The following is a 72089-nucleotide window of genomic DNA, read 5'->3' as shown; positions in this document are numbered from 1 at the left end:
CATAACTCATAAATAAAAAGAAGCAATTTTTTTAGAAAAATTAATAATTTAATTTATATAAGGATATAAATTGGATTAAATTAGAAGGATTTATGTTTGTTTGTTTTTTGTCTTGAGGACAGAAATAGTCAATAACTCTAAATGTTTTGAATGCCGTAAAAGAACCATCAATTTTCCAAAGAAATGATTTTTTTTAATCAAATAAGAATAATGATGACAAATAGAAATACATCAATGAGTATGTGGTCGAGAAGGAATGAAATGAGATTGGAAAGACTATTCTGACTTCAGTTAATCAAGGCCTACATTTAACTCTTGATTAACTCAATACAGGCATACTGATCTTTTACGCATTATTAATAATAATTTATAATTGATCCCAAATTAGAATTACTGTAAATTAAATATTAAAGGTAAAAATATTAAACATATTAATTCATGATTAGATTATATTAGATTTTCATTTGCTTTTAAGTTTTATACAATAAAATTTAGTCTAATGAAATTCATTCATGTGAAGTAATTTTATGATGTCATATTTGACCCACAACACAATTACAGTCCTGCTTCAATTTACTGACAGAGAAGATTCCTGAGGGAAAAAAATCGATATATAGAAATTTCGATGTACAGACATAATATTGCAAATTCTTTATGATTCCTTTAGTGTGAAAATTATACAGATTTAATGCTTTAAGGTCAAAGAAGAATTAAAAGAATCAAAGATATTTTTAAAAAGTATAAATAGCATTGATTTTACAAGATTGTTGTTAAGATATTCGCGATTTTTACTTAGTCTTATTGTTCATCTCGTTTTCTATACCTTTTATTTAACTGAGTTTCAATTTTTTTTTATTCCGTTTTCTGACCCTTTTATTTAATTGAATTTCTTTTTCCTTTCTTAAAGATTTCTATTTATTGATCATATTCACTATAAGAAATATGAACCTTATCTGAATTTAGTGAAAAAATTCGCGCTCTAAGTTTAAAAAAAAAGAATTCATTGAACAGAAGCTGAGAACGGTAAAAAGTAATAAACACTTACTGGTAAGTGTTTATTACTTTTTCATGAGCGTGAAACTGTAAAAGAGAATAAAGACATAATCTTCGTTTTAATTGACCTCATTTATAGTTTTAGGAATTCGAAAGTCTTTCTCATATGAAGTTTTATTTTATATAGGAATCCCCAAAGGCAACTAAAAAAATCACTTCAAAGATAGAAACTCAGGGTATGGACTTCATCCTCCTTGATAAATGAATTATGTCTATTGTGCGGGGGGGGGGGGTTTCTACTTGTAACAAATATATATTTATTTCGAAATGCATAATGCTATACAATCATTTTGTAATTGTAAAATGTTGCTATGAGTAAATATCTTTCTCCACTGGCATTTTTAAATTGCTCTTTTCAATGCCATACTTTGCAGGAATTAAATTTCATAGATTTAATTGCTTAGTAGTTGTTTTAATTTTCAACACAAACATTTAAATGCTTTCAGTGGCGTTAAAAATTTGCCCTGTGAAAGGAAAACAATTTAAAGATGATGCAATGCAAATAGATTCTACTTTCGGTGACCCAGTGAACTACTTATAGCTAGAGAATATGCAATTATCAATTATATGCAAATAAAGCTTTTCCTTGAAAAATGAAACAATAGGCATTTGAACATCGGCAATCATTAAAACTTTTCGATCAAAGTCCAAAATGTTGACTTTTTGTACATTCTTTGTTAAAACTGATTGTATACATTATTTCTTGACGAATTTTAATTAAGTCATGGGATAGTTGCGATTAAAATTCCAGAACAGAAAATAACTGCTTTATGCAGATGAATGTAGCTTGTTAGAATTCTTCGAGAAATGCAAATTTATCTCTGGTTCTGGAACTTGATATTTTTAATATTGAAATAATTAATGTTTATAATGTTAATAAATTTTAATGTTGGGATATCAAGGCCCTGGATTAAGCTTAAGTTTTAAAAAAAATCTCTTTTAAGAATATGACAGAAGCACTTAGAGATATTGCCCAGAATGGATTTAAGGAGATATTATGGAAATTTTTACTTAAACCAAACATTCACAGCCCATAGAAGTTATATATTTATCAAAAAAAAATATTTTTCCAAAAGATGATAATTGTTATTGTGGGCTTAATAAGAGTATAGTTACTTACTGTGTCCGTGGATGTAGCATGTTCAAAGATATAAGAGCTAAATATTTTCAGATGAATTACGGTACCTTAGGGATTATAGATATCTGGTTAGACATATAGCCAGATACGGATTAATTATTAAGGAACTGTTGGAATTTTCAATTGAAGGTTAATATCTTTGGGGATGATGCTATTCTTATGTATGTAAATAGCTTCTAAATGGTGCACTGTTGTAATCTTATATCTAGTAAATTATGTATAGGTATATTTTTAGCATATAAAATTATTGTAGTTATTTAGTTGTACTGAATGACTGCTCATAATAATATATTTGATTACGTTATGTCTTTCTGTTAATATATATATTTTAATATATATTTTAAATGAATAATTGACTGAATCTCAAATGGATTTATTTCATATATAAATATTTGTGAAACAATAGATATTTTATTTCCACATAGTTGTATTTACTTGGTATTTATTGTATTAATGCTTTTTGCATTGATTTTGCTCTTTGTATTTTGCCCTATGTAAGCTTTGTGAGTTCAGTAATTTTTGATTTACGGTTGCTAAAATTTCCTGCTAATATAATGTTAAAATATTTTTAAAAAATTATTCAAATTTACATTGATAAATTCAAAATCAATGCTAAAAAAAGTTTTTTTTAATGTTTGGCTTTTTTTTGCATTATTTCCGTTAAATAAATATTTTCGCACCTTCTATACATTTCAATTAATTTTTGGGGGGTCGTGAATTCAGTCGGAGACTTTTCTGTTGTACAGTGTATTCATTCCAAAAATAATTAAAATTTTATAATTTTTTTACGAACATTTAGCAAGTTATTTATGAAATATACTATCCCTTTTGAAGTTTCATTGAACAATTATTATTTTCAAAGTGCTTTATATTGCTTATTTGTTACAATTACTGTAATTATCAGCACTATTTTTAAATCATCAATTTTTAACAACTTTTATTATTAGTTTATTTATTAAAACTACTTACTATTTGTTATGTGTTATTTATTAAAGCTGTTAAGTTATAAAAATAAATCTTTTCTCCCATTTTTAGTTTAAAAATTGTCGGCTTTTATTTGGTAGACTCACATTTTCTTAACTTGAATTTTCGAATGTATTATAATCTTATTCATTAATCAAGTTAATCAATCCTAATTAATTAAGTTCGATTGTAGTACAAAAGCACTGAAAAGAAATGAAATCAATAATAGTTTAAGATTATTTAATTAAAGGAAACAATATAAAGACAACAAATAGGTAATTGAAATTTTTACTTACCATAATTTCCTTTCAAATTACTTTCTCGTTTCATTTGATCGCTTGGTTAAATACTTCTTTCTATTACATAAAAAATTTCAGGAAAGATTGCATTTTATTCGCTTTTTAATTATTTGAAAGTGAGTCCCTTGACCCATGTCATTTAAGTTTTGTTTTGCCAGTATTGTTTGGAATATTGAATGAAAATCCTTATTATGTCGTAGTAAGTATTTATATTGCACTCGACGGTGTAATGGTGACAAAAAAAGGGGAAAGTGAAGCTTTGATATAATCAAATTACCAGAAAATGAGTTTAAAACAATTTTATTTGTTAATTCTACTTTTAAACACATCTTTGTGGCAACACTAAACAAAGCTTTGCTTAAATTTTTTTGAGTAACGGAAATTAATCTGCCAATTTGAAAAGAAAAGCTAAAAAGGTTGCAGTTTTCAGTGTGATTAACTTTTGCCGTAACCATCTATAAGTCATAACGTCAGAGTTTTAACAAAGTTGGTCTGCTTATTAATGGTCAAAATGTAATATTTTCACATAATCAATTGTATGTAGCATTGTCCGGAGTGAAATCTAGAGTTGGAATTAGAATCCAGATTAAAGTATGTAGCAAAAATGTTAATGCTACCTACTTTAATATGCTCTTAGTTTGTTTTAAACGACGCTCTTAGTCAGTAAAAATTAAGCAACAAGAAATATTATATTACTATATTTTAATGTTTAAAAAAGTTTTTATTTTATGTTTTAATTTTTTAACAAATTTAATGTTTTAATTCTTTACACTTGCCAAAAAATATAAAATTATGATGAGATTTCTTCTGAATTTTAATTAATGCTAAAATATTTCGTTTCTTTTTCTTTTTTTACTTGGAATTGAACATTTTTGTTCATACACTTTTAAAACAGTTTGTTTCCATTTCCTTTTGTTGTCTGAAGGGAAGGAATCAATCCCTCAGGAAAACCCACTAACCTGAGGATAGGCATGATTCGAGGGCAACAATGAGGTTGGCAAGCGAAAGATATCAAGGCAGGAGGCCCTCTAGTTTAATATAAGAAGGTTTTCAAAATTTTTTTAAGGATTTTTTTTTGTTAGAAAAGTGTTACTAAAATGTAATGTATCAATTATGTTTTTTGTTGCAAAATAACTTTTCTTTTGTAATACTGCTATCATAAAAATAGAAGGATTCCATTCTAATAGCCATATCTATCAATAATTAAAATGAATAAGAACATTGCTAAAAATTGAAGTTCAAATTTTTATACAGTCCTCATTTCCTATTAGTCATCTCTATTAATAATTAAGATGAATAAGAACACTGCTAAAAATTGCGTAGTCCAAATTTTTATGCAGTCCTCATCTCCTATTAGTCATCTCTATTAATAATTAAGATGAATAAGTGTATGTTGACGCTACAGATTGCAGATACAGATACATGTAAGGAGATTAGTATTTCATAAATATTTTTCACGCGCTAACATTTTCTGTTCTGCCACCAAAACTGCCCAAATGTAATGAATGAAATTTTTTTAGACCAACCAACGGATGACATTGAGAAAATGTTCGTAATTGTTGAGCGGAATTTCCTGCAGACGGCCTAAATCATGTAAGATAATTATATCCGATGTTTTATAAATGAGTTAGTTTTAATAAGAGAAATAGGAAGGGATTATATAAAATCTAGACACAGTTTTTTCAGAAGTATATTTAAGAGGCTTAATATAACTTAACATGCAATTTTTTACATTATGTATATACAATTAAAATAATTAAATATATACAATTAAAATATAAAATATTTAATAGTTTATTTTAAATACTCTATGAAAACCACTTGACTGACTAAAAGAGAAGACTGGACTGAATTATTTGATGCAATATTGATTCAAATACAAATATATTGAGAAAATGTATTTTTTCAATTGTCATTTAAATTAGTAATTCATTTTCTTCTTCTGTTCTTTTTAATCTAATTATTTAGTTCAATTTTTATTGCCATTTTTTTTTTACTTATCTTCGAAATTTCGAAATTATGTTGATTTTTACATTCTTAGAGTTCAAGCACGTGCGATTGTATAATATTTATATATTATATAACATTTTAGGTAGATTCCTATAGGAAGACTGCCTATTGTAATGGTTCTCATCTCTTCAGTTCTTCGCCGACCATGGTCCCTAGAACCCCAAATCACTCTCCATTCAATAACGCATATATATCTAACGTACAACGCATATATAACTTGTGACAGGATAACTAGAATAATTTTATTTGGATTTTAATTGGCTTGGAATATTAGAAATGTAAAAATCTCGGACGATTCGTAAATGTCCTATCTAGCTGAAAGAAGATGGAAATAAATGGTGGTGGTGTGTGGAGGTGAAATTCTCATTTCGCTATAACTTCCTCAATATTGAAGATGGAAAAATTAATCCAATTCGCCAAATTAGCGCTTCGTTAAGACGAACAACTTTTGTATTTAGAGTTTTTCTATAACAACAATATCCTAGAAGTTAGGGACTGAAAACTGATTTTAAAGCCCTAATTTTAACTGTTTCTAACATCAGTTAAATATATGTTGCCGGATACTAACTTAGATGCAAAGGAACCTTTGCCTTTCAGCTTTCCGAGAGGATTTCTTTTACGTTGTAAAACCATTTGTTATTTTCAAATCGGTATTACTAAAGGCAAAACATTATCTTTTATTGAATATTTAGCCAAGTTTTGTTATTATTAAGAGGAATTTGTCAAAAACGAATGAACTAAAATTTAAAAACAATTTAGTTATTAACTATAAAAAATAAATAATTTCAATTACTTAATTATTTAATTTTAACTTACTGAATTTAAAAGACAATTTTGATTTAAAAAATTTTTTATTTTGATTTTGTGATATTTGACAGTGGTAAATTTTTATAAAATGAGGCCTTAGAGAACAATTGTAAGAAATTCGATCATTTAATGTATCCATACTTAAGTATACAAATGCTATTTATCATCCAAAATTGAATTAACTTCAACATATTGCACAATAGATTACTTATAAGGTATTTATAAAGATTTAGCATAAATTTTTTTGATAATCTTTTGTGAAATAACTTTTTTATCTCAGGGTAATTTTAGAATAGGTAATTAATTTTAAAGAATAAAAATTATTCTTTATTAATATTGTTTCTATATATCCTGTACATAATAGCAAATATCCTTTATTAATGGATTAATTAATGTTAGAATTTGGAAACTGGATTAATTTTAACATAATGATGTCTATAGGCAGGCGTACTATATAAAACCCGACACATGTGACATGCATAATGAAAAGTATCATTCAAATGTTCAAACACATAGATCATCGAGCCTAAAGCTATTAAATTTGGGCATGTACTTACTTCTGGAAAAGTTCGGAATCAATTGGAAAGGGTATTTCAAAATATAAATTAGATTTTTAGTTAAATATTTATGAAAATTTTAACGTCTTTCTTCAATAACTTCGGACCGTATTATCACTTATATAAAGCTTTAAAAAATTCAAAAATCAGCTTTTCGATCTTAATATCTTTAGACATAATTTTTTAAAATTTCAATATTTTTAAATATATGTTTTAGAATAATGCATTTGATTTGTTTTAATTACTCCATTTATACTTACTTGAGTTGTGACGATATTATACGTATATTTTTTGTCTATGCACAGTATCATTGCTATATGATTAAGAGAAATTTTAAAAATAAATCTAAGGCAGACAAATTAATTTTAAAATATTATCATGTTATGATGTCTTGAACTAGAGATTCGATTATTCTTAAAAATTTGTATAACATTTTTTTTCCGGAACAATCATGCAACTCTGTTTGCATTAGTATAAAAAATTGTTTATTTATAATTTTGTCAAAAACTGAATATCTGAAAAAAGGATTCATTTCTATTTTATTGATAAAAAAAATTACTTAAAGGGATAGGATAATATTCATTGTTCAGCCAGGCGAGTGCCGAATTCGAAAATCGGAATGAAAATGACAACTTTTCCCCGTGCTTTGTACAATAATGTATTCAATGCCACAAACGCTTGCACATTAAGCTACTATGGTTTCACGGGATTTCAAATGTACTCAGAATACATTATGATTAAAATTGTTTATATTACAAAAAGGAAATATTATAATAATTTCCTTTTTCGAAATTATGGATTACAAATATGCGTTTTCTTTCTTTCTTTTTTTTTTTATCAAATCGATTTGTCCTAAATAAACGTTAACATTCGGCTTGATCAATGAATTTTGCAATTTCCCTGCTGAATATTCATGCAACACTACTAAGCAAATTAACATTACCTGTAGGGTCTCAGTCAATTTCGCAATTAGTCGGAATCGTTAATTTGTAAAGCATGAAGTTAGGGAGTTGATTCTGAATTTAATGAGGTAAATGTGTTCGAAACCGTTAAACTTGATTATTTTAATTAGAATGAATGAGATATTCGAAAATGCTAACGTAAGAAAGTATAAAAAGTGTACAAAAAAGATTTTCGTTTATGCCGACATTTTAAGAAAACAAATCATTCGGCAGTTCATTTTGAAGTTTAAATCAAATATTTTTTTCATGAAAATCTCGGTAATAACAGTATGTTGAAATTTTAATAAAAAGTATTCATTCCGTTTAGAATATAAACAATTCTTCAGATAAGAAGCCAAATTTATGCGTTCTTACAAAATCTCTACTTATGATAAAGAATGTATGAGTGCTGGTTCTCTATACCCCAGAAAACACTCATACTTACTGATTATTATCGATTTGGGTGGAAATGCCAGTGTAATATACACCGCACATAACTTTCGACTTTATTAGCAATACCTCTTTTCATCAGTCGTTGGTATTTCTTTCCTTGGTTAATTGGGGGTTTTCTAACTATATAGATATTGAATTGAATAGAATCTTTCTTTCTTAGCTTTCAACAAGAGAAGAAAAATCATGCATTTGAATATTCGATAAACAATAAAAACGATTTGAATTTCATTATGACAATGAAAATTGTTATTAAAATTTATACATAAAGTTTTTGAAAAAATTCGCAAAACTTGGAAAACGCACTGCAACTAAATGAGTATTATTAAAAAGAAAATATTTTAAATGCTAAAATAGTATAAAAATTATCATGCAATAATACAGAATTACTAATTTGAAAATTACTCCAAACGTTAAAAATTACTTAATTTTTATTTATTCAAAATTCTAATGAATTTTAAAAAAAGAAAAGAAAAGCGTTCTGAGGTTTACATTTTTACTTGCAAAGAATAATTATGCCAAATTTGGTGGATATAGGACAAATGATTTGGCTTGTAGAGTATCAACACACACTTCTCCTTTGCTATACGACAAGCATGTCAAATACAACGATTATCGGATACAAAAACAAACTTAAGTTGGGCCCTAAAAGCTTTAAAAAAGTAGATTTGTTTTTAAAAGCATACAAAAAAGGATTTTAACGATATACAGTATGCCCTCGATTATCCTTGGTCCTCCATTTCTAACTGTTGTTCATTCATAAATAAACAAGATCATATACGAAATTTCATTTATCTAAGGCAATAGATTTTTGAGTTATTAAATTTACATGCAAATGAATATATAGACCAATTGACAGTCAACTCGAAAGTGAACTGGTTCAAAATTTGAAAAGAATAAAACTAAAAGGAATAAAACAATGCACCAATTATTTTCTATTTAGCTATTTACGTTTCCTTGTTATCTTCATTTTCTTTCAGCCGATTCAAAAATTTCCGTCCAATATTTTATAAGAATTGACACACTTAGTTCTGGGAACAAATAATACATTTCATTTTTATAACATATTGAGCAGTTCTCATTGACAGACATAATAATAATATATATACATTTTTCGGTGCAAGAAACGATTCCAAAATTATATTTCTCGAACTCAGAGAACTCTCAAAGGTGAACGGACATTCGTGAAACTCTCAAGGTCATATTTTTCGACAATATGTACATTTCGTATATGAGAAAATAAAAAAGATTTGTTTTAACAAAAAAACAATAAGAAATTATTGATTTTTTTAAAGAAGTAAATCAACAAATTTGTAAATATAGATATTTACTGCTTATTAAGAACTCTTAGAGTAAATGAAAATTGCTCAAAAGCATTCTCTTATTATTTGGACCATTTTTTGGATTATCCATTGAATTCGGTTATCCGTGATTGCTGTATCATTCACTTCCGGGGATATTCGAGAGTTAAGTACAATTGTAGCTTTCTACTTGTCGACCAATTTTCCTATCCGGAAGAAAATTTTATTGGCAGTACTTACTTTTATGACTAATCCAAAATGATTTCAGTTGATTTTGCAGCTTACAGGAATTTTATTCCATTTCTTTAGTGAAAATAATTTCTCATCCTGAAAAATATTTCTAAAAACTAAAAACGATTTCATATCCGAATTTCTGAGTAGTTTTAAATCTGTGATTGGTAAATTTTTATACAATATTTTTAAGTACAAATTAAAAGTTAGCAACAAAAGGATATATATATATATAGCTCTTACATTTTACTAGTCTTAATCCTTTCACGCATCATTCAAGATATGCATAATTTTGACTCCTTATTTATTTTTTTTAAATTTTGATTGTTAAAAATACCAACAGAGTGGTAAGAAGATGTAGAATAGTTTTCGTAGAAATTCAACTTAGAATAATGATATATATTCATTTTTCGGTGCAACAAGCAAATTCTTACATTAGGTGAATAATCATGCATCAAATCACTTTTCTGACAGCAAGAGGTTAAAGAAGAAATAATAATTTTTTAAAAAATTAAAGGAAATTCGTTTCTTTAATTCGAAGCTACGTAGCATGATAATGTTTCATCTATCTTTATAAAGGGTGTCCTAAAATTAATGCAAAATTTGAATTTGTCACAATTCAAAATAAGTGCAGCAAAGTATTCGCAACTCTATTAAAAACATTTGGCAGCTGACAGTTTAGGTTTATTAAAAATGGAGCGTTACATGATAGAACAATGTGCTTTCATTGTTGAACAATATTTCAAAAATAACGTAAGTTTGGCTGCCACAATTCGAAAATATGAGAATCGGCATCCTAGATCGTGTGATTTAACACCACTGGATTTCCTTTTATGGGTTATTTTAAGTTAAAGGTCAACACGCCCACAAGAAAGCATTGAATTACTCATTAAAGAAGGAAATTTAACGCAGCATCAACGAAATTCAGCCACATTTATGCAAAACGGTCATGGAAAATTTTGACAAAAGAGTACGTATGTGCCAGCAAAGCCATGGAGGCCATTTGCCCTATGTTTTATTCCATACATAACCCTATCCTGTGTACTTTACGATTCAATAAAAATATAACAATTTAAAGAAAAGAACTGTTTTTTATTTAATCCAGATCTTGCGTTAATACGTTATTCTATCGTGTAACATTCCATTTTTACTAACTACCAGCTGTCAAATGGTTTTCTTTATATGGTTGCCAACACTTTACTGCCCAAATGGTGGCAAATTCAAATCTTAAGTTAATTTTGGGATACACTTTATTATTTGTAAACATTTACTCTTATTATATAGCAAGAATTACATGTACACAAAAAAAATGCATATAATAAAAATGTACATATTGTCTCAAAGTGGGTATGGATAAATGCATAACGAGAAACTTAACATCTTCAAAAACAAACAAACAGTATTGTTGTAAAACAAAATTTTAAAATTTATTAAAATTAAGGAAATGTTGTAAAGAAATAAAATTAATATCACAAAGTGGTATATGGGATAAATTAAAAGGTAAAATGGGACAAAATAATGAAACGAGATAATTAAGCAAGAATTAGTGGGTGTGCTCGTTACCTCAATAAAGTATAAACGTTAATAAACTTTACGAAATATTTTAATCCCATTATTACCTTAATATATTTCAAGATTATTCAGCTATTTTAATATATATAAGCTTAAAACTACCAATTAAAATTTTCATTGTTTGTAAGACACAGTTTTCAAAGTGATTTTTTAAAATATAATTTAATTAATACTTTATTTTATTCAACTTACGTTCAATATTAAAGCAGCAGGATTTTTTTTTCTTTCAGAATTAGACGTAACCTAGAATAAAATCTTAGCACCTTAATGGAGTCAATTGCTACGACTTCAGATTTACATCAGAAATGTAATTGTGCATGACAATTTGCTTTTCCAACGACCAGAAGCTGTCTAACTGTATAGAATCTTATAGGATCGAATTTGAATGAAAACAGGGGCTACTGAGAAGTTCATTTGCTGGGCTTAGAAAAAAATTTCATACCGCAAAATAATAATTTATCACATTTTACTATTTATTATAACGGCATTAAGGAATACAGGAAACTGATAAATGAATCAAATATTTTTATAAAATTAATCTTTCATTCATACAAAAAATAGTTAAAAAATTAAATATTAAAAAGAATTGCTTCATAAACTTATAAAATACAATTTAGAGTTAGATTTAATAGAACAAAAATGCAAAATGTAATTTTTGTTTCATTTTTTATATATATTTTATAAAAAATTTGTTGATAATATCATCACAGTTCAGTTTTTTTCGCGACAGATAAACCTCAAGAATTTTCTACATTTTTCTATCATTTTCTGTTTTGAAAACGATTTTTTTGAAGATGACAAAGTGATTGATAAGATCAATAAAATTTCAGAAATGGTGACAAAATTTGGAGATATATATATATATATATATATAAAATATTTTTAAGATAGTTATATTCTTTATGTTGTAATCTTGAAAGACAAAACTCGAATAAAATTTTGCTTTCATTTTCATTAAATAAATAAATGACAATCAGCATCGTCTTGCAAAGTGTTATCTAAGTCTTTGTAACACTCAAGAAGATCGTTCTTAGTCAATTTGGAAATTACTGAATTAAATTTAAAATCATAGGAGGTCTTATATTTGTGATAAATTTCAAATCGTTTCTTAAAAGAAGAAAAAATAACATTATCTTATTACTAGAAAATGCTGAAATTCGGAAACAGCCTTCACCAGATGTCACTTACTGAATGGCTCTATCAGAACAAAATAGTTGTGTTCTTCAACCAATTCAATAATTCTTAAATTAAAGAACTAGACGAAGCTAAAATCGTTCTGAGTATATGTGTACAGTTTTAGAGCTGCATCTGAAATTTTTATTAAGTTATTTAAAAATGTTTAATACGTACAGAAGAGCAAACAATGTTGCTACACCCATTTGTCAGAACCACTGCCTGAAAACAGCTGAATTTCACAACACAATTATTATTGAAATCTTTTCATGTATTTATTTAAATAAATGTATAGATGGAATTCTTTAATTTAAATATATTTTACATACGAAATGTTCTTCCTTATCAAAACGAAAGTTTTCATTCGCTTGCAGTCTAATGGAACTAAAAGTGCAATTATTTTTGTAGATATTATGAATTTATATTAGTAGCAGAACTTCTTATGAAATCAGCTCTGTAACTTTGTATATCCTTTTTATAATTGTAACACTTATAATTTAGGAAACGTTGATCTTTCCTTTCTTTTTCTTTTATTCACTCATTATGCAAGTACAATAATTTATTGTTTGAAATTTTTTACCGCAAGTTTATGAAGATTTCATAAAAATTATAGACTATGCTATGGATTTTTACATAATGACATTATAGGGATGAAATTTTAGATGAATATCTTTACATGCAGTATTTTTGTTCATATACTATTTTTTGAAACGTTAAAGCTTTTTTAATAACTGAAATAAGGGAATGAAACTTTTATGAATGATCTAAAATACAGACTTTGCAGAATTACGAATGAAATTAACTCTTAAATGTGAGTAATTTTTTTTAATAATAAGTCAAAATACATGTTTCGTAGAAATTTTTTTCACCTCAGAATAAAACAAATAATTAAAAATTGAATATCAGCAACAGAAATCAGTCCCATGAAATCATAAGGTTATTAAAAACGTAAACGTGTGGTTCATCTATCTTCTAACTTTCGCAGTTTTGAAATTTCATTTTTTTATTTATGTTTTTAACTACACAGATGCTAAATAAAATCGTTTTCTTTAAGGTTCAACAGTAAGAAAAAATCACGTGATTCCATATTTGATGAAATTGGTAAAATGGTTTGCATTTCAGGGCAACAAAGCAATGTAATTAATCTATTGTTAAAGACTTAAAAAATGCAGAAATTGAAGAAAAATTTGCATAATTATTAAATTGGTATTATTAAAAAGAAAATTTGTTTAAATTTTGAAACATTGAACATTTTATTTTTATGCAGTAATATTTTCAGAAGTTACTGCAGGACAAAAGTCACAATTTTGCTTAATTTTTAATTAATTATAATTCTAATTAAAATTTCAACAAAATATCACACCTAAATCTACATTTCTAATCTCCAAGGTATATAAGGCCAAATTTGGTAGCTGTAGATCAAATAATATGTCCCGTAAGCGCAAAAATACACACATCCATCTTTATTATCCGAGATAGTTCCTACAAATACAGAGTCAAATATTATCAGTTGGCATTAATAAAAATCCCTAATAACTATATCCAAAATTATTTTTCACACTTGCAGTTTATAATTGTTGTTTCTCAATTTTGTTTTCTAGCGAAAAATGTCGAAACTGTTATATGAAGAAATGATTTTTACATCAAGCCATGTTACATCAATTTAAAAAATACAAAATGTAGCAAGATAAATAATTTATTCCCTAACAGGTGCATGCATTTTTTACAGAAAAAAAATCTAACTGAAGTTCTTGAAAGGATTAAGTAATTCCCAACATTTGAAAAAGCATATTTAATATTGCGTTGGCATATTATATATATATATATATATATATATATATATATATATATATATATATATATATATATATATATATATATATATATATATATATATATATATATATATATATATATATATATATATATATATATATATATATGTGTGTGTGTGTGTGTGTGTGTGTGTGTGTGTGTGTGTGGTGTGTGTGTGTGTGTGTGTGTGTGGAATTTTAACAAGGTTTTGCGGGGTGCATTTTTTACATTAATAAAACATTCTCTTAAAGATAATCCAGACAATTAAATAACTTTAATAACTTTCCACTACTTTTGTTATTTGAAAACGTAAAAAAGTCAATTACTGGATCTCTACAACTATTGATTCAGAAGTTTTGCTGTCGTATTATTTAAAGGAACTTAATAATTAAAAAAATAAATTCTCTCGGGAAATGCAGTGTTGTGATGATATCAATATAATAGTGTCAAAGTTGATTTGGGGAATTATAAACTTTATTATATCACTGTTATTCTCTTTTCTTGCTCTTAGAAATCAGTTCTCTCATATGTTTGAGTTCATCCCATATAATGGATAAAAAATGTTTTCCGTTTGTTTGAATCACTGAATTATTATTTCTTTAAAATCAATAGTTAAATAAAGAGATAAACTGCCAGAAATGTTTAATGCAGCTAACATGGGAAAAAGAAGCGAAATACCTTGGATTAATATTAACTACAAACTTACGTTCAAATCCCATACTTAGTACAGTGGTGAAAAATTTTGGCATAAAGTATACATTATCATACCACTTATTGGAAGCAGATATTGCTCGCATTTACTCAACAACAAAGTTCTACTTTACAAGCAGTTTCTTAGACCTATCTCATTTACGAAGCGCAAATCTGGGATCTCGCAATTAAAATCCATCGCAAAAAAGATTCAAACTCTATGAAACAAGATTCTTAGAATAATGACGAATGTCCCTTATTTTTTCCAGAATTTGGTCATCCACAAAGATATCAAAATGGATTCGATCGAAGAACACGTCAAATATCTCTCACAAAAATTCTCTAATCAAATATCTTCCTATGAGAACCCTCTAATCAGCAGCCAAATTGAGTTTATACATAACAATGGCAAGTATCCGTACCCATATTCTACTACTAAATGTTCACTTCCGCTCAAACCGCCTTAATCTGTGGTATTTGGTCTTCACTTTTCTTTTTGAAAAACCTGTAATCATTATTTAAACTGCATCGTGTCTGACGACTTCCGCCTCAATTCAACATTAAACTCTTTTAAGTAAATTATCGATGTTCCATCTCAAACTTTTCTGAACACTCATTCAGAGTAGAAGCGCATTGTTGTGCTGGTAAAATAACATCCATGTGATATGTAAAATATTTAGCACTATTCGTTCATGAAGGATTCAATTCAATGTTAAATTATGCAGACGCAAAATTTTTTAAAATTTATTTAGATAAAAATTTGATGAGCATTAATAGGATTATCATTTACTGTATACAACCGAAATATTAGTTCCATAATTTCTTTAATTTTTGAATAATTACCTTATTTTTTCTTCTTTTGATATGCTCTGTTTCGATCTCTGTTTTCTATTAACAGTCTCTGACTGTTCAAGCTCTGATATTCCAAAGCGACCACATTTGGAGGCAATAGACAGCAATTTAACGAGCGTTTGAATTATTTTACAGTATTTTCTTGGTTGAAGGACATACTAAATTTGTAAAATAGGCTTCCTATTTTTTATTACTAACCTTGAGCGTTTTCATCATTTTTTTCTTATATTTCAGAAGTAAAATCAATATCAATAAAATTGCACTTTTATCTGGGTTTTACAGAGAAAATACGAAATTTAAAAGACACATTCAAATAAAGGGAAATATTTCAAATTCGTGAAACTTTACTGTCTTTCAAGACATAATCACTATATTTTGTCTTCGTTATTGAAAAGCAGTTATTCCATCTATGGGAAAAAAATTTAATTTTTTTTCCGTTCCACTCAATATTCACAAAGGGCATTCTTCTAACTGTTTTTAATAGAGCTAAATTCGTAATGGAAAATGGCATCGCAAATCATGTTTTGTCGATAAAGATAGTAAAAATAAACATGACAGTTACTCAAATTTAGAAAAAAAAGCTAAATTGATTTACAGATTATTAAAGAATGACTTATAAAAATATTTAAAGCAATTTTTATCAATATCGAATAATTAATATAAGAGAGTTAGTATTAGTAAAAGAAGGCAGCTTGTCGCCAATCAATATATTTAATTCCGATCACAGCTCCATATACTCAAAAAAGTACTGCTAATTGCTTGATTTAAACAGAACTTGCTTTGAAAAATATTATAACTTACTCAATGATCTGTAATACAAGCTTGATTTATAATTTGAATTTTTGGGATAGTCACTGGATATATATTTTCACCAAGGAAACCTCCCTTGCAACATTCTTCCAGCAAATATATACAAGTAATCCTATGAAACTGTAGGTGAAGTATGAATTTAATATATATTTTTGAAATACGATCATAAAAATTGCACTTCAGAAAAATTAGCCTGAAAGTAAAATGAACGTGATTTTCATTCATTTTGCCCAATAGTTTGACAGTATTATCAACCTATCTGACAGCACCAAAAAATTCTACTTTAAAAAAAAACTTAATTATAAATTTCAATTAAAATTTATGTTTTGAATATTTTTTTATTGTTTCCAGAATTGTTGCTTTTTACCCGAATTGTTTTTAAAACTATGCAAGAAACAATTTTATTTATTCTGAAAGGCGGCAAAATTATATTATTTTCATTAATCTTTCGTAACAACTCAATTGTTTTTTTTATACAAATCAAAGCACACCAAATTTTAAAAAAATTACTTTCTCAGCTAGTAGCAGCAGTTCCTAAAAAAATTTTTCGAATAAGAAGTAATAGAACCGTATATAAGAAAATTCTTCAAAATCAGTTCCTGACAGGAAATAAATTAACAACTTTTTTGAAAAGTTCTGTGTCCGAACACTTCTACCACTGAGTGGCTGCTAGAATCCAGCATGGAGTAATCTCGCTTTGCGAAATAATGCCACCTGCTTCCCTGTGCGTCATCCCTTTCGCTTCTTCAAGGCAACCCTCAAAACGAAAGGGAAAGTAACTTTCCTCAACCTACAAATAAATAAAACAAAATAAAGACGGAGACAGAAAAGAAAAAAATGTCTTGTTGGTTCCGCTCACTTGAGCACACGCAGAGTGAAATAATTTAACTACCTACTGACCCGCATGGATTTTATACCGCAACAGATTTCAGCGATATAAGAGCTTGGAAAAACACAGGTTCATGTTTTCCCCTGGACGACTTAATTTAATTACGCAAAAAGGGCTTCCACTCTGCCTTGTTATTGATCTCGTTTCGACAAATGTGTGGTCATGCAATAGCTTCGTAACGAACAGGTTGGTGGTGATTTGCCGCCAAAGTATGAAGTAAACATCCAGTTCCGGCCAACAGCGTGGAAATCTTTGAATGAACTGAGAGTGTTTAGGTGAAAATCCCTCAATGTTACTTCAGTGCTTTTTTCTGCCCATGCGTTTCCTTAACTATGTGTTTTTAAGTGGTGAGTATTTTTCTTTTGATGAATAATTATGTTTCTTAAGCATTTGCTTCCATACCGGGATTATCCATATGCATGATGTTCGTTTAAATGTGCAATATCAAAAAAATTAAGTTTGATTTAATTTTATTTAAAAAAAATATACAATATTTTTTAAATTATTTTTATTTTTATTTGCAATTGCTGCATTGTGCATTTGCATTTGTTGAAAAAAATTTTCTTTTCTAAAGCATTTTACTTTCCTGCTGGCATTGCTCATATGCAACATATTTATTTAAATTTACAATATTCAAAAAATTTTCAGTGTATATTTTTAATTATTTTATTTCTTAATTTTTTTTTAAACGCCACACTGTAGAGTGGCATTTGCTGAAGAATTATTTTGTTTGTTTAAGCATTAATTTTCATCCATCATTTATCTCGAATGTATTTAATGAATGTTGGAATTTTTTTTAAAAAAAGTTATTAAACAATATATTTTTGAAATCATCGAACAAAATAAAGATTTAAATGATTCTTGCAACTAAAATCGAAAAATATTTTATTTTAATAAAAAGAATACCTTAATACGCTCTTTCAAATGTCGACATTAGGAAAATTTTACAGCATAAAATATTATTGCAATAACTTCTTATTTTCTTGATTCTATTTTTTCCTCACCAACATTAATATTTGTTAGTAAAAATTTGAAAATTTCTTCGTTTCTTAATATATGTATTTTATATATATAAATCTAACTTTAAGAAAGCAATTCCTAAAGCCATATTCTTAAATTGAATTTATAAATATTTATATTTTATGTAGTTTTATTTCTTTCAGTAACACTAGCTAACTAACAATCTATTTTACTAACATTCTGCAGTTAATGTTTTTCAAAATTCCAAAAACTTGCTCTGGAAATGTTACACTAGCGATATTTTAGTTTGTCTCATCAGTTATATTTGTACACAGTCAAATTTTGAAAGCGTATTTTATAAATTAAAAAAAAATTTATGTGTGCATCGAAGATTATAAAAAGAACATTATTTCGCGTTCATAATCATAGATCAAATAAAGAACATGGACCATGGATTTAGTAAAAAATTTAAAATTGCAGGGTTTTTTTTAGAACAAGGACCAAAAACTCTTCAATCTTAAACGTTATTTGTTTTCCATGCATTTTATTGAAAAAAATATTCATAAAGGGGTTATTTCATTGCTGCTTTCAAAGTATAATTTCAAAATTGTTTGTTTTGTTTCGTTAAGCTCTTATTCTCGCCTTGTTACTGTAAGCAATTTACAATAATTAATCTGTTATTAGTATTTTAGTTATTTCATCACTACAATTATGCTTAAGTTTCGAGTTTAATTATTTCTTTTTGTTAATTAATTTATTCATGTATGAGTATGTGTATACTAAATTATACAAATTCACAAAAAAAAAAAAAAATGAAAAATATTTTTACTTTTAAAAATAAGCAAGTTATTTATAGCAAACTATTAGGAAAGTGTTTTTACAAAAAAAAAAAATTAAAAATATTATTTATTTAGATTTTTTCAACAATCAATAGGATTAAAAGATGTAATTTTCGAAAAAAAATTACAAAATTCAAAATGTTTTATATCTGTTCTCATCATAAACTCAACAGGACAAATTGCATGTGCTAAAGCTACCATTAATGCTAATAAAAGCGATTGTGTGACTGTGCGTGTGTGTGATTGGCATTCTACAAGTCAGGCCATTATACCTATACTAGCAAATATGGGGCAAATATAATTTAGATTGTAGGAATGCGAATTTTGGAAAAAAAAAATCTGAAACTGAATGAATCATAAAAATACATAATCATTATATTAGCTTAAAATCTTGCTTTTTTTAAATATACTATGTTAATTTTTTTATTGAATCAGGGAACAATCCTCTTGAATTATTAAACTTATTCTATAATACATATAAAAATTCTATTTACTATTTTCGAATTTTTTTATTGGCATGTTTTGATTCAGCAAGCAAGTTATTGAGTGGAAATTTAATCAGTTTCCATTTCAAACTAAGGTTTAAATATTAGATAAGAATACAGAGAAGTAAAAAGACACATAATACAACAAATAGAATCGAGTAAATCTTTTAAATAACATGCGCTCTATGTCTATAAAAATAATTTGTTAAGAAATAGCAGCATTTAAAGGATTATGGATTAAATAGATTGAAATACGTATAAAGGATTTAACCGAAAATTTTCGGGGCCAGTAATGCTGCTATTTCTATGTATAGAGTCTCAAAAAACTTAACTTCAAAAGTCAGGTTTGCAAGACATTAAAAATCTAGGCCAAAAAAGATATATTGTCGTACTGAAATAAATACTATAACTATTTCCCTTTAATTTGCTTAGGTATATATATCCTTTAATGTTCTTTCATTAAGATAATTTCGAAATTTAATCATCCATTTTAGTTGAAATTAATTTAGTAAAGTTAAAACGACTTTCGCCTTGAAAAAAATCCATGTAAGATTAAATTGTAGCTGAAATCGGATTTCCGACGCTTTGATTTTCTAAAATTTTTTACTTAGTTCCAATTTTTCATAATTTATTCAATATCAATGCAAAATTCTAGATTTTTTTTTACTAAATTAAAATATAAAACATGGAGTTAAAACGACTTTCGCCTTGAAAAAAATCCATGTAAGATTAAATTGTAGCTGAAATCGGATTTCTGACGCTTTGATTTTCTAAAAATTTTTTACTTAGTTCCAATTTTTCATAATTTATTCAATATCAATGCAAAATTCTAGATTTTTTTTTACTAAATTAAAATATAAAACATGGAGTTAAAGTAATATCAAAATTAACGAATTTACACATATAAAACGGGATGTCCATTTGTTTGTCTGTTCGAACTTTATACAATTCCACATCCTTTAACGGAACTTAGCACCTAGACGTATTAATTCCGTTTGTAAAAAATTATTACGTAACTAACTTTAAAGGGAATGAAATAGGGAAGGGAGGATTTAACGTTTTTTTCATCATAAATTCAGAACATATCATTGTAAATATATATGTTACAGTGAAAACCCGAAATCAGTCAAAACGCGAATTAACTAGGGAAAACGCGTTCTGACTGGCAGCGCCAGGGAAAACCCGAATTAACAAGGAAAAATGCGGTATCTCTAACAACGCTAGGGATAACCGTTTTATTCGTGTTTTGACTGATTTGTTAGACAAAATTATTTGCATCCATCCGAAATTATTATATTAAATTGTACTTAACAAAATAGTATTTGAGGAAAAATCCTATCATTGAAGAAAAAAATAATTTCTTTGGATATTGTTTAAAGCAGTACCGTTATTACAGATTATTTATTTCGACAATGCAAACTACTGTAACACTTAGAATTGCAAAGAGAATCATTTTTCACACATAAACATCTCTTTGAAGAACACTGTTTTTTACAAGAACAGTGGACGAACACTTGCCGAGTTGCTATAGCTCTTTTTCTTGCTGCTGTTCTCAGAGATATTTCCTGATTCGGTACTTCTTCTTTAGTCAAGAACATTTGCCGAGATATATCGAATTCAGATTTAAAAATCACGGAATATATTAAACTTTTGTATCAAACTTGTACCCTGATTAGATATAATCTACTGTAAAAATATTTAGAAAATAATTTAAAGTTTATATAAATTGAATAAATTATATTTATTGAATAAATACTAAACTAATTAAATTAAATATCGTTTCTTACCTCGAATATAGTTTGTTCGGAATTCTATGTTTCGTACCAATTTTGCACAGGCCATCTTTATTTTTTTAAGCACTACACCTATGAGATTTCGCAAATCAGCTTTTGCTCTATCAATACCTGGAATGGAAACAACAACATTACCTCCAATATCAACCTCAGGATGTGTTGCATTGGATATCTTTTTTATTCGTTTGGCTTGCTTTATTAAATTTTCTTTGACTTCCTCTCTAATTAGAAAAATATTGGTCGACTTCTTAGCAAGCATATGCTCCCCTGATTGTGCTTGTTCTGTTTCTTGTTCTTCTGCATTCATATCCTCGAAAATTTTCTGAAGCTCATCCTCGTCTTCGATAGTTTTTATAATATCTGATGACAAATTTGAGGTTGTCATTCCAACCCTTGGTTCAATCCCAAACATAGCTTTGTATGGTGATTGTTTAATTCCTGAATGTAGAGCTCTGTTTTTCATGAATTTAACAAAACGAAGACCATAGGATCTCTTTGTATTTTTATTATCCTTCATCCATGAAGCCAACATCTTTTCTACGTCTCGGTTGGCCTTCTCAATCGAACCCTGCGACTGGCTGTGACGAGGTTTCCCATGAATAATCTTCAATTCTGGCCAATACGTACGTAACTTCTCTATAAATGAATTTACAAACTCTCTTCCATTATCAGATTGCAGTATGCAAGGAGCCCCAAATATCAAAACGATATCAAATACTTCAACGCAACCTCTTCCGCTCTGAAGTGGTCGTAGTAACATATATTTTATTAAATGGCCTGGTAAACCATAATAAACTTAAATTCCTTATCTGCTTGAGATTGCATGTCCATCAAATTCAATTGACAGCAACTATTCATTTCTGAGTGAATGATAGGTTTAGAAACCAAACCTTTCCTTTTCACATTTTTTTTTCTTTTGACATGTTTCACACATTGATAAAAAAAAAAAATGTATCATCCCAATGGTTATGTTAGCATATTTTCTTAAAGTTTCAATTTTCAGTCTGTCTCTACCACCATGCCCTATGGCCACATGTGCACTTTCGATGACATCAAAAATTTCTTCAACTGGTAAATAATATTTGATGGACTCATTTGAAGAAATCAATTTTTTTATTCCACTGATTTCAAGAATGTCAAATCTTTTTAATCTGCAGTACTGAACAGAAGTCTTGCAAACGGCAGATTTTGCTTCTACAACCTCAGATAAAAGAGTTTTCTATTCATCACGTGAAATCACATTCAAATTATTCTGTTTTTCTGTAACAATTGTAATTGTTCAAGAAATCTGTTTTTCCACTTTTTAGCGCAAAAAGCATTAACAATTTCTTCACTCATCTATCTATACTTATATATAAAGCGCTCAATGTGTGTGTGTGTGTTGGCGCTCTACAGAAAAGACCATTTGACCTACAGCTACCAAATTTGGTACATGTATACCTTGGAGGTCGGGAATGTGCACCTGGGGTCCCTTTTTTGAATTTTTAATTAGAATTTTAATTATTAATGAAAAACTAATTTTCCCGTCAAAAAAATCTTTTTTCATTTTCCCCACCGCCAAATGAGTAAGGCCCCAGTTTTTTTTTTCCAACAGTAATGAGGCTAGGGTTAACATTTTTCGGCCGATTATTTCAAACGATTCTGTTTATTTTCTTGTTTGGTGCAATTAAAATTAAACATTGCTAATTAATCGATTCATTCAGATTCATTCTGAAGCACTTTTGAATTAAAATAAAACAATAAAGGAAATTAAAAATTTCTAATCTGCATAGCGTTACCCCAACTGACATAGAATAATTCACGCATTTGCGTTACCGTAACTGGCGATGAAAATTCACGCATGCATATTGTGTTCTGATTGTTGAGAACGGATGCGGATTTGATTTAAATTATTTTTAGGTTAGTTGTATGCTTTTGTAATTAAATTGTATTTATGTTAGTGATATATTTTTTTGCATATGCTTATAATTTTAAGTAAATTGTTTATTAAGTAGTTTTTTTTCCCTGTTTTCAACCGATTATTTTAAACGATTCGTTTTATTTTCTCAGTGTTTGATGCATTTAAAATTATACATTATTAATTAATCGATCTGCTCATGATGAGCTGAGAAAATTTTGTTGACAAATTCTTGAGATACTATATAAATTAAGAAAGATATTCTTTAGTGCCCATAAAGTTTAAACGCTCAGTGACTCTGTTTTCAGTAATCATATTATAAAAAAATGCTTTATTTCAGTGAAAAATATTATTATATTAATTGCAGATTAATCCTTTCCACTTTAATTTAAGGAATAAATTCTACGGGAGCTAACAGAAATTTAGAGAGATACATATTATGTTTATATTTAATGAGAAATTATGATTCAGTGAATATTAAATGTGCACCTGGGGTCCCTTTTTTTTAATTTTCAATTAGAATTTTAATTATTAATTAAAAACTAACTTTCCCGCCAAAAAATCTTTTCATTTTCACCACCGCCAAATGAGTAGCCATTAAAGTAGGAATTACATAAAATATTTAATTAAAGGGAGCTAACAGAAAATTAGAGATACATATTATGTTATGACTGAAGGCCTTTATGATATTATGGGTGAATTATGTGGCTATCAAAATTTGAAGTTTTAAAATATTTTGATGAAGAAGCTATTAAAGTAGGAATTGCATAACATATTTAATTATTAAAATTTTAACGAACATTAAGTTGGGCGAACCGGCTGGTCACCAAAGGCGGCTAGTAGTAAATAAATCAATCAGCACAAACACGTTCCAACAAGAATAAAACTGGAGAAATTCACTTAGTTTTGAAAATTTCATGAAGAAGAAATCTAGATTCGTAAGGTTTTAACTCGACAAAACCGTAAATAACTAGAGAAAATCCGTTCTCCTTAGCACTGTAATTCGGGTTTTCCCTGGCGCTGCCAGTTAGAACGCGTTTTCCCTAGTGAATTCGCGTTCTCCCTGGCGCTGTCAGTTAGAACGCGTTTTTCCGAGTTAATTCGCGTTTTGACTGATTTCGGGTTTTCACTGTAACATATATATTTCCACCATCTTAAAATTTAAAAAATTAGCCTTTAAGTCACATAAATTTCATTTTATGTGCAACTATTTATCTAATTTTAATTAATTTTTCAATTTTTCAAAATTAATTTAAACACAATTTCTATAAGTATTTTAGATATTTTTTCGACAGATTCGAACCAAAATTTAACATTGAAGTACAATTGTAGTCACAAAAATACCGAATTTCATATATTTAAATCACTGCGTTTTAGAGTTAGTGCATTATAGTTTTGTTAAAGTAGAAGTCGACAGATAATCGATCCCTTGACTGATTTAGTTCTAACTTTAATAGGTATCTATAATATATATGTTAAATCTGTGTGACAAATTGTATCCATCTAGCTCTCTTATTTTTGTAGTTATCGTACTCATTAATATTCGCACAACCCGACAGAACGTCCGTAGAAATCTGTAAATTAGGTGTAAAGATCATACACCAAATTTCAGCCATGTAATTCACAACAATATTGAATTATCGGATTTACACACGGAAAGACAGACATTACTACAAAAATATGTTTTTCAAACTCGGGTATATCAGAAATTTATTTAGAGATAAGTGAAAATCTCGATGTCAAATTTTTTGAATGAATAACGCACAAAATGAAATTCAAGGAAATAATCCCTTATTACCAAAATAAGAGAAAAATTACTTTTTATTTGAACATTTATAAAGAGTTTAAATTTCATATTGTTTGGTGATAAAAACAAAAATTTGAATTTTTTGGTTATAATTTTCATTTAAATAAAAAGTTTCAGTTTGATTTCAAATATTATTTAATTATTATCTGCAATTTTTTTTAAATATAAATTTTTTTACATACATTTTCTGCATTAAACATCCAAAATTTTGAAGACTATATAATATTATCATATACTATGTATATTTTAAATTATACTTCAAACTAAAACTATATTTGATTTAAATTATTTCACTTTTATTTCTGTTTACGAATATTGCAATTTTTTAAAAAATACGGTCTTCAAATTTATTTTTCGTCAATTTATTTTTCTCTATGTCTATTGATAGAATAGATGAAAGATTCTGATTTATCAATAGATTGCAGTTTTCGCTTAACTAAAAGTCTATAAAATTCTAAAAATATTCAAAGATTTGTCATAATTTTTGTATCGAATTATTGCATCTTTGAATGACTACATCGTTGTAATATGATTAAAAATATGATTCTTATTAATAAATAAACGAATATAAGCAGCGCAATCATTAATTGCATATTAAAAATTTCATATTCCAAAATTCATATTAAGAAGATACTATTCAACAAAAATCATAAAGCTAAGACCAATATGAAAGGTTCGATATTATGATGAAAGATCCGAATTCGGGAACTGGGGTCCGAAATTATTATTTCAGAGAGATATAAAGAAATAAATAGTTAGAACTCTGGAAAGTTCGAGTACAGTAGACTGGGTGATATTGCTTTAATCTTGCTAAAAAAATTATGATTACAAACATTAGGTCAATAGCCATTTGTTCTAATGATACAATGAACTTCTTTTGAAACAACTCGATTTTCGAGTTTTTTAGGACCTATGGAAAAAATACACCAAGGTCATTCTCAGCATCTGCACACCCATTAAGAAATTTGATGAAGCCACAGGCATCGAGAGTAGTTTGATTTCAAAAGATCTATTTCGCCAACATACTAACGGTTTGCAATTCATTCACAAGTAATTCTGGAATTCCTTTTCAGATTACATGTCGCAAGTTTCCGCAAATTGATGAAAGTCACGCATATTGCAAAAAAAAGATCACAAGGCGTAACTTTTGAAAAATGTTTTGTTGAACATTTTCCTCGTTTTGTCTCATAATGATATTCCTTTGTTTTTCCCCCGTCAAATACAATCTAATAAGTTATAATCTTTTGTTTCTTTCCGGTTGAAGAAGTTTAAGAATCAAACAAGCTCAAGTGCTTGTTGTTTAATAAGCACTGAATAAGTATATGATGATCAATTATTAACATATTCTGTGTAAATAAGTTCCTGAACATCATATATTTTTTTATTAATATCCATTTATTCACTTCTTCACAAAATAAGAAGCGAAATTACAAAGTACTGATATTAAATATGAAAAATTTCATTGTGAATGCAAGGTTTAAAAATTCACGAATTTTTAAGAAATTCTATATGGGAAGAAATTATTTTAACTTTTTTAGTTCGTTTTAAAAATATTGTATATTAAAAAATTATTTCATGGATTAATTTTTGCTTTTTAGTCTTTGTGTGCGTGACATTTTGTCCTCTATTTTAAATTAACTTCCCTATGACAAAATTTGTATCAATAGAAAAGAAAGTGAGTTAAAATTGCACTGCAATCCAGTTTAAGTTTTCTTTAAAATTGCACTGCAATCCAGTTTTAAGTTTTCTTTAAAATTGCAAATCTCTAGCTCATCTGGAAGTTAGTTAAAAATTTATTACAAAAGTTGTACTGAATAGACAAACAAGAAATTGAGTTAAAACAAGATTTAAAATATTTTTATGGATTGTGTCTCCAATTAAATGCAAAAAAGATATTAAAATTAGTGAAAATTAGTACGGAGATAAAATTAGTATCACTAAAAAGGTAATTTTTAAGATAATATAAAAATAATTTTTTAGATATTAATTAAAAAAACGTTTAAAAATGTTTGCTTCGTTTTTAATAAGCCTTTGAATATTTAGTTCAATTCCTTAATCATAAAGAAGTGTGTTCAGATATTGTGGGTCTCACCACTGAGGAATTGTTGATATAAATATGAGTTATATTGCGCAAAAGTACTTGTGTTTATAGAGGTTATTACATCAGGGTTTTTTTAGGGATGTTATTCGTCCCTGTACGTTCACTATTACGCTCTCTCCTCCAAGAAACTTTCATTTCCGGTCCTGCAACCTGTTTCGAAAGTTACATGATTTGGTGTATAGTTACTGCCTCTTCATGTCTGATCCACCATTTTATAAACATCTTTCATATATTTTAGAGTATACAGTTTATCGTTTTCAGTTTCAATTCAAATTTAAAAAACTGTTGGAAAAAGGAGTTCGTCATTTTGAACTATATTTTTTACTCGGTATGTATATTAAAATATAAATAAATTAGAATTACTGGGATAAACCCACACTATTATGTGCTATGGATTATCATGAAACAATAATAATTTTTATATTAACCGTGTGCCTGTTTCTATATTCTTCGGCATCTTGAAATCGCGCATTTGTTTGCGAATTTCCTTTTTTAAAAAATCACAATCGCATGGAACCGAATTACATTTTAATCGCGATATTAGGTCGCACAATCTATAACTATCAATGTCATATTAAAAATGGTTATAAAGAAATCAGATATTTTTTTACATAAAAATGCTTAGTTATATGCTTATTTAATTTTTAAATGTAATTTATCATATGGAAAATTAACTTTATAAAATAATTCTAGCAATTTCGCAAATTCAGATTTTTTTAAACTTTAATTTACGAGTAATATTTTTATCGAATTATTAATAAATTTCTGAAGATAATTTCACTTATAAATTGAAAAAATGTATTCAGGTTTTAATGCATTTTCTCTAAACTCTTTTATCGGATTTCATCGTCACTGAAATATACTGTACTTGATGAGACAGTGAATGCAACATTGCTTAGCCCCGACTAATAAAATGTTTAAAAAAAGATAGATTTTGTTAAATTATTCATTATAAGAGTTGCAGAAATGTAAACAGGAAAAGGTAAAAAAATTATACTTTAAAATAAATTTAACAAAGATGCCATTATTGTTCAATCACAGGTGTCATCATTCCGACAACAGGTCAATGACCTTGGTATAGAAAGACTGGTTACTGTTTAAAGACGTCTAGCACTGCTTTCTTCCCGTCGTCAATCGTTTGAAAACATTTACCCTGACAAACTTTTCTGGTCCAATTATGTGAGAATCCCAAAATGACATATTCGAACTGCATATTAGACATTACAACACTTACCAAAAGAATTTCTGTAGGGTCGCTTGGATATCATGGGGAGGTGTAATCAAGTATTATCATGAAAAAGAGTCAGTTGCTTCAAGAGAAGATCAGGGAGCTTCCTTTTGATTACCATGCAAAGCAGTTTAGTATAGAATTGATAGTGCAATCAATATCGTGCCAGCAAATCAGTCAAAAGCGGTGATCGAAGAATAACATTAACATTTCTTTTAACTTTCTTCACTGGAAGAGATGATGCCTGTTTCCACAGCATTAGAAAGTAATGGCGATCTTACGACTCATTACAATGTATATCAGAAATTATCGTTTAAACGGATTAAATATATAAAAACATCATTACTTCTGAAATTAACCTGAAATAAAATTATCTTAGAAAATTCTAATATATTATTTGTAAACGTTTGTAAAATGCACAAAAGCGGACCTTAAGAAGTTTTTAATATTATATTATCGTATTTAATATTCTTAAAAGAATTAAATTAAATAGAATTATTTCATATGCTTTTAATATTTTAATCTGAGATTTTCATTAATTTTATAGTAAAATGTAATGCATGTGCTTTGCTTGAATTCTTAAGCAAAGCACATGCATTAAATTTTGTTTTTGCGGTGAAATCATAGCTGCAAAAACATTTTTTAAAAGATTACGGCTTATCAAACGCAAGAGTGATTGATTAGTATAAATAGTTTTAAAATGGTAGAAAAGATATTGTAAATCATGTGCGATCTGGTGGACCATCCACTTCAATAAATGATCAAAATATTGATAATATCAGATCTATATCACGCTGTCATACAATTTTAAAAGATCATTTAGAGCTGAATCGCGTCACTTCTCAAGAGGTTCCAAGAACTTGAATATGTTCTAAAAACAAAGGGTTCAAATAATCCGAGAAATGCCTTTTCGAAGTAATTTTTCTTTTTTAAAGGCGTTACTATCGGTGATGAAACTCGGATTATGCTTTTGATACATTAATATTTCAACAATGAAGGGAACTTGGAACGTCACATCGTAGTAGTTTAAAAATCAAGATAACGTTAACTGTTTTCTTTTATTGTCATGGTGGTATGCATTACGAATTCCTACCACTTGCCACATACAATAAAGATGTATTTGATTTGGCGCAATTTGTATGAAGTAATTTGTCAGAAACAATCTGAAATATGGCGGAAACGCCCATGGGTTTTGACCCACAATTATGCACCTCCCCACAGTGCAAATATTATTCATGAATTTTTAACCAAACATTCAATAAATACTGTTCCAAAAGCTCCGTATTCATCTGATGTAGCATCATGTGACTCTATTTCTTAAGTTGCCTTTTCAAGATTATCGTTATAAGGCCATTCATTGGATTAAGAAAAACCACTATGAAATTAGATGTGATTTCACAAAAACAATTTTAAGGCATGTTTTGATGATTGGAGAAAGCATTGGTAGAAATGCATTGCAATCAGAAAAGATTGCTTTGAAGGAAATGTTACTAATTTTAACCAATAAATTGGTACTTTTATTTTATGCCACCATTCTGAGAATTTTCTGGTCATAGTAGTATTTCACCTAAATTGAACAATTCCTAATTTACTGTAATTACACATAACCAAACTGATTTTCTTTCTCCATTCCAGATTATCATTCAGAATTCAGTGTCTTCTCTAGTCGCTAGCATCCTGTTCCAAAATGTTGCAAAAGGTATTTGTATTATTTGTCTTAGTGTTATTTTTTACATGCATCCTGTGCCATGTGGATCCAAAAAAGAAGAACGCAACTGCAAAAGCGGGCCATCCATTGTCAAGTTACGACCTTGCCAGGCCGGACGTGCATTTGTACGAGAGCTTTCTCAAAAATTTCACAAACAATGCAGTGAAGAAAACTCTGCCCATTTTATACAGAATGATGGAGAATGTTAATATATCAGCTGGCTGTTTGTCGAGTTTGATAAAATATGCCATTTCTTTGAAAGAAATTAAAGTATGGGCGATAAAAAGTAAGTTGGTCTTTCAGTTATTCGAATTTTAATGAATGTAATTTCAAAGTGCATGTAAGACATTGTCACTAAGTTCTTCTACGCAATGCCAATACACAATAGGTTCTTAACAGATATAAATTTGCAAATTGTAAAGAACATGCTGGTTTATTTAGAAGTACGAAAAAATTATTAATTCGTAAAGAATGAAGATAAAAAGCGGTCGTTTGTATAAAGTAAATGAGAATAGAGTCGGATCTTTTACTAAAAATTTATTTTCAGCGAAGTTAATAACTGATGCAACCAAAAATTTTTGAAAATAGTTTACCAGTTCTTATCCTTCTAATTAGTACTTTTGCATAAAATAAAAAAAAATACTAGTGTTACATAGGATAAAGGTTTGGTAAAAATAATAGAAATAGATTGATGTGTTCAGTAGATCCATTCAGTAGATCAACTATTAAGACGATCTATCGCACTTTTTGCAGCATTCAGTAACTGTTGCTCTTCGTCCAACAATTTCTCATCGTCCTTAGCAAGAGATTCTTTCATCTAACACCTATAATCTTGACGATGAATGAAATACTGGAATTTTTTATGCTATTTTTGAGATTAATATCTTACACATCGCTTTTCTTATTCATCAAGACAAAGAAATGCGATTTGATTACCATCTTTTCCGTGCAAGCGGCCTTTTTCTATTCTGTTTGAAAATTATTGATTTTTTAAACAAATTCCGGATTCCTAAATCATTTTATATAGCGATAAAAAAAATGTGAAAAATTAAATCAACCATGCTATTATGTACAGGAAAATAGAAATAAAAAGTTTTCAATATTATTAACAGTCAGTAGTGCAGTTTTTTTAATCTTTTAGTTATGTTTTTAATTTTCACCTGGACACTTATTATTTTGTTGCAGTGTTGGATTCAACGGCGAAGATACCATCTGGCATGTTCGAAGGTACTGTTACAGAATTCGGAGCATTTGATCAATGTCTCGCTATTTTGGTTAAAAATAAAAAAGGCTTTGAAGATTTCAGAGGCCAATATTGTTCAGTGGAAGCAATTCCATCTTTAGGCCCTCGGCCAAAGGACTTGAACTTGGCTAAAAAATCACATATAGATCCTAATGAATCGGTAAGTTTGTATGTGCGTGCGTGTGTGTGTGCGTGAGATATAATTTTGTGTACCTTTAATATCATTTTGCATAAAGATTCTCATTTCTTTATTACAGTTCTACTATTCGGAAAAAATTTTGAAATAAAAAAATTAATAAAGGATAAAGGAAATAACAATTTCAAATTAAAATTGTTTTTTTGCAGTTGATTTTTTTTCTGATAATAGGAGAAAAAATTTTGGAGAGAGCAATGACTTAATTAATTTCAATTATTTGGATACGCAGTTATGCCCATCTATTAAACATTAACATTAGAATAATTTACATTCTTCATTAGAATAATTCAAATTTAAAAGAAGAATAAATATTGCTGAAATTCAATCCGTGAGATGGAAATTATTTAGAATTGTAACCTATCTCTGTTTAATTATAAAACATACACCAAAAGCGGGTTTGATTGAGAATGTTTACAGAAAATATTTTAAATTCTTGAGATCTTTTATAAAGAATTTATTTGAACTAGTACCGGAATTTAAATCAGGATTTTACAAGGGAAGACGTAGTACATGTTGCACCTCATTTAGTACTAATATAAATATAATTTTTATAGTTTGGATGAAGTTTATAGAAAACACGCACTGTAAGCTCATGATCCCAAGATCTAGTTCTTTATTTCCTAGGACTGGTAGTAAACCTGCAATAGCTAAAGAATATTTGATAGGTTTGAGGATACACAGATCCTACTTTTTAAATCTTGTCCACAATTTCCTTGAAACTTGTACTTGAGGTTGCAGGCAGCTGTCAGAGTAGGTCTGTTGCAGCATTTTGCCGTTTCTTTTTTTTTTTTTTTTGATAATTACTACTGATTAATCTGAGCATCACCCATACTAAAACTTCTTACGCTTCCATCCTATATTATGACATTCTATATCTTCTATACCATTCCTAGTTCCAAGGTACTTTCATCTGTTATTCGTTTATGAATAAATGATGATTTTGTACTACACTATGTCAAAGCAACGTTTTCTTTTATAAACTCTGCTAAATACTCTGCCCCTTAAGCGCTATTTCCTGCTCAATATAATGTTTTATTTCAGCTTAAAACAAACGCACGGTATTTCAGAAGATATATGTAATTTTATTTCATCAGAAACTGTTTCTGTAAAGCGTTTATTTTCCTGAAATTATCAAATATGTTTAATTTATGGGTGTAAGTATATATGTTATAAAATGCACATACTAAAAATTTCTTAAGACTATTTACAAAGGTAAATCACTCGTTTCATCACAAAAAAAAAAAAAAAAAATCTTCTAAAAAAATTATTGCATTTAATACCCATAGAGTTTTTTTATGAATCTGAGAGATTGAATATTACCAATAGATAAAAGCACTGTGCATTGCTTTTAATTAATATCTAAAAAACATTTTAAAAAATTTAAGAACTATTTTTACTATCACATCATATACAGAGTTTATTCAATTAAATTGTTAAGAGTTAATAAAAGAAGAAAAAATATGATGCCCTTTGAGTTACCTGAAACACTCATATTTAAAACACTCAAAGTGCGAAATGTTAAATTTTCTTTTTGTCTATTATTATTTTGTCTATGTCAAATTACTGCACATCTCTGAACAGATAATTCAAATTAAGATATAACTTCATATTCCTTTGCTCGATTTGAATATAACAAAAGTAAATAAATTTGAACAACAAAAATTTAAACAACTTTAACCTTTGTTAGGTGTAATATAAGAAGCCATCGTAATAACAGGTGAGAAGTGTGCCTATCATATTTGTTACAAGATAATTAAAATTCTAAAGAAAAAGAATATTGACGAAAATGGCAGTTAATGAACGAAGTTTTATTAAAAAATAACTCATGAAAACTTTACGAATAGCTAATCATTGCTGGAATTAACATTCAATACGAATGAATATGATTTCTTGATTATCACGGGATGAAACGTTGTTGCACATCTGTTACTTTTACAAAGGAAACTGTCTAAATAATTCTTGAAAGCTCATTACACAAATAAACTATTAAAAAACGTCGTGTACATAATAAGCATATAATTATTTACAAAAAATAATAATCTGCATATAAATTAAAAATCTAATAACTCTGTATTTACCATTATCCCCGTTAAAAAGGCAATATGATTTAGTATTGCGAAATGGTAGTTTATTCAGATTTGAGTGTAATACTGAACTTAAAATTGTTGGCAATTCTTATAAAAATACTAGGAAGAAACGGAATAACAAATTTAAATGTAGAGCACACAAACAAATGGCTTATTTCAGTTTGTCTGTTATTAGATTTAAATTTTTTACGCATATAATACGGTTTAAATAATTTTAATTGACATAATCCTGGAACATTCTTCACCTAATCGGTTGGATAATGAATAACTTCCTCATATTTTACAATCGGAAACGATAGAAATTTTGTTTGTGTTAAAGGAAACGCTCATAAATTTTTTAAGTGATTTTATTTATGTAATACTCTTGTCTTGCTTGATCGAGCATAGATAACTACTGTTTGTTAAAAAGGTTAATTTAAAAAAAACACCTTTATTGCAGCATTGCAACTTATTATAAGATGTCCACAGCTTTATCTAAACATCTCCATTTCCTTTTCAAATAATTAGATTAAGTATCTCTTTTTAGATAATGAAAGAAATTGAAACCAAGATCTTTGCATTTTATCAACTGACTCATCGATTTGGAATCTGTGTTCCATCTACTTGCAGCGCAGATGATATGCAAATGTTGGGAGCACAGGGTAAATTATAATAAAATATTTTAATAAATTTGATGTCGTTCTTATACAATGCTTACAAATATGTGGATTTCACATTTTTTGAGAAATAGTAATATAAAGCATGTAAAACACAAATAATGTAAAAGATATAAAAGTTTAGCTTAGAAGCGTTAAATATTTAATAAAAATTATTTTTTACTTTATTTTATTGGCATTTTTTTTTTTGATGAAATTTTTAGTTTTCATATGATACTTTATCTTTTATCTTCATATTAAAAAGAAAATAAGTAAATGAAGATTAATTTAAATTTTAAATGAAATTAATTTAATAACTGTTTTATTAATTTTAATCAAGATACTTTTCCGAATTAATTTTATTCATTAATACAAAAGAACAACTTGGTAGAAATAGACGCTGTCTAACTTTACACGATGCAAGGATTCTACGCGATCCATTTTGAGATTAGACAACTCATCTTGAAATTAGTAATTTCCTATTAAACTATAAATTTGTATTTAAAAAAGGAATTAAACCTCTGCTATAAATGAAAGTTGAGACATATAAAACACTTAAGCACTTAAAAGAAAGACTTAAAATTTTGTCAAGCAGACGAATTTTTCAGCTTGAGCATTTTTGGAAAAATCACATTTGGCCATCATTTTTATTTATATGTATTTTTTATATAATTGCAAATTCCACATAGTGTTATAAAATGCAAGCATGAAATTACATTAATTGCAACTGAAAATGCGATTTAAAAATCAGAAGCAAAAGTTCATATGAATATTTTATTAAATTAAAACATTACCGCTTTCTAATTATAAATTAAATGTAAAAATATTAAATTTTAAATACTCTTTAAAAAAGGTCAGCTTTGAGTGTGTGTTTGCAGAATTCTTGAATTGGTGATCTAACTGCTTCTACTTGTGAAGTTTCGAAGAAAATAACTGCACAACCAAATTTCGTTAAATTAAAGTGACTAAAATTTCTGAATCTCATTTCAGATCATTGGTTAGAAGGTAAAAGAAAAAATGCAGAAATGTATGTAAATAAATAAATTAAATAATGTAAAATCCACCAAAATAATAAAATATTTCTAAAACAAAACAGGAAGAGATAAAGAAGCTTAAACAGAATATTTGCTATAACTCTTACCATTTCCCTCACAAACTGGTTCACTGTCATTATTCATATTAGGGTGACCTATTTTTCAACGAAAGCTGGTAAGGATATTTCTTTTGAAGCCAACTTAAAGAAAAACCCGTAAAGTTTTCAAATGTTTTAAAAGGGGTTATTTGCTTATCCGTAAAAAAGGGGTGCATCGATACATTTCATTAAAATTTAGAACATTTTTTTCCATCCAGTGTATGGAGTAAAATTTTAGAATTGTTACTGTCTAATTTTTGATGTCTGATCAGTTTAATTCATTTAGTAAAAGTTGGGGAAGAATATTCACTTTTATTTAAGCTTTAAATATAATATTATTTTTTACATGTGAACTTCTTTTTTTAAAAATTATATCGAGCCATTATTTAATAAGGACTATTTTTCTTCGAACAAATTTCTGAACAATCTGGGACGTTTAATTCAAATTCGGATAAAATTCAGTGCACTACTTCAATTCTAGACAAAGTAATATAATTATGAATTACCTAATCTAATTCAACACATCTGGTCTCTTTAGCTAAACCATTTTCCAGTGAGCTCTTATCAAGCTTGAACTATCAATATCGGATTATTTGAAAAAAAACTGAATTAAATAACGATGGCAGTAAGCAAAATAATTCATCAATGAAATCAAAATCAATATTTAATCTATACTTCTGAAAATTTCGTAATATAACCATGTTTTATAAAATTTAATATATCTGTTTTAACTATATCTCAAGTAAAAGGAGGGCATGGTTAAAAAGAAATGTCAAATTAGTTATTTATTCGATTTGTCATTAGTTAAAAAAATCTGATGGTGAAACGATTAGAAATGAATTCTAATGTTATATTATAGTTGAATGCCAATTATTACTTCAGTTTTAGTTATTCTTAAAAATTTAAATGATTCGAAAAATATGGACATAGTACAAAAAATTTAGAGTTTTTAAAGTGAAAGACTATTTTAATTATAATATTATGCTTGCAAGGCCGGAAATTCTTTATGAAAGGCAAAATTACGGATTTTGAATTTTTACGGCAAATATAAATTTCCATTTTTCTAGAACCTACTCCGAACATATGCAAAATTTTGTTTTTGGAATTATAAAACACATTTAGTACGTGTATTCATTTGTATATATAGAAAGAGTTCTATTGTAAATGTTACTTCCATTATTTTCTTTTTAATTTTCTTAACAGTTCTTTCATTCATTTTCAGTTGTTAAACCCCTAAATTTTGGAATTCGAGTCGCCAGTTGTCTTGTGAGTGAAGAAATTAAAGTGGAAACTATACACATAGTGACGTTGTAAGTATGTTTTTTAATAAAATATTTATATAAATTATTAGAAAAGAAAATTGTTAACCATATTTTTAAGAATAAAATATAAATAAAACAACTTTCTTTTCATATTTTTGAAATATGTATATTCAAATATATATATATATATATATATATATATATATATATATATATATATATATATATATATATATATATATATATATATATATATATATATATATATATATATATATTATATATATATATATATATATATATATATATATATATATATTATATATATATATATATATATATATATATATATATATATATATATATATATATATATATATATATATATATATATATATATATATATATATATATATATATATATATATATATATATATATATATATATATATATATATATATATATATATATATATATATATATATATATTATCTTATTAATAATATTTGTCTTATTAAAGTTATAAAGAATTTATATAAAACGACTTCGGCCATTCGAGTATTTACTTCGTGTTTTTCCATAAAGAAGAATTTTAATTAAAATCCTTTTTTCTTTCAAAAAATAGAAAGAATACAAACAAGTTCAATTATTTATTTCTGTTAATAAAATTTTTGCATTTTTGTTTAAATTTTTTCTTTATATATTAATTGATATATTTTTTATCAGAATTCACACAGCGTTTTATCCAAGAATTCAAAAGGCGCAAGGTAGTTATAGTATAGAAAATGAAAAATGGAAAGGAAAAAAAATCAAGGAATTAAAACATACATGAGAAATCGTATGAAAAAGCTTAATTATTAAATCTTACAAAAAAATCATTATGAAAAAAAATATTTTCAAATGCATGAGGGTGTTAAAAATGAGAGATAATTTGTTGCGACAATTATATTATGTAATTTAAGCATGTTACAAAAAGGCAGCTACCTACCCATCCATAGAAAACAATGACTCAAACAATGTAAGGATAAGTAAAATCTGCTGCTAAGTAATTGCCGCAAGAAATGCGATATTACAGAGGACGAATTACGTAATTCAGAAGTCAGCTATCCATGTCGAAGCGAATTACAATAAGTTCGGATGTAGCATAAGAAAAATAAAGGAGAGAAAATATCATAAGCTAGGATTTTATATTCGACTGATTATGGAGGAAGATAAGACTTTTTGACAGGAAAACTGTAATTTGAATATTAAATTAGCTTTATCTTTGTTCGAGTTTCTTAGTTTGCTTTCGATATTCCCTTACATTGTTCTATCTACAGAATGTTTTATTTCATTTCTTTAAGGTTTTATCTCCCAAAATTCTGACCTAAATTTCCATGTAATACACAGATTTCTATATATTCAAAATTAAATTTTGTGTCTTTCTCGCAATCCTGTATCGTTATACCTTTGGGGAAATACGTATCTTTTTTGTTTATAAGAAAAAGAATTGAAGCGGGTAACATTTATATTTTCAACAGAAATAATTTCAAAAGACTTCTTGAAAGTTAAATGCATTGCTATTATTATTATTTGAAATTACAAGCATGTCCTAATAAATCGTAGGATTAAAAAAGATATTTAATATAGCATTTAGTATTAATTAGTTTCACATCTTTTCAGAGGATCAAAAGAATAGTTTAAGGAAATCATATGAATGCGCTAATATGTTTAGAAAGAAAGATTTGCATATTTCATAAATGCCCATTATTAATGTTGTAGAGTATTTCATTTTTTTATTTCTCTTATTTATATAAAAAAAATATCGAGAAAATTAACAGCTGAAATTACTCTGTCTTTTTTTTTTTTTTTTTTTAAATTTCACGCGCCATAGCGATTTTGAAAATTGCACCCAGCAATAGACAACTCTATATTTTCACCGAAAAATAACGTTAACAGTTTATGCAATTTGAAATAATTTAAATTTGCTTTTAGTCACGAATGCATTTATAATTTCTTTTCACTAGAAAAAGAGCATAACTAATTAGTGGGCTAGTGAAACGAACTACAATAAAGTTGTGGTTCTCCCTCCCCAAAAGTCACAACGTGATTCTTAGGTGCTGGTGAGCAGAGCGAGTAGGGGGGTATAACCCCCTAGTAATTTATCTGCTTTGCAATTCGTGAGGAAAAGAAGAAAACTTCCGCTTGAAGAGAAACAGGAACATAGAAATTTCAAACTCAAAGACTGAATTTATATTTAGCTAACAGAAATAAAAAAAGCAGCTATATTAACTGAAAGAGATAATGCTTCTTCTGACAAATTTGTAGATCAAAATATTGCCATCACCTCTCAGAAATAATAGTCCATTTTCCAACTTCACTGTTTACCAATTATCAATTTATGGATGAGATATTAAGTTTAATGTTTATGATCAAATTATGAAAATGTTTACGAAAATATAATTCATAATCCTTCAGTTTTTGACTCTTAACATTTTGGAATAGTTCGGATAAATAATCCATCTTATCGTTGAGCAGATTCCATAAGTGTTGACGAATGAGATTTCTTCTTCATGCTTGCGCTGTGAAGCGTTTCTAAAACTGTTGAGTAACAAGAATTTCTCTTCTAAAGATTAACAAATTTAATCTGGTATCACATTAAACTATTCTTATATTTACATCACAAATCTCAACATTTTAATCTGCATTATTGAATTATATTAGTATCCATTTGTTATAACGCAATTACCAAGAAGATTTCTGTTAAAATTCTCATTATTTAAATCATTGGAAGTACAGGATTTTGAATACCGATTATTCAGCTAGAATTTCAATTTTTTTTTTGTCCAATAATTCTTTAAACATTTTTAATTCCTTAATTCAAAATTTTAAAAAATTGTTGTTTAAAACACGTGTTATGTTCAGAAATCTCATAATTCATAGAAATATAATAATTTTTTTCAGCAGATCAATACTTTAAGACATTAAAATGATATATAATTATCAATACATTAAGATATATAAATTTTTAAATCTTCATAATTGGAATTAAATTTATTTTGAAATAGATTTTCTCTTAAAATCAATGTTCCTTTGTCAATGAATAAATATTAGCAGATTTAAAAAAAAATTGTATAGTAAGTATTAAGTGTTTTAATAATAGTTTCAGGGCTTTAAAAAATTTTGCATGTTATTCTTTTAAGAAACAGCCAGAATACTGGTACGTTAGTAAGCTTCTGGTTAAACTTTTTTTTTCCTTTTACCATCACATGTTTAAAACTGAAATTTTAGTTTTAATATTTCAAAGTCATTTAATTCAAAGATGGTGGAATTAAAATGTCTTAAATATAAATCTCCATGATTAAGAAAGGAAACTGAGAGATAATACAGCATTGTTGCATAACAAACAAAGCATTAATTTTACCTTCAGGGCTGATATAAAAAAAAGTGAAACCTCATTTTTTAATATTATAATGCCTATAATCTTCCATACTATCTGCTAATTACATAATGCGTGATCTATAGCAAAAAAAAAAATGTTCAACACGCTCTGCGTTATAAAAGGTCGAACCACTAGCCCTTCATCTGCTGAATTTGCTACGTAGTTATTTCCTCAGTAGTAGGTACTTACAAAAAAAGTTTTTTTTTTTTAATTTTTTAGTATTAAGCAAGATTTTTTAATTTTTTTAGTTTTAAGCAAGATGTGAGTTTTTTCCTCAATAACTTTGGAGTATAATTATATATAAAAATAATTTTAACGAACCATTTTACCACTTTAAATTAAAAAGTAATTAATACCAATAAGTAAATTATTTCCAGTAACACCAATTTTATTTTCAGACAACTTTTTTGTACAATTGTAATACATATTTTTAAATATTTTAAGGCATTTTATACCGTTTTTTTTCTTTGTTTTCTTTTATATATTCTTTTATGTATGCAGGTTATAATTAAAAATAAAATAAAGATAGAAGAATCAAATTGAAAACATTATCATGCTACGGATTCGGATTGGAAATTCGTTATCTCCTTTAGATTTATAAGAAAGAACTTTCCACAGATATATCATCTACAATTAGGTAGACATGTTAATACTTTTTAACATGAAAAGTACCCCAGGAATTTATTTTTTTTACGATTTCAAGTATTAATCATATAATATTGTTGCATTTTTATAGGTCAATTGTTGCCATCCTGGTTATTCTTTTGGTCAGCGGAACTACGATAGAATATTACTTGAATGGAAGAAAACAAAACGATGGGAAGCCTATCACACCAAGTATTGTTTTCATCCTAAAAATGCATGATAACAGAAACGTAAACATTTTTATAGATAGCATGCTTATTTGCTAACATTAAAAAAATAGCTTCTTTCAAATATTCGTTTTAAAATGAAATTCTATCTTGATTATGAATGGAAATTTTAAATGTATTTAATATTTATGAAATCAGCTATTTGATTAATCAATAGCTATAAAATTCCATATGATTATGAATTGGTTAGGTTAGTTAATAAATAGCTATAAAAAATTTTATAATCATGCAGTACAGTGCATGATTATGTTTCAACCTTTTCATCCACAATGACATGACTTATTTGTACATCGAATTATAGAATTATGGATATCGGAATTTGTCATTAAATCAGTGTAATAATTGATAAACTCAATATTTATTTATTTCCAAATCCCTTGATTAGTCAATTTATTTTTAAGCAATTCATAACATCAAATTCCCTTTGCCTTCTTATTTTAATAATGTTATAGAGTCAAATTACTCCATTTTACTTAATAACATTTGTCACGGATTTAATCTTATTAAATTTCAGTCTTTATTCTCTGAATGAACATATATTAATTAAAACGACCGTTGGCTTGGAGCAGAAACTTATTAATTGAAAAAAATAACAGTTAGCAAATAATCTTTAACGTTCATATGTGCCAATTATGAGAATAAGTAAAAAAAAAAAGGAATTTTTATGAGTTGGATATTATCGAAGAATTCAGAGATGCAAAATGCTTTATACGCAAATCATTCAAAACGTTCTACAGGAATTAAGAACTATCAAATTTGACATATAATTATTTTTTAAGTAATAAAATCTAAGGAATTTTTAAAATTTTAATAAGATTTTTCAAATAAAATTGAAATTTTGAGATGTTTTCTCAATAATTTGGTAGCGTATTATCATACAAAATCTACGTATACACTATTTGAGAATTCAAAATAAATCAGTGTAATCATTGTTATATTAATATATATGATATGAGCGCGAATATAATGTTATATTCGCGCGTAAATATGCATGTACAATTTTTTTCGAATTAAAAAAAATTAAAAAATTCTTTAAGCAAATTTTATATCCATACTTTTCATCGTTTCAATTACTGCAATTAATATTCACGCGCGTTGTGATGATATTATATTTTAAGCGCATGTTACCACTGTTACAATAAAGAGTAATTTTTTTTTAAATAATGTAAAAAGGGTTAATGGGTAAAGGTTCAAACCTCTTTTAGAAGTTTTGTGTTAACCTTTTAGCCAGTTTAGCAATTCAAAATTCCTCTTTAAAATTAGAAATATTAATTAATGAATTTTTAATTTAAGTACATAGCAGCAGGGATTTTTGACAAAAATTAATTGTTAATTTAGGTATTCCGCAACAAATACTGATGGCCTTTTCAATCAGCAGCAACGCTCAGAAACTGTGCTCGCTCGAGAGCAAAACTAATGAAATGAAAAGTCTGCATGGCATTCGAGCATTAAGCATGACTTGGGTCATTCTTGGACATACTTACATTTGGATTAATTTCCAAGCTCTAAGTAAGTAGAAAATTAAACCTATATTTCGCAAAATACTAATGTAAAACATTAATCATGTACCATGAATTACTTTTACACCTTTGTCGAAATATTAAATTATAATATACTTTTGCATTAATCTTTCAAGGCAAGAATTTTTCCAACAATTTTTTACAAAAGATTTTGTGATATATCAATAATTACTGAATTTATGAATATAGCTTACAATGATTATTTAGGATTTTTGTTTTTGATTTAAATTATATTGATATTTTTATTTCGAATTGAGTTTGTTTGATTTGATAAAATGTTAAAAATTATTCTTTATTTTAATTATTATTACTTAAAATCTTATGACATCTTTTTTTGTTTTTTTGTTTCTGAGTTTAAATTTTCAATAAAAGCAAGACAATTTGAGTTCATTTTCATACAAAATAGCAAAAAAATTTAAATCTTACTACTAATCAATTAGTGTTCCTTTCACTGTTTTTCACTGTAGATACAAACAAGTTAAAATGTGGAAAAGTAAAAAAGAAAAACACTTTTAAAATTCTAACTATTTTTTTTATATTTCTATCAAACTTTTGAATTCAAACAAAATTTGTGACTTACATAATTATTTCAAAAATTATTTCTGTAAAAAATCGGGATAAAAAAAATTGTTTGAAGCCGATCGATTAAATATACATTTTTCTTTTTAAAAGGAATTCAAAATGGCAGTTATAGTTTGCAGTATGATGTTTTGATAAGAGAAATAATAAATTTGTTTCAAATTTTAAAATCCAATTTAAAATTAAAATAAACATAAAATAACAAGGAACTTATTAGTCGAAACTTTAAAAAAAAATCACTTCTCATTTATTTTAAAACTAGCCGCCTTTGGCGACCAGCCGGTTCGCCAATCTTAATGTTCGTTAAAATTTTAATAATTAAATATTTTACACAATTTCAACTTTAATAGCTTCTTCATCAAAATATTTTAAAACTTCAAATTTTGATTGTCATATAATTCATTCATAATATTATAAGGCCTTCAGTCATAACGTAATATGTATCTCTCATTTTCTGTTAGCACCCGTAGAATTAATGCTTTAAATTAAAGTGGAAAGAATTAATCTTCAATTAATATAATAATATTTTTTACTGAAACAAAGCATTTTTTTTATAATCTGATTACTGAAAATAGAGTCACTCAGCGTTTAAACTTTATGGGCACTAAAGAATATCTTTTTTAATTTATGTAATATCTCAAGAGTTTGTCGACAAAATTTTCTAAGATTCATTATGAGCAGATCGATTCATTAACAATGTTTAAATTTAAATGCATCAAACACTAAGAAAATAAAACGAATCGTTTAAAATAAACGGTTGAAAACAGGTTTTAAAAAAACTACTTAAAAAACGATGTACTTAAAACTATAAGCATATACAAAAAATATATAACTAACATAAATACAATTTACTTACAAAAGCATGCGACTTACTCAAAAATAATTTAAATCGTCCATTGATAACGGTTGTCATGGCAACAATCAGAACAGAATGCGCATGCGTGAATTTTCTTCCCCAGTTACCGTAACGCAAATACGTGATTTTTTCTACGCCAGTTGGGGTAACGCTATGTGGATTAGAAATTTTTAATTTCCTTTATTCTGTGTTATTTTAATTCAAAAGTACTTCAGAATGAATCTGAAACATGGATTAATTAACAATGTTTCATTTTAAATGCATAAAATATTAAGAAAATAAACAGAATCGTTTGAAATAATCCACCGAAAAATCTTAACCCTAGCCTCATTACTGTTGGGAGAAAAAAAGAACTAAAGCCTAAATCATTTGGCGTTGGGGAAAATGGAAGATTATTTTGGCGGAAAAGTTGGCGGTGGTTAAAATGGAAGATTTTTTTGGCGGGAAAGTTAGTTTTTAATTAATAATTAAAATTCTAATTAAAATTTCAAAAAAAGGGACCCCAGGTGCACATTCCCGACCTCTAAGGTATACATGTACCAAATTTGGTAGCTGCATGTCAAATGACCTGGCCTGTAGAGCGCCAACACACACACACACACACACACACACACACATTGAGCTTTATTATAAGTATAGATAAATATCATGCAGCTGCTCAAAACTGCATCAATATTTTCGAAATAAATTTATTTCATATAGTAATATGTTATAAATTTAAACTATGTCATATTTTTTCCTCTTATAAAGCAAAAGCAAGTGCTGTAAGCAGCTGGCTTAACGACATAGAATTCGAAGCAATTCTAAATGGCTGGCTCTCTGTTTCTTCATTTATATTCCTCAGGTAAGATTTAAAATGTTTTGGTATCATAAGGCATTGGAAATTTAATCAGTCTGGAATTATTCGACATATTAATTTTTATATTACGTTAATAAGACATTTTGCTACTATACAGATATTTGCGACAAAAGAAAAAATTTGTATTTATACAAACGTACTATAAGTATTTCCATATTACAAAAATTGACATTTGTCAGGAAATTCGACAGTAGATAAAATAGTTTTAATTGCAAAATAAATAAAATAGAAAAGAAAGTATTCATTTAAAAATATAATATAAAAAGATAAAATGTGAAGATCGAAATTACGGAACAAAGTACCATTTCATGTTAAAATATAAAATATTTATAATCTAAATATAATAGCAAATATTTTATATCATAGAAGCCTTTATGACAGAGAAAAATTTTCTACTAATTTTATTTTTCATTCTGCAAAATAATGAAATAAAACTTACCATCGGAAAAAAAATTCTTTCAACAATTTTTTTCATCTATCAAACATTATTTCCAATCTTCGAGGGAAAAAACTAATTAATTGAGTTTTGTAAGAGTAATCAAATCCATATTAAAAATAAATTCAGAAAGCAAGTTTAAAGTTTTTTGGATTCGAATTATTTATCAGATTGCCACACAGTTCTTTTGTTTTTGAAAATGTTTAAAGATAATATCGTTTGGAAACGAAAAATGCTTTTAAATATCTTTAAAAATTAAAATTAAAATTTAGAATAAAGCAAACGATTCTTTTAACAATTATAGTTGGTAGAACTCTTCCATTAGAATTTTTCTTATCAATGAAATATATATTTATGCAATGTATTAAGAAAAAAATGGTGTTGACGGAAACCGAAGCGTTGTTTTAAAAGAACTTCTTATTCAGAATTCTTACGTGATGCCCGTTCATTCTGTCATTTTAATGGCTTCGGAAAAATGAAATGTTATTTTATGACTTCCCTTACACAATTCAGTTTTCTTACAGGATTTGTTTCTTTTCTTTTTTATTATTATTATTTTGCATCGATCGTATCGATCCAGAAGGTTTCAGTTATCATTGATTGAAATAAATATATATATATATATCCAGATAAAAGAAGGTTCTAACAACAATATATCCTGCTCCTCTTCTATATATATATATATATATATATATATATATATATATATATATATATATATATATATATATATAAGAGAAGCAGTTAAATCTTTTAACGTGACGTTATATCACACGATAAATGCTCTTGTGCTTGACATCTATCTTATCTATAATTTAAGAAAGTGACGTCACAATTAAGCTATGCTGTGACGTCACTTCACTTACCTTCAACAAGATGTTCAGTGGCAAAATAAGAGTGAACTTTTGCAAAATTGATTAGATCACATGATCATGAATGAGCTCCATTAAAAAAGAGCACACAAATTTATGCATGAAAATCAGAGAATTCCTATAATATATAGAAGCTCCAAACCGAAAAACTACGCATGATTACTGAATATATCCGCTATTGAAAATCCATCAAATTTAAATGATGTTCTGTTTTTATTATGATGAAACACGATTATGTGTAATATAATCATTTATCTATATTTATATTATAAAATTATGCTTTTAATTTAGTGATTCAATTAAAACGAAAAAAAATATTAATTTCGAAAAATATTAGCAAACATAGCCTCATAGTAGAAGTAATTAATGAATTTTTTATATTATTTGCGGATAAACTACTGATACTACAAACAGTGACATCATAAAAATTGAAAAAAAAATGCAAAATTTCAAAATTAATTCGATTTAGTGCATTGATGAACATGAATTCGCTATTAAATAAAAATAATTTTCCTATGCTTAACCGTTTTCTTTCCAGAAAGTGTCCCTTAAATATAAAGTTTGAAATGAGTAAATCCCTATTTGTGCTTTATAACTTCCAAATGAACGACTATAACAAAAAATTAAATAAATAAAACATAACTTTTAAAAGAAGGGGGAAAATTGTTTGCGTCAAAACTAATATTCTTAATGAACATTTTCGTAGTAAATTTTTAATTCTTCGCAAGATTTTTAGATAATTCACAATGTCTTCCTTTTATTTGATTTGATTCTTTTCCTTTAATTTATGGAGTATATGTATTAACCTCACGCAAGGTCGCATTGTCCTGCTTTCATGCGGCGCATGACTGAATTCAGTTGTTGTTAGAACCTTCTTCATATGTTATTACAGTAATTCAAAATATTTCACTACTATCGCTTTTCTCCTAGTAGCACCAATTGACCATTTTTTTCCTTTTATGCAAGTTTATTTCCCAATTAAGCAAGTAGTTTGATTATGTCACGTAAAAGCATTTACTTAGAAACAGGCAGCTCAGCGTAATTTTTTTCTGCACCATTAAACAAATTCTTTCGTGTTAGAAAGGCAATTTTTCACAATTTTTTTGTCTTTTTTTTTATCATAATTCAACGTAACTTTCTAATGCTAATGCAGAGAAGTTCAAAGAGTTCAATTACAAGTTTTTAGTTTCCTGTACTTTTCGTATTAGAACATCAAATCTTACCAAATGTGTTTTTTATTCAAAACAGACATAGAATTAAGACAATGTAACGGAATTATTCGGATAAAATTTATTACTGATAATTTTTTTATCTAGATCAAGCTATTTTGAATATTTAACAATTTACTTCCGGTAGACAAAACTTTCGTTATGAATGATCGAAAAATATACTTGGCTTCGCTTTCAAGTGCATTTAATTGACTCCATATTGGCACAAAACATCAAATTTTCTGTTTTTAAACTCTCATGTGTATTATTAATATGTTAAAAAAATGTTGGAATGTCAAAAAAATTGTTATCGATTTTTTTATGAATTTTGATGCTTTGATTTTTAAATGAATTGAATGTAGTTACAATAATTCTTTTTTTCTATTGTATAAAAATTTAGAAAATTTAAGTAAATATCTAAAAGTACACAAGCTTAAAAATGTCCAGTTTACTAATTTTAAAACATCTTCAAGCCATGACAATCAGAAACATACTTTAAATGCTCATTTATATCTTTGAACATGTGGAAAATTTGATTGTTTCCGTATAATATCAGTGGCGTAGAGGACATAAGTGGCGCCAAAGGTATAAATTTTTTCTCTTCTAGTTGCCATCAGTGGCTTCGCAAGTAGAAACTACGCCAGGTACATGGTATTATTTTTTCGCCCCTTCATAATATTTCACTTTAAAATGTGACATATAAGCAGTAACAATTTGTATTCATGGCGTCCACTAAAACTGATTTCCGCGGCATCTAAATTCCTCTTCTTCTATACCTCTGTTTAGTATCCATAATTTTCACTCAAGGGATATGCATTCCCATTCTCAAATATTATATAGTATATTTTTTATATATTAGATGTTACAAATTTAAATTCAATAAATTATGCGATTGTCCTGTTTGGAACATATGATTGCATCATTGAATTTTGCTGATGAGACCTTTAAGTGATTGCGTCAGTCTCACGTGAAAAATGCAACAAAATGTAGAAAGGTGCATCTACTACTTTGCTACTGTACTTGAAGTTGATTTTTTTTACTACATAAGGCATCTAGTGTTATTTCAAAAAATAGTCCTTTGTCAAAGTTTAAAAACCGCTGCAAGTCGGAAACAAACAAACAAACAAAAAAACATTATTTCATTTTCTATATTCTCTTTTACGCAAAGTTACTTAATTCACTCAAAAAATGTATCTGCAGGTGTGTTTTAGGTAAGTAAAGAACTAATATAACCATTGTCTTCTGAGTAAGAAATATTATAAGTATATAATGAAATAATTTCTTTATTATTTGAGTGTGTTTTCCTTAGTATGAGCATAAAACCTGTGTTAGGTTTGGAACTTAGAAAAATTCACTCGTATATAAAGGAATATAAAATCAATTACTTGCGTTAAAAAGCATTAGAATGTTTGCAAATTTATTATTTCTCTTAAGAAAAGAGGGATAATAATTGGTTTCTTGAATGTACAATTTTCAGAAACACTTAGTATCCTTTTTTTTCTCTTCGTATTAATTATAAAGACATAAGCTAAAGATTTTTGTTGATCAAAACGCATTGAATTGAAAGAGTAATTTCAAAAAATTAAACAGTAGTTTGTTAAAGTGATGTTATGGATTTATTTTATAAGCAGATGCATAAAAGTATTACACATAAAAAAAGTAACAATCAGTTACTGAGTAAACGAAAACAGCTCTATGACAGATACTTACAGAGAATAAAACAATAGTTAATGGTATTGCCAATCCAAAAACATATATTTAATTTTCTTATAAAATTGAATTCATTTCTTATGAAAAATATAAAAAAAGAAAATTTCCATCTTTGTATATGCAGAACTTCTTTAAAGGAAGTTTTATTATTTTATTATTTTTATTTTTTTAATCTTTTCACTTTAAAAAACATCTTGCTGATATACATGCATTCTTTGTAAGCAAGTATATGTATGGTAATGCAACAAAAGGTTTATGTTGTTAATTATGCAACAATTCAAAATTCAATGCGGGGGGGGGAAGAAAACTGAACTAGAAATAATGTATCTTTCATCTAATTAATTTCCACATTGTGGTATATTTGTTACTTTTATTAACCACAAATCTTGCTTACAGCAGCGTTTCAAAAATCAACTGAAAAAAAAATGCTTTTTTTTCCAAAATTTATTCATTTGATTTAATTCTTTTTAATTTGTTTTATGAATCTTTTGGATTTTTTAAAAACTTTTCACATTTACAATCAGTTTAGAATGTCAGCAGTTTGTTACGATTTAAATATGTTGTGGTAATAAAAATGCTGTTCAATATTTCCAAATTATTATACAATTTAAATGTAAAAATAGTATACAGTATTTGACATTAAATACATAAAAGTTTATAAAGGGAGAAGTCCCAAAAGTTATGATTTATTAATTATTATGCGTTTGTATTATAACATATTGTAACAATAAAATTTTTTGATTAAGACCCCGAAATGAAATTGAAAGTTCCAATCAATGCAACAGTATTTAAATTTTACAAAATTTCATATCTAATTAAAACATAATATATAGTAAATGGCGCTTGCACTATTTTATTTTCAGTGGTTTACTAACGACATATACGACTCTGCAATATATGAGCAAGACTGGAGGAAAAATTAATATATTTTTGTATATTTTAAGGCGAATTTTAAGGTAAGTTTCTTCTTTTGAAAATCATTAACTGTAGACACAAAAAAATAACTTTGGAAATAGTTAAAAAATATGATTTAAATAAATAAAAAATTTATATTGCTGTATCAGTAAATATGAAGAAGATCAACTAATTTTTGAAGTATCTATCTAAGTATCTAATACTATTGAAGCCATTGACATTACCTTCTACAAATAATGACAATAAAAAAAGTCTATTACTATTTTATAAGCAGTGTTTGTTGACAACAACATCTTTAAAATGTTCATTATGGTTTTTCAGCATCAAAAATTTATAGATTAAATTAATCAAATCTTCTATACTTTGAACCCTTTCAATTCGTTTAGATAAAATGGCAGTCGCTTTTGTTTTCTGTTCTACAGTACAAATTTTATCAATTTCGGTTACAGTTATTACTCAGTCTACTAATGTTCGTCACCAACTTTTAACGAATGAACGAATTAGTATCTATTATCGATATTAATTATATGGAAAATCCGATAGTATCTTTCGGAACTTTTAATGATTATAAATATAGTAGAGTTTTGCTGTAATTTAATTTATTCGAATAGACATTTCTAGCAATTTCCCATATCTGTTTTTCAGGCTTTATCCATCTGTTCTCCTGGTTTTGGCAGGCATATTTTTTCTTCCATGGATATCCTCTGGCCCATTTTGGCCTGAAATGGCAGGACTAGAAGTCAAAAACTGTCACCAATCCTGGTGGGCCAATCTGCTATTCATCAACAATTGGAGACCAGCTAAAGAGATGGTTTGTCTTATATTGGTAGCCTCTTTAAACTGACTGGATAAATTATAATTATACATTAGTTAGCAGCCCTTGACAAATATGGTAAATGAAATATAATGATTTTTGAGGCTAGAGAAGCTAGTAACTAAGCGATAATGTGTTGCTATTGGCAGATGACAACAAGAAGGGCGATTCAAAAAGAAATTTTATTTTCCTATTTTGTAAATATATAATTTTGTTAAAAAATTAGAATTAAAGAATTATAAAATATTAGAATAGTGATATAACACTATCACTTTATATAGTATAATTTATCAGTCAATTAAATGTTTCATTACATTCACTTAATCATTAGAAATTCGCAGCGAAAATTTGTTTGATAATATTGTGTACAAATCTGGATGACGTGCGTTGTAAAGTCTTAATAATTAAATAAACTAAATACGTATTCACAAAGTTAATAAAATAAAAAAAGAGTAATTTTAAATAAATTATTATATTAAAAATGGGCTGAAATGTGAAACTGATGATACAAATTTATTAGAATAGGAATTTTGCAATGTGCATATCTAGGGCTAATACATATCCTAGGGCTGCTAAAAATCTAAATCCGACACTGTTGAAATGGACTATGTGTCATTCTTTTCTTGCGAAAAGTATACATTATATGCAAAAATCTTAAAGACAGTCAATCAATTTTTTTTAAAAAAATCTTGTAGCTGGGCTATTATTAGTTTAATCACTCTTAATAACAATTTCAGCATTTAATAATGATTAATTTTATTTAGAATATTCGTTTAATTTGTATGATGCTTGTAAATTTCGAGATTTCTATTTTATTATTTCCGATTAGAGTTAAAAGTGATTTGTAGGTTTATTTATTTAAAAGAAATGAGCATGCAGTTTCTATGAAAATTATTTCAAAGAGTCTAACTAAGAAAAGCGCTTTAATCCTGTATTACTTATAGTATCCCTTCATAATATTCCAATATCGCCAAAGTTGTAGGAATTCGACCATTAAGTTGAGTTAATTAGAATTTTAGATTAGATAAGTCAGTCGCAAACTTTTTAATTTAAAAAAAATACTGTATGATTTAGTTTATTTTCGTAATCGTCGGTTCGTGTTTGTTAGAATTGTAAGAAATTTTTAGCAGTACAATATTTTATAAAGAAACATAAGAACTCAGATATTAAGAATAATAATATTTTTTTCTTTAAGAACGAAAATCAAATGATTCAGTTCCTGCATATTTTTTCTGAAGAAAATTTGCTTCTGCATCAAATTATTGAATTGTCTCTTGAACAGGAATATATTGCTGTTTTGCAAAAATAAATTTAAAAAAAGAAAGAGAGAGAGAAAGAAATATTGTCATCTGTATAAGTTTTTTTATTTAAAATATTTCAATTAAATTCTGTATATCTACTAATATTCTGTAACAAATAAAGTCATTGTGCTGTACACTTCTATTCAAAATAGTTTATAAGAAATATATAAAATTATTAATTTGAAGAGAAAAATAAAAAACGAATAATTAAAAAGAAATATAAAAAATTTTAAATAAAAAAATTTAATTCATGGAAAGATGACTGAAATTTAATTATTCAATTGGTATTTTAATCTTTATAGAGTGATAATATTTTGCATTATATTAAAGAAAAGAAATTTTGTTAAAATTAGTTTAATATTTTTGACTATTCTTTTCAACTATGCTCTTTAATATAATACCGTTCTTTAAAGAATATTCAAAATGTTTGTATCTATCACATATGATTTTGATCATACAGAAAAGTAGTTTTCTCCAAATATCTCAAGAACAGTTCTCGATTTCTAATTATCTGATTGGTTACCCAGTTAAATGGATGTTGTACTTTTCTTTTCTTTCAGCTGAAATATTTACAATGGACAAATAAAATTAGGCGTGAAAACTATAAGCTTTAAAGATGTAGATTTTTCTTTTACAAACACAAGAAATCCGATCTATCTCTTCTGTCTAAGCACTTATCATTCAAATGACATTATAAGGCTTGTATTATTTAATGATTGAACATAACCACTTAAAATTTATTGTGTTTTAAAATGTTAGACTATGTTTTCATAAAATTTTACAATAATAACTTTGAGTTGAATTATGGAATTATTTTTGCATATTACATAAATTTTTGCAGTTACATGTTTCTATTTTACTAGTGTATGCAACATTCATGGTATATATCAGCCGACATGCAACTGCATATTATTGCGGTTTTTGTACTAGTAGCCTTATACAGGTAAGTCTGATTTCTTTTTGTTCTGAAAGTGCCTGTACTCATATAACAATAAGAATCGTATTACTTCGGTTTTCAATATCGCTACTTCCTTTCTGATGCAAAACCTACGACAGAGAATTTTTTTACAGTCTTCTGCATCGCATACAGTTTACGTTAAAATGCATAATATTAAAATGCATTACGTTAAAACGCGATGAGGTTGTATGGGGAAATTTAGATATGTGAAACATTACGAACGTATATTTTGTATTATTAAATAATACTGAGTAATACTTTTTTATAAAATGTATACTAATTAGATAAAAATAGCAGTGTCAATTTATTTCATTCTTTAAAAACTAATAAGACCATAAACTAAATTGGCTTGTCCATATGTTTGTCTCTACCTTTACTATTAATAAAAGCGAATATATTTCTGCATGTTGGCGCTCTACAGGCAGACAATTGTCCTTGAAATTACAAAATTTTAGATTAATTTTGGAAAATGGATGTAAGCATCTCGAAGTTAGTTTTTTGAAACTTCATTCATTCAAAGTTTACAGATTTTAGGCTTTTTTCATTAATAACATCTGTATATAATATCGGATAAAATGACTTCAGTCATAAATGACAAACATTTAAAAATTACCTTTTTAAAGTCATTAATTTTAATGTTTTATGATTTTTTTTCTTAGATTCTGACAATTTTTTAAAGATATTTAAATTCTTTTTATTGTAGCCATGAAATTTATTGCGTTTTCATTGCATCTACAGATATTTAATCACATAAGGTTTTTTTAATTCATTGTTGAAAGCTATATTCCCCCATAAACTCTGCCTATATTCCCAGCGTAGTGAGTCAGCTGGTTGCCAAAGGCGGCTATTTGAAAAAATATGATCTGACAAATCAAATCCAATAAAATTACTAACCGTGAAATGTAATAATAAGCAATAAAAATTTTATTTAATATTACTAAGGATATTTAGCGTTCTACTGACCTCACGAAAGTCTTTTGTTTATTCCATTTATGTTAAACATTCATTCCATTTCTATTAAAATTCAAATAAATACTAAATGTTACATTACATAACAATTTCCAGTAGTGTTGAACGTTTTCGTTATCTTTGAAAAACAAACGAAAATAGATGTTGGAAATAAATTCATAATAAAAAAATGATTTAATATTTGTACTCAAAGTGTTTCTCTTAAATAATTTATTAATTAATATTCACAATGATTTTCATATTTAAGGTAATATATATATATATATATATATATATATATATATATATATTATTGATGATATATCATATGATGAGAAAAGATAATAAGCTGAATCAAGTTTTTTTTTAACCCTGAGAAATTAAAAGCTGGTCATTTTCTTATACCTGTCACGGTTCCTAAAAATATTCCACCTTTGAAACAACTTTCAGATCAAGTTTAATTAAATTCGGAATCGAATGCAAATAATTGCGCATTCCTTTCTGGATTAGTAGCTTTCAGCAAATAATGAATCTCTAATACTAACAAAGCTTTGGAAATTATTTTCTGAAAATAATAAATGTTTCTGCAGATTGATTTGCCATAAAACTGGGACATTCCTCCAATGCGTGAAAAATTTATAACAAAACAATTAATTCAAGCATTGATAATGAAAGAATTTCAACTGGTATATATATACATTTCATTTCCGCGATTTGAGCATATGAAAACAGTTGACAGACGCGTTTGCATTCAAATTTAGGTCATCAACTGTCGTATCATATAACATTCTTTTGATTCTTGATCTTAAATATAAGTAGCACATGGATTTTCAAGTCTTCGTTTTGTTTAATTATTTTTTTTATATGTAAAGCGAATAAAAATACTCGTTAATTCGTAGATAATGTTTCTCAATCGATTACAAATGTGCTGACCTGAAACTAACTGTAGAATACTTTAAATGAAAGGGATGTTGTTACCGGAAATTATAACAATGTAATGGAATTCTGGAAATGAGGGCAAAAATATTATATGTTTCTTAAGCCTTGGGGTACCTTTTTTTTCATTTAGGTTTGAAAAAGCAGGTAGATTTTATGCAGAATTCATTTATTTCATATTATCCATGCCATATAGTCCAATATGATATTGAGATAGCTTAAGGCAATTATTTCACTTTATTACAAAAAAAGTTAAACAAAATTTCAAGTAAACGCATGTAGTTCTGCTATGCCAAATGTTCCTAAAGGGTTGAGGGCTCTAATTCGAGGGGTTAATAAATAGTATTTTTTTAAATTAAGAAGAAAAACAGTATCAGTTTTGAAAACTGGTTTATCATTTTTATTTATTCAAATTGTTGTATTCTTTTAATTATTATTAAATAAATAAGGAACGTAAAGAAAAATATTTTTTTTAATATTTTGTTTGTGAAAACTTTCTGTTCGAAAATTAATTTTAATTCAAACAAGTTCTGCTACGTCAAATGTTCCAAAGGGTTAAAAGTTCTAATTCTAGGAGAAATAAGTAACAATTTTTTAAATTAAGAACAAAAATAGCGTTAATTTTTAAACATAAATTCTTATTTCTTTAAACGAATCGTTGTATTTTTTTTAATTAATATAGAGTAAATAAAGAACGCAAAAAATTTACTTAAATTCTAGAGGGAAATAAATAACATTTTTTTTTTTAAATTAAGAATAAAAATACCATTAGTTTTGAAAAATTGGTATCTCCTTTTTATTTAAACAAAATGCTGCATTTTTTAAAATTAATATAGAATAAATAAAGAATATAAAAAATTTATATTTGCGTATATCTATTAAATATATATATCTATTTTTATGTATATTTCTATATACATAAATATATATATCTTGTATGTGAATATTTTCTATTCGAGAATTAATTTTCAAGTCTACATCGAAATAGTTTTCAAAAAATTTATTCTGAAAATCAGATGTATGGTTTCAGCTTATTTTGATTTTACTGTATTTCAGAAACGTGTTTGTTGGTTTCGCTATGGCATTTTTTCTTGTGTTTGGCGGTTCTTTGGCAGTTGGAATAATAACATACGTCAATGACTACGCTCCAACTATTTTACTCTCCACAGCAAATCTACCGTGAGTATTACAAAGAAAAAATCCTCTTAAAAGTGCTCTTTTTTACTGCTTATGATACAATCTTTTCCGCTTAAGACGATTCAAATCAAATTCCTGCTTTTCTTGCTAACATAGTTCTGATCTCTGTACCAAACAATAACTATGATCCAGCGATATCGCTATGTTCTTTATAGTTTCTACTCTCATCTCGTAGGTTCTTAAATGTGTTGCGTTTTCATGATGAAAAAATTTCAAAATGCTTCCGAAAAGATTAAACACAAATGCAATGCGACTTTTCTCAATACCACTACAAAGTTTGCCAAGTATTCATGAAATGTAGGAGAACATGAGAACAAAAATACAAGTTACGTTCACACCAAATATTCAATAATATGCAAAAAGATTACCAATGCAGAATCAAACGATATCATAAAACATGGGAAATTAAATGCAATTTACAATCGCGAGAGGGGTTGCGTGACAGAAAGAGAGCAAGTTGTAAGCAGACAGATTTTCTCGTCCCTTCTTTCTTTCATCCCCCCCTCCCCCATTCTCCATATTTTTTAGACGTGGACAAAACTACATTTTTAAAGGAATTGCTCGGGATAGTATTATTTAATAGATAATTGCCTAGAGTCCACGATGTCTCATGGTCTATTTGTTTTTGTATTATTTTTAAAATAATTTAATTTAGCGCTTTCATTTATTCTATATGAACAGTATTCTCAAACGCATTCAAATTATTTATTATTATTATTTAAATTTCAAAACTTAATTCTTAAGATTTCTTTTTTAATGTTTTCATATTCATGTCCAGATCAGTGCTATACAACTTGCTTTGCAGTTTTTTCAACAATAATTAATAAAAGTTGTAATAACAAAATATTTAATTAAGGCCCATTGTAGCATTCGTGGCCTCGTGTTGATGAAAATGCGGTTCTATTAATTGCTTTGGTTTTCATAATAGGCATTTATTGAAGACACAGACGATACGGTACAGAAACACACACAATGGAACTACGGTAACAGATGAGATGTTACAAGCTGCAGCTTTCGGCGATTAAGAACTAAGAAAGATCATATAATTTTGAAGGCGTTACAAGCTAGCATTCTTTTCACAATTTAAAATACATTGATCATTTCATCCGATTGCCTCCACGCAATTGGTCCCCCCAGCTATCTCGTTTTCCATGGAGCTCACCTCAGCCCCTCACTGATCTCTTTTTTGATCTCACCCCCCCCCCCCCCAAGCAACCCACAGAACTGAGATATAGATCATTATCTCAACTGTATGAACCAACCAGAGATAGCAGCGCCACCTCTTGAAAGGCAAGAGAAATGGATCAGAACATAACAGTCATCTTTAGAAGAGCTTGTTTCATTTATCTCGTAAAGAAAAAAAATAATTAAAAAAATATATTTAAAAATTACAAAAAAATTTTACACAGTCATAAAATCTTATGCAGTTCTCTTGGGACACTGAGAGCAGAACAAAAATATCATTTATTTATTTACAAAAGTTAAATTTAATGGAAAAATAAATTTGCTAACCAATTTTAATTTTTGTTTAAAATACACAAAAATAATAAATTGTTTTATCCATTTATTTAATTACTTATTAACTTTTACATAATTCAATCTCTTTTTTTCTTATATTTTTACAGTCAAATCGTAAGAATAGTTGATGACATTCACATAAAAACATTTACTTATTTTGGACCGTATTACATCGGAGTAGCAATTGGATATTTAGTTCTAAAGCATCCAAAAGCAAACCTTGGAAAGGTAAGATATTATTTTAATTTCTTTTTAAATAACACCATGCATCATTTTCTCATAAAAAATTTAATAACAGTTTGAATTTTTTTAATATAAACTGTATATTTCTTTGATTATGAATTTGATACTTTTGTTGTCCTACAGTTATCATGAAACATATTTGCGTAACATCAATTTTAATATATTCGCTTAGTAAAAAATAAACTATATTGCACGTAAATATTTTTGTCTTCCTTTTTCTTAGAGAATAAATCGAAAAACTTTTTTGGCTGATTTTTCTTATGGAAAAAACATGCAACATATCATGTAACATGCTTGCGTAACATCAATTTTAATATATTCGCTTGGTAAAAAATAAACTATATTGCACATAAATATTTTTGTCTTCCTTTTTTTCAGAGAATAAATTGAAAAAATTCGAATAAATCGAATAAAGAGAATAAATCGAATTTTTCTTATGGAAAAAACAAAATAAATAATATTTTTTAAAACATATACTTTTATTAAATTGCTGGTACGAAAGCATAAAACGAAGAGGTTTGAAGCATTAATAAAAATAGAGTAGACAGAAATAAATTAAAATTTTAATCTCATTCATACCATATTGTAATGTTTTATAAATGATTACGTATTTTTTATGATATACTATTCATTATGGTTCAACGTCTCTTGCTTTTATACTTATATTTTCACTTAAATATTTATGATAAATAAAATGCATTAATTATTTTTTAATACTCTAATAAAAGCCTGTTGTTAAAGCCTTTTTGTATTTTTTTGTATTTCTCATCTTTAACTTTTTATTTTAATTTTTTTTTCAATTTAGTAGCAATTCTTTTTCAGGTATAAGCACTTCCATAAAATTAAAATTTATCTAAGTTAATCAATTAAGTCAGTAGTTCCCAAATTTTCATAGTGCGAACCAGTTTTTAGAAACAGTATCTGTAAGCGAGCCACTGCAACTTCGGTGCATTGAATTTTTTCAGGTCACATTTTTTTCGAAAGAGGTTTTATGAGAAAAAAAGGGACTTTTGTAAAGAAAAAAAATATGATTATATCTAATTTTGCGAAAAAAAAAACTCCTATATATGACTTGATGAAGAAGATTTCAAGTCCGCACTGAATTTTAACAAATTGTGGAAAAATATATATGTATTCAAAAAACCTTGTTGTGCCTCACCAAAAGTCGATTCACGACCCACAGTTTGGAACCCCTTGATTAAGTCATAATTAAATCCTAAAACTGTTTTTTCTTTAACTTGTGCATTTACCAAGAACACACAAGTGCACAAAACTTCAGCATTCTAACACATCAAGAAACAAGTGAAAAATCAATTGCAATTGAAAATCAAAATCAATGAAACAGATCAAGTTAAATAACAACGTATTAAAACCCAGCGCTTTTCTTTTAATTTTTTTTGGTACATAGTCCGACATATTGCCCCGTATTTAAATAAAAATCAGATCAGAATTTGATATATATATATATATATATATATATATATATATATATATATATTCATTTTCAAAATTAAAGCAAGAGAAGTTTAAAATTAGGCAGGAATTTTAATTTCTGTGCGCTACCGAGAGATTATACTAGTCTTCTTGATATTGATGCATTTCATTTTTAGGGGTTAAAACTCTTAGGATGGAGCTGCGCAATCGTCCTAGGATTGTCCTCTCTCTACGGCACGCACAGATGGAATGTTGGAAAATTTCCTTCTGCAGAAGTGACAGCAACCTATGCAGCCTTACACAGGACGACATTTATCATTGCGCTGGGCTGGGTTACCTATATGTGCATTACAGGAAGAGCCAGTAAGTATAATATGCAGGATTTTTCTTAATTCTTCGAGAGGTATTTTGGTGCCAAGCCAAAATATTTTAATCGATTTAACTTTAATCTTTATATGTGCAGTTTTTAAGCAATAAATTTAAAGACAAACTGCGAGTCACTTCCAAGGCAGTTGGTGTCCATATCTTACATATAAAACATTTTAAATTTAAACTTAAAAATAATTCCAGACGAAATAGTTAATATATTACAGTTTTTTTAAGACGGTCTGAAATATTCTAAAACAAAACTTGCTGGAGCTGTTTGACTTTTATATTTGTCAGCCAAATGCGAAAACAATTGAACCACATTGATTTATTAGCGAATTTGAAAAAATAAAATGTATATAAAAAAAACTTAGGAATATTGTTATAAGATTTCAAATAAGCTTGATTTAAATTTGAGTAACTTCGAGGTTATTTCTCTTGTAAATCATTTGAAAGCACTAAATTAGATTATCCTGAAAATGCAACGAAAAAAAAAAGGATCGAGACCTCAGAATTCTTTGTTTACTTGATAATACGGTCCTGATAATAAATCGAAATATTTTTAATTCGTGCTCTTGATTTTAAAACCATATAAGTTCGGGAAATGGAAATTTTTCCAAATGACACTAATAGTTTTTCCAAGAGGTACTTATTTTAAAATGTCCATTAGGAGCTGTAATTCAATTAAGTGACTTTTGTAGGTTTTAAAATAATATTTCTGACTTTTTTCCTATAAGAATCCAAGTAAATCGTATTTTCATTTTAAAAAATTATTCTGAAATTAACAGACGAATTGCATCAATTATTAACAATTTTAATTATTATTTTATTAAAATTGTTTTTAGTTTAATTTCTTGCATCAATTACTCCCTTAAAACTAGGAGATTTTGAAGTCAAGTCGATGAATAATTTCAATAATTTCCATTAAGACTAGGAGATGTCCCAAAGAACTAAAACTTATCTTCGATCCTGAAAAGATCCTTAATGCTCGAGGATTGTTAAAATAATCTAAAAATAATAAAGAAATTTCTTTTTCGAACATTTGCACTGTACGCTGAAGTTCTTTGTATCTTCATCGCGTTGGTATGGTTTTATAGTATATTGTTGAAAGCATTAAAATATTGTGATAGACCATTTTGATTTCCGCTGAAAAAATGAGAAATATTCCATTCAATTAAAGCTGCAAGTGATTACTGCATAAAAACATACTCTTTGGCATATGCATACTCTACCATGTAGAGATGTAATAAATAAAATTCGAATGCATTGCCACGAATCCATTGATTGATCAACATTTGTCACTATAATTTATAAACAAACTAACAAGGAAGATGTCCTCGTACAACATCGCATACTCACAAATAAAGGTAATACCCCCTTTCCTCCGCATAAAATTATGGATCTTGGATAAGACTGCAAATACCTTGCATGGCATTCGTTACGAAATATATGTATGTATATCACATTTCGATCTTTGGTGTGAAATTAACATTTTTACTGAATCTATCGCAATTAAATACCTTATTGCCGGTCGATTGACACCACAATTTGACACGCAACTACAATAGTAATAGTAAGGTAAAATACTAAATTTCATTGATTTAAGTCATTGCGTTTACGAGTTATTAGTTTACATACATGCAAAAGTACAGACCAATAGACGATTAATCGCCAGATCACGAAAACTCTTCATTAATGCAAAAGAAAGAATGCTCTCGACAAACAGGGTCAAATGCCAATGCAGATTGCAAAAGTAAAACAGCCTAGGGCATCTTATACTACAGCGGAACATCTTCAGCGGAAAAAGATAAAATGATTAAAGAAAAAAAAAAAAAGAAACCCGCGGATCATTGGAAGATCCCTGAAATAACACTTTTTTTTCTGTTCCTATTCTATTTTCCACTGCATTCCCTGAATATACCATAACGGAGGTGGAGTCGTGTAATGAGAATGGCGACTAACCTTCGAAGGTCATGGTAAGAAAAGCGTTGCTCATTCCCCCTCAAACTTCTGAATATAGTGACTCAGTATGGCGACTTTTGTGCTTCGGAATATAAGGAAGAAAACACAGTATGCATTTTGCACAGTATGCATACCTCCTCTTTCATGAACTAGATCCAAAATTTGGTAGATATGTTACCGTTAAAGTATGAAATCCGTTATTTTATAGAATACCTAGTTATTCCATGAAATAACTGATCGTGTCCATTAAAGTGTAAAACTCTCTTGTATTTCATGGTTTAACTAGTTATTTCATAGAATAAGGATCTGCAGCCCGTTAAAGTGTAAAATAATCTATATCATATATCTCGCACAACAAATACATTTACCTTCCACCCCTACTGCATTTATGTTTTTGTTTGTTTGTTTTAGAAATAAAAAATGTTTTTGTTTTAGAAATAATGTTCTTTGTAATTCCAAGTGTCATTTTAGTAATCCTTGTTGTAATAAATGATTTTATAGTACGTTCCCATAAATACCATTTATACGCTGCATAAATTAGATAAATTGCTTCTTTTTCATTTTAATTGTCTATCATTAGTTTAATTTCATTTTAGATAAATTGTTTATTTTACACTTTAACTGTCTCTCATTAGTTAATTTATACAATACCTAGTTATTTCATAGAAAAAATAGTTAAAGTGACAAATTAATAACATATTACACACTTTAACGGACACGATCAGTTATTTCATGGAATAACTAGGTATTCTATGAAATAACTGCATTTTATACTTTAACGGTAACATACATAATTTTGACAAAAAAAAAAAAAACCACCAAATTTACATATCTAAAGTGTTGCGTCTTTTAGGTATCTCGCTTACGATTAAATAAACATAATTCCAAAAATGCCTTTCTCGAATTCAGATCTAAAATATAAATATATTCGTCAAAATCTCGAATTTTTTTTATGATTACAAAGCTTTGTCTTTGTATATAAAAAAGTAAAACAAGAAAAGAAAAACTAACAGTAAACTAGTCAACGTTTTAATTCAACAGTTCATTGAATAATAATCTGAATACGGTTGAATAACATTAATACTAATTTTTGGCAGTCGTTCAACGATTTAACTGTTTATTAATCATAAGGTGTTAATACTTTTACCACTTTTTAAAACACCATTAAAAAACTCTGATGTAATAAAGAATTGAGATGAATCTTAAAAACAGCACAACTTCTGTGTTTTTCATAAATATATTTGGAACAGTTTCAGACTTATTATTCAATAGAGGACTATCTAAAGTTGAAGTCGAAATGCTTCATTAAACTAGTTTAAAAATAAAACGATATTATGTAAGGAAACATTCTTCGAAAACTTCACAGCATATTACCATTCAAATTATGTTATTATATATGGACAGAAAACATAACTTTTTTTATAAATTTATAAACATTTTGTTTATAATTTCAATATGCAATAAAATAATGAAATTCCAGAAGTGTTATACTAAAGTTTCATAACATATGAAATATGATTTAAAATAAACTATGTATAATATGATTCATAAAAAAATCTAGTATATAGCGGCTTATTTTTTTATATATATTAAAGATTTTTTTCATTTATTATTATTATCATTTTTTTAAAACTCCAGAGCCCATAACACGCATTCTCGAATTCGGCCCATTCATCATCATGAGTCGGTTGACCTTCATGACTTATCTGGTGCAAGGACCCGTTATTTGGACCAGATACGGATCGATAAAGGAAAGAATTTTTTACAGCCATTACAATATGGTAAGTTAAATTTTAAATAGCTAAACTTTTTTTTTCTTTGGTCAAAGCAAGGGAAATGGTGACACACTTTTCAAAGAAAATTCATTTTCAAACTATGAGTGGAATTTTAACAATTTCAATGAAATAGTTTTTTTAAAATCTTTTATTAATTATCGCTATTATAAAACAAATTTTATAAAGATTTCTTGGCAACTGTTAAATTCATCTTAACAAACCTATGAGCAAATTGTTCTTTTTTAAATTAACAAAAAAAAATTATTTTCAGTAAATCATTAATTGCATGCTATTGCAGCACTTTCATAGTGATGCTAAAGATCATAATTAAAAATAATACAAAAAAATTAATTTTGTTACAATAATCACCAAATTAAAAAAAAATATTACATACGTAGACAATAATTTTGTGATCTCTCAGCAAATTTGGCTTTAGAAAAAAGTTTTTAACAGTTTTCCTGGGCATCTCCGAATCTAAATAATAAGAAAATAAGTTTTCTGGAAAATAGACAGATTTAAGGCATCTAGCAATCCAATACACTGAATATTCTAAGATCCCTCCTTTTAAAACTGGTTTGCATTTCACATATTGCTAACTTAACATCTCGTTAATGATTTATTTTCAGTTAAATTTTTAATCTAATAACGTCTAGAAATTGCATATGTTTTTATATATTTTATTATTATTATTTATTTTATTTTATATATTTTATTTGTTATGACACATGACTGCGCAGCATACACATTTGCATATACTATTATTTAAACAGATGTTCCATGTTTATAAATACTGTCGGTGAAGAATTAATGCAATTTGTGACCCTAGGCAGACTACTCTTTTTAATAACTGATTAGTATATAATGGGAAATGGAATTTATTTGGAAATATCATGGGAAACAATGAATTAAAGTAGTAAAAATCTTTGAGAAAGGAACTACATTAGTCAATGATTTCTTTACTTATAAATAAAAGCATTTTTTTAGCATGATAAATTATAACGAACTTATAAACTTCAAACAAATATAGCATAAAAATAATGTAAATAATGTAAACAGATATTTGAATAATTAATATTCCAACATATTAATATTCACATTATATGTAATCATTTTTTATCTATTGATAATGGTTTTATTTATTATTTATTTAATAATGACTTTAAAAAATTCAATATAAACATGCACGGAAGTTCTAATATTTTATAATTCATATTTATCATCCATATAACATTTTATAACTCATATTTATTTTTCATTCATTTCTATATTTTACAAATGTATTTATTTTAAACTATCAGATAATACATAATTTTTTAATCTAATATTCGAGCCTTACCTTGTTTGTTAGTATATTACGAAAAGACAATTGGAAGTATGGATAATCTTCAATCTGATAATGGTTAAATATGAGGTCGAGGCTTATTCTGAAACTGAACACTTGACTAAAATGATAAAATAACTGATAATAATCCAAAATTCAGATGATCGATTTAAATTACCAAATTCGCCACATTCAATTTGGACAATGTCATTTAAAGAAAATTTAAATTTATTAAGAATCTTACCTCTTACAAATTCTTTTCATAAACTTCAGGTTTAGGATCAACGTAATCCATCCCATTCAAAAAGTTAGCGTTTTCAGTCAATAGTCATAAATGTATACCAACGAGATTTGAACTCAACAAACGTATAACACTGATTTTTACATTTGCGGGAAAGAATTTGAAAGCAATTTTCGGCAGCATTTTGCAATTAACTGTCAGCACTATCATGTTCTCAAGCAGACGATTTCTTTTCCAGATCAGGCGCGAATTACTGATTCAATTCTGACATCTGCTCTTTAGAAGGGGTAAAAGCAGAAAAGAAAGAAAAGCAGGAAATAAATCAATGAATAATATTATCAGACGCGAGTATCGTCTGAAGTTTATACTCTAAATAATATCATAAGTTTACTAAACAGATTTATTAATGCAGTTTGATTTATTATTTTTTTTTTGGCCGTCCTTTGCACGTTCAATTATGTTACTTTCCCTCCCCCGGACGAGATGAAAACGTATCCCTTCGTATACGATTTCCAAAACAGTACTACACCTTTTTTTTTATAACATTTTTGTTATTCTTTCTTATATTAAACAGCATAAAACTGTGAATATATGGTATATTAAAAAAAATCGTTTTAAAAAGCCATGATCTAAGCGAATATTGTTTGTAATGTTATGAATCAACTCTATTGACTTAAGTACAAACAATCCACGGCAGCGAACTTATTAATATTCCAATTTATTATAAACTAGCCGCCTTTGGCGACCAGCCGGTTCGCCAATCTTAATGTTCTTTTGAATTTTAATAATTAAATAGCTTGAACCGGAGTTTAACCCCCTTCTTCGCCAAGTTGCGATAACGCGCCAAAGCTGGCAATCTTTATTATGCACTATAATTGAACATCTGCTCCTTTGCTTTTGAACATATCGCAAGGCCGTTGTTGGCGATTTTTAAAAATTTCGCCAAGCAGGGGGTTAAACTCTGGTCGTACCATTAAATATTTTACGCAATTCCAACTTTAATAGATTCTTCAGCAAAATATTTTAAAACTTCAAATTTTGATAGTCATATAATTCACTCATAATATTATAAATGCCTTCAGTCATAACGTGATATGTATCTCATTTTCTGTTACCCCTCGTAGAATTTATGCTTTAAATTAAAGTGTAAATGATTAATCTGCAATTAATATAATAATATTTTTTACTGAAACAAAGCATTTTTTTAATAATATGATTATTGATAATAGAGTCACTGAGCGTTTAAACTATATGAGCACTAAAGAATATCTTTCTTAATTTATGTAATATCTCAAGAATTTGTCAACAAAATTTTCTCAGATTCATCATGAACAGATCTATTAATTACCAATGTTTCATTTTAAACGCATCAAACACTAAGAAAATAAAATGAATCGTTTAAAATAATCGGTCGAAAACAGGTTTAAAAAAACTACTTAAAAAACGATGTACTTAAAACTATAAGCATATACAAAAATATATATAACTGACATAAATACAATTTAATTACAAAAGCATGCAACTAACCTAAAAATAATTTAAATCATTGAAAACAGGTTTAAAAAAATTACTTAAAAAACGATGTACTTAAAACTATAAGCATATACAAAAAAATATATAACTAACATAAATACAATTTACTTACAAAAGCATGCAACTAACCTAAAAATAATTTAAATCCTCCATTGATAATGGTTGTCATGGCAACATTCAGAACATAATACGCATGCGTGAATTTTCTTCGCTACTTACGGTAACGCAAATGCGTGAATTTTTCTACGCCAGTTGGGGTAACGCTATGCAGATTAGACATTTTTAATTTCCTTTATTCTGTGTTATTTTAATTCAAAAGTACTTCAGAATGAATCTGAAACATGGATTCATTAACAATGTTTAATTTTAAATGCATAAAACATTAAGAAAATAAACAGAATCGTTTGAAATAATCCGCCGAAAAACATTAACCCTAGCCTCATTACTGTTGGGAGAAAAAAAAACTAAATCCTTACTCATTTGGCGGTGGGGAAAATGGAAGATTTTTTTGGCGGAAAAGTTGGCAGTGGGGAAAATGGAAGATTTTTTTGGCGGGAAAGTTAGTTTTTAATTAATAATTAAAATTTCAAAAAAAGGGACCCCAGGTGCACATTCCCGACCTCTAAGGTATACATGTACCAAATTTGATAGCTGTATGTCAAATGACCTGGCCTGTAGAGCGCCAACACACACACACACACACACACACATTGAGCTTTATTATAAGTATAGATGATAATTAGTTATACTTTAATTAATGATGTTAATAATTTTTACACCTATGCTATAGTCTTAATGTTTTATAATTCAAACAAACTGTATTTCTTACAAATTTATTTATCTATTAGACAAATAGCATATTTTAATCGATCTTCCAAAGGCCCAGTGGCAGATTTATGATTATTCAACAACTAAGAACATTTAGTAGTTGAGGGTGGCTGCAGATAGGTCTATTTAATTCACTATTATTAGTACAGTTGCCAAATAATTTATAATGGATTTGAACAAATATAAATTCTATGAATTATAAATTATGAGAAAAATGCTAGTAAATCAAATATGATTAGTCAGATTCATATCTATTTCACTGCGTTCACTCAGTTATTTCAGTATTTATAAGCATCAAACATCTTGTTAAATAATATTGTGAGCAAGGCGGATGCCATTCAATCATGAATCATAATAAAATGCAAAGTAAATAGTGTTTACATATTATTTATTAAATAAAAATTAATATAAAATGAATAGAAAACATATTGATTAAAGTTAAAATAGGCAAAAATGTAAAACAAAATTTAACAAAAAAAAAAAAAAAAAATCTTATATTGTACACTGCTTAGAATCACAAAATACCTATATCTGTCATTGAAATAGCTCTCTTCGGCTTAGAGGCCCTGTGCAATTGCTTAGTCAGAAATCAGTCACTAATTATACTGAACAAGTTGTTAATATTACCCTAATGTTTTAAAATTCGTTAGTTCTGTATTTTTTACAAATACAGATTTGTTTTTATTCGATCTACTAGCTATCCAGCGTTCCTAGGCAGTTGCCTAGGTTTTAGGTAACTTTGAAGGCTTCTAGCAAAAACTTGATTTTCAACTATGCATCTCAGCTGGAAATTAAATTGTTGTTTATGAAAATTAGATTGTTTGCGATTTAGAAGAGTATGATTATACCAGGTTGTATTAGTCTCCTTCTACTCCTTGTTTATGCACTGAGAAAATTGGCTGTGTTTAGTTTCACCTAAATGAATTAAATTTTGATAACTTGGCGAAATTGGTTCAGCTGTTGAAATTGGGAGCCTCAGAATTTTGAGAAAAAAAGAGACTGATAATGTTACAGGTAGCAGTTGATGGATTATATGGTCTCATATAAAATAAAAATTGACTTAGTGCTTAGCTCTTGTGGTTAGTGGTTTAGTGGATTAGTGAATTAGCTCTTGGGAACTAAGCACTAAACCACATTTAATAATAGAATAAAGAGGTAGAAAGTAGAGAATAAAGAGGAATTTGGTGTTTTTGAGATTTATTTCGAAAATAGAGGAGAATAAGAAGGTCAGGTGTTTACTGATGACGTATCTATGTGGCATGAGTTTTCACACGAAAATTTGAAAAATATATCTAAAAATTAGGACTAAAAGACTGGCGGGTTTGTTTTTTTTGCCAATTATTTTATAAATTTAGTTATAAATTTTGTATGTGTGTGTGACTTCGTTTCTTTATTGATGTCAAGTTTTGATAGTGCTATGCCTTGGGAAACAAGCGTGTTAAAAAAATATTTAAACACATACATAAGACATTTATGAAGAAACACAAATTAACATTTAAAGAAAACTAATTTAGACAAAAAAAAAAAAAACCATATTTGGAGGGAATTAATTCAAGCATAAATCGGCTCAAAATCAATTGTTTTAAGAACAACGATTCTGTGACTAACAAGCGACTGTTTTTCTTTTTCTGTCAAAAAAAATCTTTTTTTTCTTCTGCAAGTCATAATAAGCAAGTTTTGATAACGCCATCTATCGAATTAAGGAAATGATAGAGAAGCTTTATTTTGGTGTTATCAGGGTTTATTCAATTTCCATAGACAGATATAATTTTTAGAAATTAATTTGTCTATTTTCACTTTTCTAATTAACCTTTTATATACTACTACTGTAATCAGCATTTTTTTACAGCTTTACGAATACATGGGTAACTTGATACTATCACTAGCGGTTGCTTTCGCTGGCCATATTCTTGTAGAAGCACCCTTTGCCAACCTTGAGCGATTACTTTTTTCCAATTTCAAGTCAACTACAACTAAAGAGCAATCCGATGCTTTATGTCGAGTGGATGCCGAAGCTACTCCTGTCCAAAATCAGATGGAAAAACCCACGTGAAAGACTGAGATAAACTATGTATTTATCATTTGTATTTTAATTATCATTTGTAACGATTTATGAGAAAATGTTAGAGGATCCATGCATTGTAGACTCAGAGTAATCCAGCAGAACCGGAAAGAATTCACCACGTCCTGCCGAAGCATTTGGGAGAAATGAAGATCAGTTAAGTAATAAATTGCTAGTACATAAAGAAGCACTTGGGGAGGAACAGCTTATTTCAAGAACGTCAGCATTTCGTCACATCACTGTCGCAACGATATCAACCAAACTCCAGACTCTGATCCCAAACAGTAAATAACAAGTTAAATATTTAGTTAAGAGTAACAATTAATGCTTCCAACAACAAAAATTTATCTGATCTCCCAGGATGAAAAATATCTCTAATCGTTTGCAGGGATGATATTTGTTGCAATAATTAAGATGTTTTATAATAATTAAAGTTAATCTGCAAGTTAACAATGAGCTAGTTTTCAACAACTCTAAGATTGTCCTATACTTATTAGGCAATAAATAAGTGAAACTATAAAATAATACGTTCCTACACAAATAAAACATCAAGCATCAAAAGACTTCATTGCTAAGTCGGATAATGAGTCTGATAGACTAGATGACTGCAGAAGATATAGGGTCATTAAAAAAATTATGCAATCAAATATTAACTGCACAAAATTTGTAAAATTATATAGAAAATTATACTTCATATAATAAGAAATTAAAAAAGACAGTTCAAAATGTGAGCAGTAGTTTATCGTTGCATCGTTCCTAAGTCATTGACATCAGTATACAGTAACTTAATTATCATGTAATGCCCCCCCCCCCCACCAACTGATGCTTCAGTAAAATTGCCAGACTGGTGCAATGCAGGATTACTGAAGTCTACTGCATGTGTAGTTTGAGTTTTTTGTATCCATATGTGCTTCAGTGTTTGAACATCGAAGATTAAAATAAGAACATTTAACCCACTTATATAAGAAAAAGATCTCATTAGCTCTATGTTATCAAAATGTTATGACTATACTTTTATTACTTTTTTTATTGTTTGAATATTGTATTGTATGCGTTCATGACAATCGTCTTTATAAAATTCATATTTAATCATTTGTAGAGTTGTTTTAAAATAAAATAAATCCGTTTCAGGATTTTTAGAACTCTTTAAAACTGTTTTATGAGTATATTTAATATCTTATAGAAAAGTCACTTCGCTAACAAAAATATGATGGAGAAACGACTAAAATTAAAATAATTTAGCATAAGAAATTTTGTTTATTTGTTTTAAAATTAATTGCTTTGTTTAAATGTTTTTATATTTTTCAAATCAAGAATGCTCTATCAACTATTTGCCTACTATCTAAAAATTCAGTCTCTGACACGGAAATTCACATTTATGATCTGACCTAGTATCGGTTCCACAGCATGAAAGTCTGTACTTAATGAAACAAATTATTTTTAATTAAAAGACGTAGATACAACACATAAGTTTGAAACGCTTGCAGCAGTAAAAGCTTTTTAATCCTTAAAAAAAAATCAAACCGGAAATGTCTGAGATAAGAAAAATAAATCAGCAAGTTCATATTTTTAAATCCCAATAGGTCAGCAAATATGTAATCTTTGCTTTAAAGTTTGATTATTTTTTGACATTCGACCTTCTTTTACCATTTCTAAGAGTGGAACACAAGATAAAAACATTCACCAAAACATATTTCCTTTGAATTACTGATATCAACCTCCAGAAGGTAAGACAAGTATATTTTTCATTTCACTTTTATATTCAAATTTTAATATTGCATTTTACATTTTTAATTATATAAGGAAATGGCATTAATTTTTATGACATAGATATTTCATACTAAAGTCAAGGGACATTTCATTAATCATTTTATTGTGCTGCCATACAATCTCTCTTTTCCGCTTCTAAATATATGACGAATTTAAATATCAAATTGGCACGGAGCATGAAGTGCTTCGATTTTGTTTTCACTTTTGCAGATAACAAATAATATTGTTATATAAGCAAAATTGTCGTGTTGATTCGACATCAATTTCATGTAAAAGAAAAAAAACCTCTAAACTTTATTTCTTTTCATTTCTTAAATTTTTATGAAATTGATTAAAACAAATAAATAAATCACAAATTTTAGATGATGAACATTAGATGAACATTCAAAATCTACAGTATTTCTTAATGAAATTCAGAAATCTTAAATGTAACATGAAAATTTCTCACTTCATTAAATTTCTTGCTGCGTATACATACACACATATACGTCAACGGATTCTGAGATGACCACATTTCGACGACTCCATCTCATTAAGGGGTGAGACGCGGAACGATGAGTGCATTTCCGGTATTCCCTTTGACCTTGGATTTTCCCTATTACCTACTAGTAAATGTAAACATCTCCTTTCATCTTTCCCTTCACCCCTATTTTGAATAATTAAACCCATCCTAAAGCATGCGCAAAAACGCGGAGGGTTTTACAATCCG

General features: G+C 27.4%; 1 protein-coding gene across 1 annotated transcript; it reads left to right on the top strand.

The window, feature by feature from the left end:
- Positions 1–17481: 17481 nt before the first annotated feature.
- Positions 17482–70708, top strand: LOC129976354 (nose resistant to fluoxetine protein 6-like). The gene is made up of 16 exons (XM_056089881.1): positions 17482–17898; positions 30297–30655; positions 31555–31772; positions 34422–34536; positions 36885–36972; positions 41083–41183; positions 42557–42727; positions 44924–45017; positions 50122–50214; positions 50819–50984; positions 53152–53231; positions 56187–56309; positions 57953–58073; positions 59699–59885; positions 63489–63631; positions 69398–70708. The coding sequence occupies exons 2-16, from the start codon at positions 30349–30351 to the stop codon at positions 69599–69601; spliced, it is 2211 nt and encodes a 736-aa protein (XP_055945856.1). The 5' UTR covers positions 17482–17898; positions 30297–30348; the 3' UTR covers positions 69602–70708.
- Positions 70709–72089: the final 1381 nt, after the last annotated feature.

The sequence above is a fragment of the Argiope bruennichi genome, chromosome 7 (assembly GCF_947563725.1).
Source record: "Argiope bruennichi chromosome 7, qqArgBrue1.1, whole genome shotgun sequence".
In the NCBI taxonomy this organism is placed as follows: Eukaryota; Metazoa; Arthropoda; class Arachnida; order Araneae; family Araneidae; genus Argiope; species Argiope bruennichi.
Note: the sequence above shows the minus strand (reverse complement) of the source record. Positions and strands in the feature narration are given on the sequence as shown.

Coding starts and splice junctions, on each gene's coding strand:
- LOC129976354 (XM_056089881.1), top strand. CDS start 30,349: ATGTTGCAAAAGGTATTTGTATTATTTGTCTTAGTGTTATTTTTTACA. Junction 36,973..41,082: donor ACTATACACATAGTGACGTT/GTAAGTATGTTT, acceptor GCATTTTTATAG/GTCAATTGTTGCCATCCTGG. Junction 41,184..42,556: donor TGGGAAGCCTATCACACCAA/GTATTGTTTTCA, acceptor TTGTTAATTTAG/GTATTCCGCAACAAATACTG.